We start from the raw sequence: 72089 nt of genomic DNA, 5'->3' as shown, positions 1-72089 counted from the left end.
GCAAATTTCACCAAAATCATGCTTCAATAAATGCAAAAAGTGTGATACGCAGCCTATGCAGAGTGTATGTATAGAAATAATGTTCTTATTCTTCTTGCCCATTATCTGAGACGGGACTGAGTGCTCTGTAGCTTCACTCGCCTGAGGCAAAACAAAGATGCAGACTTGCCATCACCTGTGATACAAACCCCACTCTGCCCTCCCCAGGGGTGTTTATCCCCATTTCTGTACTGCCTTCACCAGCTCTTTCCCACTCTCCTTCCTATGTTTTTCACATGGGTGCGACAATGCTTCCTGGACACACCACACAAAGGACTTGCAATCCAACTCTTTCCTTTTGAATCCTCTCAGTTGTGCCACTTTTTAAAGCAAAAACATGGTGCTTCACACACCCTTGGTCCTGACCAGCTGTCTCTGCCTGGATCTTTCCTATGAACCATAACACACTGGGATACCCTGTCTATTTGCTATTTTGATCTCGTTGGCACCCATCTCCCATCCGCCTGCTGACGGTGGGCTCCTCTCAAGCTCCCTGGTGCCAGTCGGATGGGTGGCAGAAGGCAACAAGCTCAAATGACAGATGCAGGCAGGGACTTGGCTGGCCAGTCTGCTTCAGTCCTGCTCAGTTTATCTTCACAGCCAGGTGTTGAGCCTTCTCCAAAGCTACACACAGGTGCAATAGCAATAGTACAGAAGAGAAAATGCGGTTTATCAGAGTATGTGGAACATGGGTTAGTATGAAAACAGAGCTGCTGTTTTCATACTACTCTCCTATGTTGCACCTCTGATAAACCCAGCTCTCCTATGTCGCAGCTCTGGTAGGCAATGTGTGTGTAGAGGCTAGTTCAGGCCATCATTACCATGAACCAGAGGGAAAAGAGATTCAGCCCCTTGTTCAGTTTGATTTCAGTTTAAAAAGACTACCCATTTCAAAGCAAGCCTCAATCGCTGTTTGGGATCATTTGTGTCGGACGCTTACCAGAGACGGCAAATCTGCAGGTGCTCCTGCAAGCCCACGAACTCATAAAACACTTCAAAGCAGAGTACGAGCTCTAACTGTAAATGCAACTGAATCTTTCAGGTAGGGTTATCCTGGCTATTTTTGGTGGAAGCTACTTGAAAACACTGCTCTTTCTTACCTTCCTTTCCTAGCCACTGCATGGAGTTTCTTATTTGCATGACCATGGACTTGAAGTGCACCAACGGGGTGTTTTTACAGGCGTCCAACCAGCCCAACTTCCCTGTACCAGTTCTGTGGGAAATGGTACACAGTCAGACCTCCTTGACAGATCCAAGTTAATAATTTGGAGCAAAAAAAAAAGGGTGGGAGAAAGAAAAAAGTGATATTTCTGAACATAGAGAGACCTGAGTTGCCTGAGTCGTACAGGCAGGATGCACCAGAGCTGCCTTGAACTCCAGATTTTGGAGTCCCATCGAGCATCTAAAGGAGAAGTGGATCCCTCCTCTCCTGGAGTGCAAACCCTCTTGTCAGGCTTGGTTCCCAGCTAGGATATCTGCATTCTGGAAATACGCTGAAGGTTTCTTATTATGTCGTTTCTGTGGCTGTTTTTGTGAGTAAATCTTGTAGTCAGGCGATGCGTGAATAGTTTGACACATATAATTTACTCAATGTATTCAGATGCGGTGTCCTGAATACTAAGCACCATGCTCTCATCAATGAAAAGGGCTGATTTTAAATGTTGGGTTTTTTCTTTTTCTTGGCAGTTGGGGTTATATGTAAATCTTGCACTTTCACGTATGTTTCAAATAAATTGCTGTTTTTTGGTTTTTTTTGTTTTGTTTTGTTTTGTTTTTTTAAGAAATAATCTAGCCAGACTTGCAATGAGACAACTGGCCTGGCGAGTCAGAGTCCAAGGGGAAATATGGGAGGAAGAGAAAGGGCAGCTCTGGACTGAAATGGATGTGTAATCTCTTGGTTAAAGGCTTGAAGAAGTGTGGTCTGTCCCACCAGCCCTCGAAGCCAGAACATTCAAGATTTTTTTCAGCTCATGGAAGACAGTGCCGAATCTCTATCACTCACATCCAATTGTATTAACCATTATCAGTGTCATTGCCATTAACAAAAGAGTGCCCAGGGCTCATTTCATTTGCACTGCTCTAAATCAGAAGCAAATCCACAGAATGAATGGGGAGTTAGAAAAGAATACAAGAACAAAGCCAACACACTTTTTATGAGAACCTTGATCTTTATGTTAGCTTACTCTCTCTCTGATTTCATTTGGGGATCATTCCCCTTGGATTTATACTGTGGCACCGTGTGCCCTTGGCTCAGCCCCCTCCAAGGATGCAGCCTGATGCCCCTGCTCGGGCAAACCTCTTGCTATGGGTACCAGCAGCTCTGCTGGACAAAGCCCATGGGCAAACCCTTCTCCCCGCAGATGTCTGAGGCGTGATCTCCCGGCGACTTCGCAGAGGCTTTGCTCCCACGGCCATGTCTGGCGACACTTCTCCTCCTCATCCCTGGGGCACAACTAGAAACATGTTTGCATGCACACTGAGAAATGGAGGGTGTTTAGTATGCAGAAAGCTTCCCTTCCTTCTTTTTTTCTCTTTTTTTCTTTTTTTTTTTTTTTTTTTTTTTTTTTGGTAATTAGAGAGCCAGAGAGCACTGTAACACAGAGCAGCTATTATGCCACAGCCTGTGAGCTGTAGTGCTGGCAGGCGAGTGTCTGCGGGTTGCATCTTGGGTTTGCTGATAGGAGCCGTGCACAAAGAATATCTCCTGCCTTTATCAGACCCTCTGAACCAGCCCGCCAGCTCTGGTGGCAGGGAACAAGGCTCAATCCGTGATTGCAAGCCTCCAGCTCCTGCTGGGGAGCAAGGAGGATGAGAATCAAACCCTGAGGCTGATTTCTAATTGGGAAGACAATAAGACATTTGAAACAAGGCAGCTGCAATTAGGATGAGAGGCACTACAGAGATCAAGAGAAATGCTTCTTCATAAGAACAAGCTGGTGCTTCTCTCAAGGGGAGCGTGCGGGGGAGGGGAAGGTAGCCTGCTTGAAATGGACTAGCTGTATCAATTAGATAGAAAACTCAGTATACAGACAGAAATCTCCTCCTTTGAGCTTGAAACAGATTTTAACGGAATCAGGGCTCACTGAAAAAATTACTTAATATTATTAATCGGCACCTTGCTCAACAATAAACAACTGCTATTTTTCTCTTACCTTCATGTTGGGAACATCATTTTTAACTACTTTTATAATTCTCAAAGGTTCATGGAAGAGCATGGGGCCACTGTAACATTTGAGAAGGATGAGACAATATTTATGTATCCAGCAGTGGAAGTTAATGGTCTGTCGGGCAGCTGCTCTCCCAGGCCAGCGGTCCCAAGGGGTCTGCTCATGGGGCGATGGAGATGCTGATGGTGACCCCAGGTCATGCGGATGGTTGCCATCCCTGGCTTGCTTCCTTCACCCATGCCTTTCCTCTCAAAGGGTGGTCAACCAGCTTGGAAACGAAAAGGGCTCAGAGATACTGCTCACCCAGTGCTCATACCTAGGAACGGGGGAGGAGGACAAGGGTTAACTATTTAATCATGGCAGATGACAACCGAGATCAGGGCTATTACCAAAATTTCTGATAAATTACTTCCCCAAATCAGTAATAGAAGGTGTCCTCCACTAGCACAAAGCTCTTATGAGAAATCTCAGTTCACCTTACTTATTTCTTTCAGTGGTAATTTTAGTCTTCCATATTTAATACAGTCTGCAGGTTGCTGATATCTATAATTTTCTGATACCACTTCAGTTGTAACACAGCTTGGATGTGACCTGTTCATCCACAGGAAGCTGGAGATGAAATTTCAAGCATTTGAAGAATACTGCTTCAGCATATGCTGAATGCAGAGCAGCTGACATTTCCCTGTAAGTTACTTACAAGCAGCACTAATTATCTTATTTTTCTGAAATTTTATGAGTGGCGTCAATGCTTAAAAAAAATCAAGACAATCTGGAGAAGAAGGTTTTGCTGGAAATGTCGAGCAGAGCTCAGAGCTGTAGATGTTAAGGTCACAGGAAAAGGGAGCACAGAAGCTGAACTCCCTCTGACAGCCTTCCTGGTGCAGCAATGCTGAGTATTGCAGAAAAGCAGAGGTTTCCATCTCTAAAAATAAATTCAAACAAGAGCATTGTGAGAGCATCTTAGTAGCACAGTGCAGCAGCAGCTATGGCACTTTCCTTGATCTCCCCAAAGCTCCAACTGGAAGGATTCAGGCCACTGCCTTTAGTATATTGTTTAAATTGAAACCTTCAAAACAAGCAGCCAACAAGTGTTTTGACATGAAAAACTTGCCTTCAGGGCTTCTGCTTTTCCACATGCAATATTTTTTCCTTCATTCCTACATGTACTTTGTTCTCCAGCCCTTATTAATACAGCAGCGTTGGGTCCTCTCACAGACAAGGAGTCAGTGAGCAGTCTTGAGTCTCATCTATTTCACAAGCTCCTGAAAACCTGCCGGCACCCTTGCTGCTATGTGCCCAGGCGATGGGGAAGGAGGTTTCTGTCCTCTCCTTAGCGCACAGACCCACCCACGTGGGCAGCACCTGGGGCCACCCAAGAAAAAAATGGGCAAGATTGCTGTCGAAGTCACACAGCTATGAATTTTCCCATTTTTAGATGACTGCTTTCCTTTGTTTGAGACATACACATTTGGAGAGGCAAATCAAATCCAGTGTCACTTTTTCCCTGAAATGATGCCGACATGATCATAGACAGAGATGGGATTTGACATATCTACATATCTCCTGCCCTCAATAAAGCTTAAAGAAGATTTTAAAGGAATCATAGAAATTAGGATGCAGATGTACTTAAATAATAATCAAAACTGGATTTATGTTCAGCAAATGAATCCCCATATTACACCCTGGTCACCAGCCAGGTAGTGTCTGTGGTTCCTGAGTACGGCTGTTCACTGTGGCACAGGGAAGAGGGCGTTTTAGTGACCTGGGCGATTGTGGTCATCTCAAGCGCAAGCTGACTCAGATCTCTGACTTGCTCTCCCTTGGCAAGGAGCTGTAGCAGTAGGCTATATTAACAGCTGTACAACATGTTATCATCCACCTCCTCTGCCACTTTGCATGCGTAAACAGCAGGGGGAACTTACAAATGCTCCTTGCCCATATAAATATAAAGCCTGGCATTCCCTTCAGACACAGTCTTACCAGGAGTTTAATCTAAGGCATTCAGCTTTGCCCTGAAGTGAGGCAGGAATGCATATTGCCCAGTGCCAGGAGAGATAAACTCCACCATGGAGTTAGGGCAGGCAGCTAGCCGAGCCACGATGCCTACCACCACGGCAGCAAAGTTTGCCAGGGCCCTGTCCATTATTCACCTCAGTCACAAGTAAAGCTCAGGTGCAATGGTGTTAGTGCAATTTATGCTGAAGATGTGGTATAATAAGAACAAGTTCAGGTTATATATAAGCTTTCTGTATATCAGAACAAATTCTGTGTCTTTCTGCAAATTAAATAATCTCTTAACACTTTCAGTAGGTACTAATGCTTTTTTTGCCCAAAGTGGAACTTATTGCTGCTGTTTTGTGGATGTATGTTCACTTTTGTTTGGTATCAGCAAAGTGCACTGTAGAGAACGCAATTTAAAAACTCTGAACAATGGTGATTGTTGTTTATTGCTAAATATCCACCTTCTCCTCCCTTTGGCGGGCAAAGATAACTTGCTCCAAGAGGAAAAATCAAGAACATTCTAAGAAAGCTATTTCAGTGCTTGAAAACTGACTTCCAATGGCCATGAAGAATGAAAAGTACTCTGGATTTTTTGTTAACTCGCTGTCTGGATAGAGCACTGGCCTGGCACTTGGGATGCCTAGATTTTGTCTGCCTTGCTGCATGGTTCCTGGTAAGTCACTGCGTCTCCCTGTTCCTCCAGTTTCCCTCTGCATAAAAACGAAATAACAATTCTGTTCCTCATTGTAAAGTGTAAGCTGATGAATCATGCTGTATTAGTGTTAGATCTGTTAACTTACCATTCTCCCAAAGGAAATTATGTGAAAGCGTCAGAGTACATATTAAAAAAAAAAAAAAATTGGGATTTCTTCTCATGATTTTTTTTGCATCTGTAAAATCAGAATATGTGTCATTATTCTCTTCAGCTGAAACAGATCTATGATTTGTGGCTTTCGTTCCAAACTAAGAGATGAGAAACTGGTGTTAGAAATGGTGGTGGAACCTCACATCTGAATAGATTTGGGGCTTTTTGTTTTTTCTATTAACTTGCACACCAGTGTGAGACTTCTGCATGGCAGCTTTGTGTTTTACTGTGCTTAGTCCCCTTTCATTGTTTGCACAAGCCAAAAGGAGAGGTAGAAATGGAGACTGACAACCTCTCCCACCCTTGCCTTTCTGAAGACCATCATGTGCTCTGGATCTGCAGCAGATGAGGCACCGAGACAGACAGACGCTGGCAGGGCATGGTACCAACCTCTGCAACCATGGTGTGGGCATGTGAGTGCCTGATAAGTGTGGCACAGATAAACAAGATCCTAAGCTGCTTGTTTGGAAACACTTATTACTCTGGGAACAGGATGGATTTTTGTTGAAGGAAGCAACCTGATAAAATACCAAGATACTGATTCAAAATCTCTTAAATTTCATCAGTAAAAGGGGAAGGGAATGGAAGGGAATGGAAGGGAATGGAAGGGAATGGAAGGGAAGGGAAGGAAGGGAAGGCAAGGCAAGGCAAGGCAAGGCAAGGCAAGGCAAGGCAAGGCAAGGCAAGAGGAGAAGCAGTGCACAAACTGAGGAGCAGCAACACAAGTGCCCCAAAATCCAGAAGGGGAACTGGATGTCAGGAGGGCAGCAAGGCTGGGGAATTGCAGCAGAGAGTATCTCCAACCTGCTAAAGCAGCAGCATGGAGAATCCCACAGAGCTCATTAGAAAAATATCAGGTGGCTGACACCCTGCTCGATTGCTTGAATGTCACTGACACTTCACCCTGCTGCTGGAGAAATCCAGGGCTGTTTCCTTCTTCCCCCCCACCCCCCATTTTTTAGCTCAGAGAAAGGTGCCAGCCCAGAAACCCCTGCTCAGGGAAATGGTTTTAGAGCTGTCTTCTCTCTCTCATCTCCCTTTTGTTTTGAAGTTTTCTCCAAGAACTATTTATTCCAAGGAGTGCAATAATAAAATGAATGACACGGTCATTTTGAATTCAGCAGCATCTTTTAACCACCCCCTCTTGTCTCTGAAGTTAGTTGGGTAGGTGATACATGCACTGCGATAGTGCAAACAAACATCTGCTTCAGTGGGTGTGCGCTTACTCACTCCAACATGCACTTGAATCTAATTGGGAATTTCCAGGCATATATTGCTCACGCTCTTTCCAAAATAACTTTTATAAGTATAAAGTGTATGAATTAATCATCCTTTTAATCCAGCAAAAGCTGTGCTATATCTGCTCAATCACGAGATGTTTATTTCTGTCTTGGGTATTCAGGATGGAATATTTTTGTATTTTCTTTTTGTCACAAGTGCCAAGAGGAATTTCCAGCTTAAAGAAGTAAAGCAGTTGATTTTTGCACAAATTGACAGTCAGTAGCGCAGAGAAGATTTAGCAGAATGGTTGTCCTAGGGAGAGGGTAGATCGGGGCTGTTTCTTTTTGGTTGGGTTAGTCCAGAGCTTCACACAGCATTGAAGCACACAAGTACAATAGCACAAGTGTCCTGCAGCTCAGAGTTTGGATGCACATGCCAGATAGTCAGGACCATTACTCCATCATGTCTCCTTCTTGGTGTGGCTGAAAGCGAGCAGTACGGCCATGCAGGCACCAGCCCAGGCACTGGGATGTTCTTGACCGTTCTGGTCATGCTGTTGGCCATGCTAGGCCATGCATTTGGCCATGCTGGTATGAATTTTGGCAGGCCATTAAGACATGTCTACGGCACAGAGTGCAGTGCAGAGAGTTGTGGGTAAGGATGACCCAGGCAGGTGCATGTGGCACAGCCAGTACCATTTGAGTGTCCCTGTCCATAGCCATAAGCAGTTGGTGCACACCTTCTCAGAAGGGTTTCTGAGCACTGGGTGAATGTGCCTGTTTGGTTCCTGTTCCCGAACTGTGCCCGGGCAGCAGCCAATTCGCCAGAGGGGAGTCAGCGGTGCCATCTGACTAATGCACAAATGTCAAAGGACCTCCGAGCCCATCGTAGGAACCAGGAGTGTATGTCTCAGCCCACTGACATGGACAGAGGTTCACATGCACTGACTGCTCTGCTTAGGATGAGAGGGAAGAGGCATACAAAAAATATCCAATTCCAGAAGTGCAGTGGCTTGTAAGAAATACAGCTTTGCCACTAAAGGAGATGCCACTAAAGCTACTAGGGGTATTGGCAAATACACCTGGCGTGTATACTGTGCTGACCTTAACAGGGCATCTCTGCCAGACCCACCACAAGAAGAAAGGAAGAACCACCGACAAAGAGCCCCACTCCTTTGCATGACCCTTCCCAGGTGCATGCCAAGCATTGCGAGCCCTCCCGGTCTCTTGCAGCTACAAGGCAGAAGGCTGATCGTTCACTGAGTCCCTCCTACTAAATAAAATAAAATGATACACAAGTAAAAGGAGATTTTGTTTTCTTTACAAGGAGAGTAAGCTTTTAAGTGGTTCTTGCAACAGTGAACATAAGGAATTTTTTACAATATAGCATTTCAGCAACAGTTTCAGTTGCCATGATTTGACTGGAAGACCAAGCCATACAAATATTGGGAGATTAGTGGAAGGAATCTCTACTTAAAATTCAGCCCATTTCACTCATTATTCAGAGGTGGTCATTTAACAGTAGAGGCTGTCTTAGCAGTTTCATCAAAATGGTACCTTTTAGTCAAATAGCAGAACTTTTAATGTGATATATTCTAGGAATATAGTGAAATACAAAATACTAGTCACCAAGTCATGTCAGATTTTTATGGAAGAAAATGGTTAAAAGAGAAGAGGTTATAAGAAAGTGAAATGTCTACAGCAATTCAAAGATGAGCTGGTATGGCTTGCCTTCTATATTGATTTTGCTTTCTGCTTAGCAACAGGATTTCATGCTGGTTATATAAAAATATAAAGAAACCTGCAAATATTCTCTTCCTGTTGCAAAAACACTCAACAAAATTATTTAGGATAACTTGTTCTAGAAATGTTGCTGGGATTAATCTTAGATGGATTTGTTATTAACTTGGAAGATTCAAACAATAAAATGAAAACCCAAGTATCTGATCTGTGGGGAACTAACTGGAAGCATTTGTCTGTATCTGAAAAAGGCTTTGTCTTTAATTGATTAAATAAATCTTTATATGGAGTCCTATTCAAACCTATCACAGACAACAGAAGACAGAAGACAAAGAAGATACAGAGATGGAAGGCAGCTTAGAAAAGCGGGCTGTCCATAATGGGATATTTCAGAGAAGAGGGTTTATTAAACATTACATAAATCTTCAAGATAAAACAAGTATTTCTATTTATGTAGTTCCATGCAACTTCCCAGCAATGTTATGGTAGCATACCTTTTAGCCTATGTTATCCTGATAATAAATAACACCCAATCCGATGGCTGTCGCAGGACTTATGAAACATTTATTCAGGACGATTGGCCTGAAGTTTCATGGAATCATAGAATGGTTTGGGTTGGAAAGGACCTTAAAGATCATCTGGTTCCAACCCCGCTGCCATGGGCAGAGACACCTTCCACTAGACGAGGTTGCTCAAAGCCCCATCCAGCCTGGCCTTCAACATTTCCAGGGATGGGGCAGCCACAGCTTCTCTGGGCAACCTGTTCCAGTGTCTCACCACCCTCATAGTAAAGAATTTCTTCCTTATATCTAACCTAAATCTACCCTCTTTCAGTTTAAAGCCATCCACCCTTGTCCTATCACTATGTGCCCTGGTGAAAAGTCCCTCTCCAGCTTTCTTGCAGGCCCCCTTCAGGTACTGGAAGGCTGCAATAAGGTCTCCCTGGAGCCTTCTCTTCTCCAGGCTGAACAACCCCAGCTCTCAGCCAGTCCTCATAGGAGAGGTGCTTCAGCCCTCTGATCATCTTTGTGGCCCTCCTCTGGGCTCGCTCCAACAGGCCCATGTCCTTATGTTGGGGGGCCCAGAGCTGGACGCAGTACTCCAGCTGGGGTCTCACGAGAGTGGAGTAGAGGGGGAGAATCACCTCCTTCGACCTGCTGGTCACGCTTCTTTTGATGCAGCCCAGGATATAGTTGGTTTTCTGGGCTGTGAGCACACATTGCCACGTCATGTTGAGCTTCTCATCAACCAACACCTCAAGTCCTTCCCCTCAGAGCTGCTCTCAATTTGTTCTCTGCCCAGCCTGTATTTGTGCATGGGATTGCCCTGATCCAGGTGCAGGACCTTGCACTTGGCTTTGTTGAATTTCATGAGGTTTGCACAGGCCCACCTCTCAAGCCTGTCAATCTCTCTTTGGATGGTAAAAAGTTTCAAATGCATTTGCTTTGAATTTTCTAACCTTTTATCGCTCCTTTCTAATGATACTCGATTGAGTGTATTCCCCAGAAAGCACATTTTTGCCTGTGGCTAGACACTATCATCCTGGAAGATGCTTAATGTTTTCAGCTGTCACTGGAATTAAGTTTAGCTTGTTGGGGGCTGAATTTGCTTTGCTTACACGATCAGCTCATTTGCGCCACATGGTTCTCTCTCCTGTCTCCCCCATCCCATGGCACCATGCTCTGCCTGAATTGTCTTTTATTAGAGGAGAGGCTGGAAGATTGCTCTTCCCTGGACCCAGGAGTGGTAGCTAGGGAAATCACAACATGCCTTTTGTATGCAGGAGCAAGAAATTTCTGTGATTGTTTGGCATGAGAAAGGTGGTTTAGGGAAGATTGCTTTTAAGACATACACCCTTCTCCATCTTTTGTGGCTTCCCCCAAATACAGGATGAGAATAAATCATTCAGTGACATTTGAAGCTGGTATTTTTATAAATTACAAAGGAGACAGTTCTTCAGATAACTGGCAGTCATCTTATGGCATTTAATATAAAAAAAAGTCACAGAGCTGGGCTCAGGTTACATACTCGATTCAGTAATCCCAATGTGTATGCCTAGGGGTAGTTTTCCTGCCTGTTTAAAGAATGCAGTATGTCCCTTGGGCCCCACCAGCCCAGCTCATTGCTCCTTGGATGACTACTGGTTCTGCATTGCTTGCAGGGATCAGCTCTCTCATATGCCAGCATGCTGAGACAGTAAATGTGGGGGAAGGGGTTTTGCATCTCTTCTTGGCTCCCCGGTCTTTAACTGCAAATGTTAAAAGTCCTAAATCTCCACATGTACAATACCTTTGTGGTCATTTATATATGTTCACAGCATATTGTAGTGGGCTGACCCTGGCCAGCAGTGAAACATCCACCTTTCACTTTGGTGAGCGAGCTTTTCACTCGCTCCCCTTTCCTGGGGGATGGGGAGAAAAAAATCAAAGGAACGCAAAAAGACTTGTGGGTTGAGATAAGGGAGTTTAATAAGGAAAGCAAAAGCTGCACATGTAAGCAAAGCAAAATAAAGAATTCATTCACTACATCCCATCGGCAGGCAGATGTCCAACTGCTTCCTAGGAAGCAGAGCCTCAGCTCAGTTAATGGCTACTTGTGAAGGCAAATGCCATAATCACTAACGTCCCCCCTTCCTCTTCCTTTTCCTGAGCTTTTATTGCTGAGCATGACGTCGTATGGCATGGGATATCCCTTTAGTCAGTTGGAATATCTCCTTGTCCCCTCCCAATCTCCTTGTCCCCCGCCCAGCCTCCTTGCTTTGGGGCAAGGTGGAAGAGAGAGAGAAAGCCTCGACACTGTGTGAGCACTGATCAGCAATAGCCAAAACGCCGGTGTGTTACCAACACTTGTTTAGCCACAAACATGAAGCACAGAATCATACAGGCTGCTATGAGGAAAGCGACCTCTACCTCAGCCAGACCCAGTACTGTGACCAAAAAGAACTGTGGTGGGTTGACTTCAGTTGACTGCCAGACACCAACCCAGCCGCTCTCTCGCTCCCCTTCCTCAACGGAGCAGGGGAGAAATGAGATGGAAAAGTTTGTGGGTTGATATAAAGACAGGGATATCATTTACCGTTTACCATCACAGGCAAAATGGACATGACTCAGAGAAAATTAATTTAACATTGCCAACTAGAAATGGAGAATTGTTAGAAACAAAGATGAAAGCTAAAAACACCTCCCCCCCTTCATCCTTGGCTCAAATTCACTCCTTCATTCCTGACTCCTCTATCTCCCACCATCCAAGCGGTGCAGGGGGATGAGGAATGGGGGTTGTGGTCAGTTCATAACATGCCCTCTGACACTCCTTCCTCCTCACACTTTTCTCCTGCTCCAGTGTGGGTCCCTTCCCTGGGCTGCAGTTCTTCAGGATAAAGCCATGCCAGCGTGGGTCCTCTCCACAGGCTACAGTTCCTGACTGAGAACCAGCTCCTGCATGGGTGCCTCTCCCCACACCAAAACATTCCCCATACCAAAATCAAAGTAACATCATCACAACACCGACAAAGGTGGAGAATTTACAGGCACAAGAAAACTCCACCACCCGACCCGTCACAACAACAACATGACAACAACAAAGAATCCCCCACAATTATTCCACTCTCTGGTGATGTCCAGTCCAAGTTTTGTCCACTGCCTCTCCCAACTGCTCTCTTTATCTCAAATTCCTGATCAGACCCTTCTTCCTCCTAACTAGAGGGAAAGGGAGACCCAGGTGCCCCAGGTGCCATCCTCTGGTTCTTCCTGCTGACCAGGGTGAGGACACGAGGAAGTGAGATGGTGAAGCCACCTCTAAGCTGGAAGGCCACAAACACAAACTGAGGGGGAAGACAGCTGCTCAGAAGGGCTCACTGCTTCCGTACTGATCGATGGTATGGATCCATCCACCTCCATGTCCAGTGCTTCTTTGTGACTACTGGGGCAATGACTGTAGTGGGGAGTTGGGTCTCTATTTCGTCCATGGCATCCTCAGAGGTGGTCTGGGTCCCTGCCTCAACCATGCTCCTCTGATGGTGCTGAATGGAGGCATGATAGGCACCGGCCAAGCCCCAGCAGAGTGGTAAGAGGTCTGGGTCTCCCTGAGGTCAGCAATGCCGGGCAGCTCAGCTGGTATGGCATGGGACGCTCAGTCACAGGGTCTTGGGTTTAAGCCCATGCAGGGGGGAGGAAGTGTTCTTATCTTTTCTTCTCACCATCCTACTCTATTTTCAATCAGCAATAAATTATTGCCAATTAAATTGAATAAATTACATTAAATGAAATTAATTGTCCCCAAGTCATATCTGTTTTGACCATGACAGTAATTGGTAAGTGATCTCCCTGTCCTTATCTTGACCCATGAACTATGGCAGCTTATTTCTTCCCCCCACCCTGTTGAGCAGGATGAGTGACAGAGCAGCTGGGTGGGTGTCTGGCAGCCAGCCAAGCTCAACCCACCATACATCTGAAGCTATTTAATAACCTTGTACCCTTAATACTTAATACTCTTTTTATTTAGGGTGACATCTTCATTTTGTTATTTTGGAATTATATTTCCTGAAGTGCAGAAGGTTTTTGAAAACCCCACTAAAAATCCTCTGGAGAAAGAATTAATCAGTACAACAGATGCAGAGCCTAGTAGAGCAAGATCCAGGCATCTTTAGTGGGCTGAGGATATATATGAGATAAAAGAAACATGTTACTCAGCGTTCCCTTCTGGGATCTGGAAAAGTCTCTCATGAGCAGACAGTGCAGTCCCATGCAGCACAGAGGTAGGCAGACGGACCTGTTATTGGACAGCGTTAGACGGAGGGGGTGTATGCCTATGTGAATCTGCTGTGGAAATCCTCTGATTTTACTACTGCATCTTTAAAGCATTTTCTAAAAATGCATATGCTATCCCTAAAAATTGTGTTTGCTTTGGCTACCACACTGCTTAGCACTGGTAAGAATGCTTCCAGTAACATGCATGACATGCACGCACGTAAGGGCTGGTTCTGTATTTAAACAGCAGCTTTGGTCAGGGGTGAGTGATTTCCTTTGAAATGTCATTGCTTTAGCATAGCTAAACCTTAGCTCAAAGAATATTTAAAAACTCTTTTCCGACTGTCAGTGGTGCTCCAGTAGCTCAAACACTTGCACCTTTCAAGCTGCATTTCAATCATTTGATATAAATCAGCACTTGAGTTATTAGGTGAAAGTACACAGGTAGCCCTCAAAAGCATCCAAAAGCACAACGTGTGGCTGAGTGTCACTCAGCCGTCCATGATGCATAGCACAAACACCTGAAGTACTGCCTCGAGGAGGAACAAAACACAGGCACAAGTCTTGCCTATCCACAGCCTGATGCTGCTTTGGATGTATTGGTCAAACCAACATGGGGACATTTTAATTTCAGTTTAAGAACAGTTAGACTTAAATTTATTCTTCATTGACCTAATGCAAGCCAAAGTTAAGTGTTTTAAGCTGAAACAAGGATGAGAGGAATTTTCCCCTGTTTGAACACATCAGCCTGATTTCAGGCAAGTGTTACAGAGGGTAGGTGCATCTCCTGGCGAGGTGACCTTGGGCACTGACGTGGCCTCAGAAGGGCGGTTGGGTACCATCCCACCCAGTCAGGTGCAACATAAAGAAATGCACTGCGAAGATGGAGGCAAAAGCCACACACTTCCACTCACCCCGTGTTCACCTGCGCTGGGGGTAACCACCAAAAGGAACTTGGTACATGACAGGCACTGCTCTCCTCTCTGCAACAGGCTGACCACCTAATGCCAGCCATTACTTGCCATAGAAAGGGTAGTCAGGCACTGGCACAGGCTGCCCAGGGAAGTGGTTGAGTCCCCATCCCTGGAGGTATTAGAAAGACGGGTAGACGTGGTGCTTGAGGACATCGTTTAGTGGTGGACTTGGTAGTGTTAGGTTAACGGTCGGACTCGATGATCTTAAAGGTCTTTTCCAACCTAAATGATCCTATGATTCTATTCTGTTCTATATTCTTTTCCTTTACATGTGTATGTTATGGGCCCAGCACTGACTTTGGTAGGAAGCACTTGTAATGTAGTTTCTCACAGTTTTCTTCAGTGACACTACCCTTTCCTTACACAAGAAAACTTTCCTGAAATTTTAACCTAAAATCATCATTTATTGCCACTTTTGTTACTTACTTATAAGTTCCAAAAAATAAGAAAGAGAGTAGGAATAGACAATTTTTTTTAATAGCTTTTCATATAGCTCTGAGTGGGGTTTAATCTGTTTACCCATGTATTTTTACTCTCCTCTCATGTATTCATGCTCTCTGTTCTTTCCGGTCTTTTCTCTTTTTCGTCACACTTGAAATGGAACATGGAGAGGAAGAACACTGTATAAGAGCCATTTAAAAATAATTAATCAATGTACTTAGTCTTCTAAAAAGACTTCTACAGAACCTCCCCCTTTAAATTAAACATGTAACGAAAATAGTAATTTTGAATTCTCAGCAGTGTTTTCATCAATGTTATTTATGCTGTAATTAAAATACGTCAACAATTTATGAATGTATTGGTCCTCGCTTAGGGATTTATTGAAGAGCTCACGAGTGAGGACGATGAAGTCCTTTACTGTAAGTAAAATACTATCAAAAGTGTAACCCAAAGATGTAGAATTTTAAAATGTTGGGGTTTATATCTATGCAGCTGAAGTTGATAAAATGTTCCCCTAAAATATTTCCTTCCTTTGATCACCTCTGTTACCTGGATTACGAATAAACAGGATATGAACTGGCAACTGTGCCTCTTTCGATGGCCAGCAGTAAAATACTTTGGGGGGACTTTGTCTCTTCCAAATGATGACATTAGTGCTGTTTTTCTGGGGTTTTCTGCCTCTCCTACAGTCCTGCCTATGCATTTTCCAGGCTTTTTGCTTGAATTAGTTTGAGCTGCAGAGCAAACAGAATCAGCCCGGTTGCTACAAATGGACGGTTGTTCACCAACTGCTTCCTGCTCGCCGGAGAGCGCGCAGCGGGTAATGCGGGGTGTCATTAGGCCCCCGTTTAGCCGCACGTATGGCTGGGAGGGCATGTTTGTGTTTCATTTATACAGATATGATTAGCTGTTCTCAGTGTTCGTCTGCCGTAAAACTGAAAATGTGTCATGCGCTATTACCCAAGCAAATGTAATGCCCCCAAAATAAACATGCCCCACTAGTTTGCAGGCAGTAATTGATGGAAAAACAGGTGTTTCCCATATTCTGTGTGATTGCCTACACATATGGCTTCTTTTATACTATCTTTCAATTACTTTGTAGTGTTGGCTCCTGCAGAAAAAGAAATAGTGTTACTGAAAAAGAGTGGGTTTCAAGAGTGTTCTTTGGTCCCCAGCCAAATTAAATATAAGCAGCAGAGCTCTTTTTAGTATTTAAATAATTAAACTACAGCAGCTACCACATCCACTTTAGCCATCAAACTGCGTTTCCAGCTACTCTCGTTTTAAAATGTGGTACTCCGACTTAGCAAATTAAAGCTACAAACAACACAAATTCCTTTTCGAATGGTGTTAACATTCTCAAGTTGGACTTTCAAATAGAATCTGTAAAATAATTTCAACACCTGTGTAACTGGTTGGTTTTTTACTTTACAGCCTTAAGTTTTATCTTGAGAAAGCATTTAGCTCCCGACAGCTGTGTAAGATCTACTGAACTTGCAGTGTCAGTAACGGGCAGATTTTATAATGAGATGCAAGCAGAAATATCGGCGGTCACTTTTTATAACAGGTTTTCTGCAACGCATTGTTTTTCTAGGTGAATGCACTTGGAGGAGAAATAAAAGAAGGAAGAAGGCATTGTTCCTCACGGATGACAGCACAGAGCAGTTCCTCAGCGGTCAGGGTGGAAGTCTGTGGTATTCTGCAAAACTGGCAGCGAGCCTGGACCGGGAGCTGCTCCGTGCACGCTCAGCCAGCAGAACGGCACGAGAGCCACCCTCAAATTGTGAACACTGGTGACAGGCAGTAGCCAAAACACTTAGACTAGGACTGGGTTGATCTTCGATCCCCGTGCATTGATCTCTTCCCCCAAACAAGCATCTCTGTCTCTGCATCACTATTTTCTTCAGAGCCAGGCTTGCTGTGGTCGGGTCTCCGCTTTGGCTGCCTGTGGTGGTGGGAGATCCCCAGCACCGAGGCCTGGTCTCACCTTTCTCTGTCAATTCAGCACCAGAGTGCAGGGACACAGTAACACGTTCAGGACGTGTTCCTCCTGCTTTGTAAACATGCCTCTGCTGGCTTCCCACAGTGATGGTTTATCGTTTACCCGTGAAGGACGACCTATATTTTAACCTAATTAAGTTTATATGTTGAAAGAAAGCTCTGTCGGTAGACAAAAAATGCTTAGTTTCATTTTGCAAAATCAAATGCATCAACTTCATGAAGTTATATCAGAGACGAATTTGCTCTCTGGCTTTTACCTTGTGACTGATTCAAAATGAAATGTCATTACATAATACCCTTCTTCACCTGGAATATTCTTTCAAAAGAATAAGAAGATAAAATGATGGCACTTCCCTGAAACTTTTGGGTTTTTTCTGAAGATAAACTTAATTCTTTTACCTGCCTTTGGTTTTCCTTATGCTCTATTCCTGCTTATCTGTGCTCTGTCTTTATTTGCCTCCGTAAGAAAGACAATTGCTCCTCTTCTACAAGGTGCACAAAGATGAAGGAATGCGACTTTGTCTCTTTATAGCTTCCTGGGGTGCCTTCGTTTCAGTGACAGCTTTCTCACTTCATGAGTTGCAGCGCTTCATGTCTGTGCTTCCCACCTTGTAATCAATATATTTCTCAGGATACCGGCTGCCGTTCAGAGGCAGTGAAGCTTTTGAACTCCCCAGGCTTACCCCGCATGGCAGATTTTGCCTGACCGCGTGGTTCTGACTGACAGGACGGGTTTGTGGCCAGTGTGGACATGGTAAGGCCACACGGTACCAGCTGCGGAGAGCAATTCCCACGCCAGCCTCAGCCCCTGCTGCTCCTCCCGATGAGGTGTCCGGAGCGATGCCACACCAATTAAGCAGAGAGCTGGGCTCAAAAATATGGACTTGAGCCTTGAATAAGAATTGCTAGGTTTAAATGTGTTAGCCTTACTAATGAGCAAGGAAACAGGGTGTTGTGTGTAAGTGCTTGGCTTTTCAAAACCAGCCCATCTCACTTTTTCATGGACATCTTTTTGCAGGATCAGAAATGCAGGTACAAAAACACAGCTATGGCCTGAAACCTTTACATGCTTTTTGATAACGGGGAAGAAAAAACTCCAAGGCATGAGAGAGCGGGAACATTGCCTTTGGCTATAATGGGGGTAAGTTTTCACATAGGGTGTGTAAGGACATTTCCAATATAGTTTTCATCCAGATATCCCAGAGCAAGTTACCGAACATTAACACAAAGTTCTTCAATGTACCCCTGTCAGCAAAGTGTGCAACAGGGGAGTCATCCAGAACATAAACAGGTGAAGATAACGCATTTATACGTGCTGAAGCAATACAAGATTTGAGAAAAGACTCCTGCCCCATGGGTTCTGATTTTTAGTTCATTTACGCCACTGCAATGTACTTTTCTTAATAAAAAATATTTTAGAAATTACTGCTGATTTATACCCTTGTTAGGTCAAAATCAGGACTGAGGGGTTTCATTCATGGCTCTCCTGCAACCAGTGGCTACAATCCTTTGAGGGTTAGAATTTCATACTCAGTATTACACACTGTATTGATGGACATCCTACCTATGTGCAAGGAAACATTTTGCACTTGGTCTACAAGAAGACACCTCAGCCTGGGAAATGTAATGATTCCCACTCACCTACCACACACTGAAAAAACCCCAAGAGCTGCTTTACTAACAGTTCTTCATCAGATGCAAAGATGTTCTTATCTGAATGTAGATCCCCTAGAAGCACGTCTATCTTGAATATCATGTTAAACTGAAGCTATACACTAGAAATAATATTTTTATAATTGGTCTTGTCTTTGTTACTGATTTTACACTCAGGCAGAATACCATTGGGCGCACTAGGGGCTAAATAAACCTTTCACTCGTAAACAACAAACCTAAATTGCTTATGGAGCATGAAACAATTATCTTTGACTCCACCTGATGCTGCTGAGCAAGCTGTTCCTTTTTATTGTGCTATTATTAGATGGGAATGTGGTCAGTTGGGCAGCATCCTTCATTAATGGATACGATAACCAAGTCTGTGTAGCACATAGCTCATTCTCTAGCACAGCTCGGGACTCTGTACACAGCCCATCTAACTAAAGTCCCACACAGAAGAATATCCCAATAAATAAACACATGTGAATGAATTAATCATTTAGAAAAGAGTACTGAGATTTTCAAAACAGTCTCAGGGATGTAGATGTTCTAACCACTACTTAAGACTTGGGAATATAAATTGTCACTATACATACATATGGCTCTCATTTCATTTCTGTATGCAGATAATGTTTCTGCACGGTTGCTTAATACCAAACGTGAAATTTAAGCCAAGTTGCAGTCTCAGTGATGAGAAATGAGAGGTAAAAAGCCCTTTGTGTTTTGAGTAGAACAGTAGTGGTAAAAGTGACACAGGAAAAACCCACGTGGACCCAGCAATTGCTTGGCGAGACAACTGCATTTAAAGAAAGCCTCAGAAACATTGCTAAAAATGGAACAGAGGGATCTTTAAGGCATCTGTCCAGGAAAGTGAAGAAAACACATTTTTGGCAGTGAACACTGAGAAAATCATGCAGCGGATACAATAAATTAAAATGAACAGAAAACACGTCCTAGTCGCTACCTTGACTTTGACAAACGCTGTCCTGTCCTTACACCATGTTGCAGAAAGTGAGTATGGGTGAACACCAGGATGGTGCTGTAGTGTCATTTTATTGGTATTCTATTCTACATTGATATTTATTGATATTCTATTGGCGTTTCTGGTATACTTATTACATACTCATCCTTTTTCCCCTCCCTTGATCCATTCAGATTCCTGTTATTTTGGGCTTCTGTACACGTCATGGCTGGTATTTCAGTGGCAGTGGTTACAATTCTCTCATCCCTACAGGAACACACAGGTCTTTGGAAGGCTCTCAGAACCGTACGCATCCTGGCACAATGATGTTCAAGGCTGAGATTTCACACACTAAAACACTGGCCTTTTACAATACTTTCCACTCCTCATTGTTTTGTATTTATGTTTTCCATTATCTTCCTATTCTAGAAGCCAGAGAAGAGTAGGGCAGGCATATCTGTCACTCTGTAATAAAGAGAAGAAGGAAAACAGTATTAAATCACAGCTCTGATACCTAGAAGCCACTTATTAAAATCTTCAGTTTAAAAGTTGAAAGAATCAAGCAGTGAAATATAGTTAACTATAAACTGAAGCTGCTAAAATGTTCAATTTCAGAGGCAGAAGCAAGAGCATTTAGGGAACATTAGGTAATTTTTAGAGGCGTTTTCTGACATGCAAGGAAAGACAATGAAATGGTAGTAGGAAAGCTAAATAAACAGAAGGAGCTGGGGAAATGCAGATGCAAAATGAAAATATGGAAACAAATGAGTACTTAACAAACTGCAGTATTTGCTGAGAAAGTGCAACGTGCAGACCACTGGATGTGATTCAAAAGAAAAAAAAAAAGATAATTTAAAATTATCTTAAAATGAGTAATTGCACTTCGGGATAAAGATATTTGTTATATAATCAGGCCGGGTAGCGGTGCCAATTAATGCCGCATACCTATAGTGTGCCTGAAGTATCAGGGGATGATGTGCATTAATCAAGCCCAGTAGGTCCCGGGTTATTAGCTTAATTGAAAAAAACATGTTTCATTCGCCCAGCTCTCCCCTGGCACCGCGGCCGAGAGGCGAGGGCTGCTCCTCCCGACGGGGCTGGGGGGAGAGACCCACCCGCGGAGGGGTCGGGCGTGGGGAGACGGCCAGGTCCGCGCTCCTGCCTCACCTTCGCCCCGCGGTGAATCGGCGATGATCCGCGATCACGGCAAGGATCGCCAAACAGCACAAAGCCAGCGCAGCCCTGCGGGAACCCCCCACCTCCTCCCCGCCGGGACCGGACCCCCCGCGCCCCCTCCGCCGCCGCCCCCGTCCCGGGGGGGCGAGGAGCCCGCGGAGCTGCCGCCGCGGGGAACGGCCGCCCCCGCCGCCCGGGGCCGGGCGGCTTCGCCCCCGCCTCCGCCTCCCTCCCGCTGGCTGCCGCGCACGCCGCCCGCCCCCCCCCCCCCCCCCCGGGGAATTACCCCCCCCCCGGCTCGGGGGCCAGGTACACTTGACGTCAGGATGGCTGTCGTCGTTTTGACGTGTAAACACTCATTTCCATTCCGGCTCCGGAGGGTCTGGGCGCCGCGCAGCCCCGGGCAGCCGCGCCGCGCCGGCAGGCAGGGACCCGCGCCGGGCCGCCGCCGCCCGCTCCGCCGCGCTCGCCTAGCAACGCGGCGCCCCGCCGCAGCCCGCCGCCCGCCCGCCCGCCTCGCCGCCGGCCGCCGCTCCCTCCGCCCCGCGGCCATGGACGGGCGCCGCTGGGCCGGCCGGTGCGCGGCCCTGGCGCTGCTGGCCGCCTGCTGCCTGGCCGGCGGCGGCAGCGCCGAGCGGCAGTTCCTCAACGAGTGGGCGGCGGAGATCCCGGCGGGCCTCGACGCCGCCAGAGCCATCGCGGAGGAGCTGGACTACGACCTCGTGGGGCAGGTACGGCCGGGCGGGGGAGCTGCCCCGCCGGGGCTCCTCTCCCTCCCGCCTTCCCTCCCTCCCTCCTTCCCTCCTCAGGGCTGTCCCGAAACTTGTGCCCGGCTGCCGCTCGCGGGGCTCCGGGGAGTTTGAAGCGCCTTCTCCTCCCGCCGCTCTCCCCGGCCCCGGCTCCGCACCTGGCGGGGAGCCCCGCTACCGCGGCGCCCGGCCGGGGACGGCTCTTCCCTGAGGGGACCGGGCAGGGTCGGGCAGGGCGGCTCGCCTCTCCCTGAGGGGACCGGGCAGGGTCGGGCAGGGCAACCCCGCTCTCCCTGAGGGGATCGGGCAGGGTCGGGCAGGGCGGCTCGCCTCTCCGTGATGCGATCGGGCAGGGTCGGGCAGGGCAACCCCGCTCTCCCTGAGGGGACCGGGCAGGCAGTCCCGCTGTCCCCGAGGGGACCAGGCAGTGTCGGGCAGGCACCCATGTGCTCCCTCCGGAGACCGGGCAGGGCTGGGCAGGGCGCACCGGCTCTCCCCGAGGGCTCCGGGCAGGAGGCGGGCGCGGGCAGCGCTGGCTTCGGCCCCGCGCCGCCCCCGACCTGGCCCCCCGCCATCCCGCTCCCCCCCCTCGGAGGCTCCATCGCCATCGCGGGGCTTCTCTCCAGCCGTCCCTCCTGGCGCTTTTTTTGGGATGCCGTGACGTCAGCGTTGTCAGGGATGAGTAACCGCCTTTAGGTAACAGCCTCGTCCCACCTCCAGGCGAGGGTCCTGTGCCAGGCAGCGCCTCTGGCAGCGCTGGGGACCCCGCAGGGCCGCTTCCCCCCCGCGCCGTGGGGCGCAGCCCCCCGCCGGGAGCTGCCCGGCAGCGGGAGGGAGGTCCCCTCTCCTCAGCCCCTTCCCGGCCTCCTGCCCGGGCGTTCTTCGGACTCTGAAACCTCGGTGTGAGCCCACCTCTGTGGGCTTGGTCTTTCTGCCCTTGGAGTCAGTGGATTTGCCCCCCACTGATTTCAAACAGCCCCTCCGTAGGGAAGAGGGGTGTTCAAAGCCGGCAGGGTGCACCCAGCTCCCTGGGTGAGCAGCTACTGCACAAGTGAGAACACCCGTTCGGTAGGTGCCTGTACAAACAAACCCCGCAGGGAGGTTTCTGAGGCCACATGAAGCTTTTTACACCTGTTCAGCTGAACCCCAGGAAGAGCAGGTAAAACTGGTGTGTGACCGTCCCTAAAACCTGTCCTTCGAAATGTGACTGTGAGTATACTGGTCACTACTACAGGTACCTCATTACTGAGTACTGTAGTAGCAATGACGGCTACTTCACTAACTTAAATGGAATTATTCCCCCAATTTCTTCTAGCAGCACAGAGGCTGTGATAAGCAGCTCTTACTTGAAGAGTGTTTTTTAGTTTAAAATATCTAAAGGCTAGTTTCTTGCTCTTTTCTTTCCTCTTTTAAGCAGAATGAATTCGGTCAGGTTGTGACTGTTGATATTTGTTTCCAGTGAGAAAATATCTCTCGATAGTTAAAGTATGCCTCTGTCTTATAGATTGGATCACTCAAAAATCACTACCTATTCAGACGTAAAAGCCATCCAAGGCGGTCTCGAAGAAGTGCCATTCATATCACTAAAAGACTTTCTGATGATGAGCGGGTGAGTGTTAACATTTATTCCTTTTCATGCCCCCTGTTTATTCTGTCTCCTTATTGCTGGCTTTGTAATGAGGTCACAGGCAGGCTTTCCTCGTTTTGCAAGTCTAATATATGCAGCCATCCGTACTCATGCTGAATAATACTTTATTATTCTGTCATTAACAGGCAGAATCTGACCCTCTCTTACCATATTTTTTGCAAGTGCTTTCCAAATTAAGATTTAAGATATGCAGCATTGCAGAGGCTTGGAATTTCAGATGATGTGTCGCTGATAAAAATATGGATGAGGAACCACAGGGCTCGAGTCAAAGTAAAAATCCATAGATGCAGTAAGTTTAATCAGGCCACGTCTGTGCAATTACCATGGGAATTAGGGTTGATTTAAAGTGACTGAATATTAAAAAAAAAAAAAATAGAGGAAAAGGGCTGAGGTTTTGCTGGATTCGCTTTTTCTATGACAAGCTAAAACCCCTTCTCAAAGGATCCATCACACATTCTAGACTTGCAGTCTTGTTGGTACACTGGGATCCGACTGCAATCCAGGAACAGGCACACTGGAGAGCCAGGGCTGTAAGGTATGATCCACTGGTGAGGCAGACTCCCCATGTATTTGACTTTATTTAAGAGCGAAGCATGTCTGTAAACATACTGAGAAAATGAGGTGGGTGGCAAATTTAAGGAACAGACCAGAATGCTCTCAGCCCCTCTTAAAAACGATTTCTGGCAAGTTTCAGAACAATGAAATTTGAATTTCAAATCAGCATTATTGCAGCAATCATTGTAAAAATATGAGCAGTGCAAAACATGAAGTAACTTAGTTGTGAAAACCAGCAATTTATAATATAAGGACAAATCACTTGAGAACGAATAATTGGTTATCTGGGGGTTTTAGATGTGAATGTCATCTAGGAGGAAATATTGTATCCGTAGCTAGAAGAATTAAAGGAGGGAGCGAGACAGGGTATTTGTTTTGCCTGTTCTGTTTCAAAAGTGTACACTCCCGTCTGTCTCCTTGCAAACATTGGTTTAACAGTTAAAGTCTTCTAGTTGAAATAATTCTAAACTGGGGATGTTCAAACCCACAGCTTTAGTGTAAATTATTGTTTTAATTTATACCCATACCAATGATCAAATATTCAATGCCGCCATAGTACAATGTTCAGGAACAGAGTTTTGGTTCCAGTTCCTCCCTTTTTTCGACTTAGTACATTCAATGCATCTCTTACACAGGGCAGCATGACTGTGTTTAATATACTAAATTATAATGTTGTAAGCAGAATGGAAGCAATTGTGTTACACACATTACTGCCAAACATTATTGCAGACTTACATACTTAGATCCAAAAACAGAGCTTGAAAGAGCTGCAGGTGATTTGCTAAATTTACTCCAATTTCCCTTTTATTTACCATCTAGTATGCAAATTAACCATGTGAATGAATGAGATGTAATTATGTCATTATGTAAGTATATAAACACAAAGCAATCATGTAATGCTGTGTAGTTATACACGGACCTTTGCTCCAACGAGCTACTCTTGTTCAGCAACAGCCTATTCAAAAAGATGTAAATTCAATCTTTAAAAAGGGGGAGAGAAGGGAATCCTGCTTTTGTTTGTATAGTGCCTTCATGAATTTTATGGTACGTTAAGTGTGAAAGCTGGGGTAAAACTTGGCTCTAATCTGAGTATTGATCTGCTTCCTATAGATGTCCCAGTGTTTGTTGGAAAACAGATAAAGGCTGTGATGTATCGAAAGGATATAATTATCTGGTTCCCTAACTTCTTCTAGTATTTGCACTAGTTTCCAAATCTACTTTCTTGCAAGAGACCTGAATCAAGATTATTTTCACTGCTTTATATATCAGCGACTGGAGATTTGGCACAGGGCCTTCAGCTTTTGCTGTAGATGGATGGTTGGAACCTCACCCAGCTGCTGAGTGACAAACATTTGGCTTGTTTGTCTGACATATGTGCTTGGTAGTTTCAGCTCATTTCCCTCAGTGCAGTTGTCCACATCAAACAAGCATGGAAGTTGTCAGTTGTTAATTACTGTTGGGTGATGAAGAGGCCAAGCTTTGCTGTGGGCAGGGAAGAGAAATAAAGGTAATTGCTCTAACCTGTGCGCAAGTGTGTATGGCCCTGGATATCAATAGGGCAGTTTAAAATACTTATACTTGCATGGGTATATTCATCTTCTGTGACTAACTACTGTTTTTAGGGGATTTAGCACTAAATATATAGCAAAGGGAATAGTATTAGAGAACTTTCAGTAAACATGTGTGATGTAGCTACCGTTTTTGAGGGTTTATGTTCTTGTAGTGAACTTTCATTAGGCTCTCATGAGAAAATTGTATTTTAATCAAATCAGGACTTTTTTATCATTATAATGTCTGAGTCAGTCGTCTTATTGTTTCACACATGGGGATAGATTTAAGGACCATAAAACCATTGGATCACAGCAGACAAAAATAACCAAATCTATTCAGATGTTTAAAGCAAAAGGTTACATCCAAGGCGTCCTCCACTTGAGGCTTATAGCAGCATCTTGGCAATCTGCTGAACTTGAGTTTGCTTTGCTCGTCTGGAAATTGGGATGAAAAACACCAACTTGATCTGTGTCAGAGTGACCGTCCATGTACTAGCAATGAATAACATTTTATTCCCATTTCCAAAAGGAGCACACAGCACAGAGAAAGGTATCGGAATCAGGATTTGATTTGAACTGGGTTTAGTAATGCATTCAAGGAAACGAAGTGGGATACACTTTTAAAATGCACCCTAGTGACTCGGAGACCGCTCTGTCTGTGCACAAATGCTATGCAACTGATTCTATCGACGATTTAGCAAAACACATTGAAGCATTTTGGCTTTCAGTTGCCTTAAGTGGAATTATGGCAATGATGAAGTTAGTCCAATGTTCATAGCTTACTAATGGATCACACCTCAAAACACCACTGGGAAGGAGACTTGAAGGTCCAGCTGGGCTATGAGTAACAGCATCATTATCATTGCTAGACTAAAGCCAGAGGTAATCTTTCTCCTTTTCTTTTAACTCCCAATAGAAATAGATAGGTATTAAAATGTAGGTAGGAGGAAGAAGCAGGCTGTAGTTTTGCTTGTTTCGGTAACTGCCACTGCTTAGATAACCTTCTAACCATACTATGCATTTTATATAGAAGCCTGCATTGTGTGGCACTCACAGGAATTCTACTGTTAGCTTGGGCTTAATGATTTTCTATGAATTGCTTCTATAGTCTCGTGATTTCACCAAATCCTCTTTCCCAAAGTACACTGTACTACAGTATAAATAATCCTCCTCTCTGCATCAAACATTGCTCATTTTGCTTTAGACATCAAAATTTTGCTGTGTGAGGAAACCCCTTACCCTCTCAGTTAAGAAAGTTCTAACCTATAGAGGCTTACTTGTCATATTTATACAAATAATTGTAGGTGTCATGGGCAGAGCAGCAATATGAAAAAAAGCGAACTAAGCGTGCCACTGTGAGAGACTCAGCAGAAAATCTTTTCAATGATCCTATGTGGAATCAGCAGTGGTATCTGGTAAGAATTTGTTTCATTCTAGAACTGGGGATGGTGAATTTCAATTGTACTATCAGCTGTATTATTTCACTCGTATCAGAGCGCTTGCACTGAAGGGAGTAAATGAAGAGTCAAATGGTTATCTTTCTTTAAGAACTTAACTTATCTTTGAAGCTGAATATCTCTTTGCTTCTTTGCCTGTTTCCAATAGGAAGCAGGAAATTTCTGAGATGTCTGTATTGGACAAATACACACACACACAGAGTTCAAAAAAGCAGTTTTGTGGAAAAAGCAATGTCATGCTCTCCAGGAGACACAGTTCCTTTTTGCACCTTTCTGTGGTTTTCACTTCTTTTTCCTCTAGTTTTCCCACCTGAGAACAGAAACATGATGCTTACCCTTGTTTGCAGTGCACATTGAATTTTTTCTGATTAAATGCATAAATGTGTTAAATATTTTCTTCCAAAATATATTCCTTGCCTTGTAGTAAATAACTTATTATGACCTTATTATTATGATTTGATGGCAACAGTTTTTAGCTCTATTCAGTGTACCTTTACACATCACCAGAAAAAATTATGTGATTATTTGATGGATTCTAGAGAACAAAACTTGAAACCTCAAATAATTCCCTGAACAGCAGCACTCAGAAAGGAAAGCATAAAATGAAAGAAAGGTCATTCCCATAACAAATTTCTTTTTCTAGGCCTCATATTGTATGCAACATTCCTTTGGAAACAAAGAAATGAAAAACCTGCTATCAACTAATGTAATTATCCACAGAGAAACAGAAGGAAAATGCTTTTTTTACATCTGTGTTTTTATGAGGGTTGTAAGCAAGTTTTCCAAATTAGATGTATGTACCGCACATTTAATATTAGAGACAAAAAATGACCCATTTAGGAGCTACTCTTGAAAGAGCTTGCTGTGGAAGAGAAGGCTATAGATGATTCATGCTTCCAGTTGATTTACCACAGGAACAGTAATGAGGGTAGTAAACAGAAAGTTGTGATTCAGCACAGTTGTTCCTAACCAAAAGACTACCTTAATTGTTTTATCCATTAATTATTTTGCTCTGGCTAACTTGAATGTCAAAGGAGAAAACACGTTTGGAGAAAACGCAGCTCACTGTACCGTGGGGTACTGTCTTGGCTTCTCATCAAGTGAAAAGAACAAACATTAGCAGGTCTGATTATTAACTCAAAGTTCCAAGGTTCATTGGTACATCCCTACCATTCCCATGTTTCTGCTGCCTGCCTCCAATAAATACAAGATGCTCTTTGTTCAGAGGTGGTCTTCAGGGATCTTCACGTAATGGGGTAAATCTTTCACTGCTACAAGTATTTGAAGAAACTAATTTTTGTGTTATCTTTGCAAAATTTGAGCAAAATACACAAGTTCAGGCTGGGATGGTTTAGAGCACTGTTAAAATACGACTTTGGACCTGTGTAGTATAAATTGATGAAAATGTTGACATATTTTAATCCTTTCTGTCCCGCAGCAAGATACAAGAATAACTCCATCCCTGCCCAAACTGGATCTCCATGTTATTCCTGTATGGCAAAAAGGGATTACAGGCAAGGGTGTTGTCATCACAGTACTGGATGATGGCTTGGAGTGGAATCACACCGACATCTATGCTAACTATGTAGGTTTGAGCATTAGAATGCTATGGAATAAATTAATCAGTTGTAAATTTGATATACAGACACTCTTCTCCAGCTTGCTGTCTGTTCTGTAAGTCAGCTCCTACAGTACAGACTGAAATATTTGCCTTAGGCATAATTTGGAACCTGGTCTGTGTCACTTAGCAATGATAGCAGGGGGTTTTTGTTGTTGGTTGTTTTTTTTTTTTACCTCAGTGTATTTAGTTCCCAGGCATGTTTGTATACAGTGGTTTAATGCTGAATTATTAGAGCTCCGTGAAAAGTTTACGGAATTGTTAATGCCCATCAAATTCTACCAACCCGATTGCTGTCAACATGAGCCACACCAAAGAAATAAGTACAGACTCAAGAACCCATTTTGTTACACATTTTAAAATGCATTTTCTAGTGGTCTGAATTAATTCTGTTTTTTTTTTTTAAATGTAGGATCCACAGGCAAGCTATGATTTCAATGACAACGATCACGATCCCTTTCCTAGATATGACCCAACAAATGAAAACAAGTAGGTAGCCTCCCAGTTGTGTGAAGAGAACAATACAGTATGTTATTAATTTGTGTACTAGACCATGCAAATGCAGAAGTATCTATGTATGTTCCCTGTGAAAATTATATCATAAAAGGAAGAATTTGTATAACAGAAGCACAGGATGGCTGAGGTTGGAAGGGACCCCTGAAGGTCGTGTGGTCCGAGCCCCTGCTCAAGCAGGGAGACGTAGAGCTGGTTGCCCAGGACCACATCCAGATAGCTTTTGAATATTTCCAAGGAGGGAAACTGCACAGCCTCCCTGGGCAGCCTTTGCCAGGGCTTGGTCACCCTCACAGTGAAAAAGTGTTTCCTGATGTTCAGAAAGAACCCCCTGTGTTTCAGTTAGCACAAAGATTTGCACGCACCATTGGCACAAACACTGGAAACTAAGGAAATTAAATTCCCAGATGAAGAGCATCGTAACTCTAATCTCCCTAAAATATCCTGAGTTTCTTCATATCTGTGTATATGTAAGGTACTGATATGTTTCTGTAAGCTAAAGGGAGCAATCTGTTCATGTCACCACATGTGTTTCTAGAATGATACCTCCCTAGGCAGATTTTTACTTCAGTTCTCTGCTTTGCACTGGGAATTTTAAAAGAATATGTCTCCTACGAAGGGCTCTGGAGGAGACTGTGTCTTAGAGGAATCTACCAAGAAACCCATCCCTTCAGATCAGCTTTTGTAGCTAAGGATGCTGTTTTCCAGTTTTGGCAGTACCTTTTGGGCCAATAGGATAGCTTCTAGCTCAGTGCAGGCAATCACAGGTGAAGTCATGCTTCTGACCTCCTCTCATATGGGTATGACACACAGTCAGACACTGGAGCTTACATTCACTCCTGGGACAATCTGTCTCTTCTGAGGCATATGAAAGCTTTATTTAGACCAGATTTGGCCTAAATGTCCTCAAGGTAGTAACCTAGGAAGTTTTGAAAGGCTTGAATACAAGACAACCAGCCAGTTCACTTACTGGACTTGCGGAATTTTGTCTGATGCCCTCTCTAGAGCTACCTCTTTGATACTCTGTGGAACATCTTGATGGGTCTGTCACATGAAGTGTATCCATGGTAGTTGAAGGAGGGATTTTGTCCATCAGAAAGAGAAGAGAATGGACCTCTTTAAAAGCTGGTACACAGAAGAAGTCAATTTCTTAAACCAATTAGGATGCCGCTACTCAGTAAAGATACAGTAAGAAACTGATGGACTGGTTCCCTATTGTCTATTGGACAATAAAACAGCATCCACAACATAAATCAGCGTATGGGGAAAAAAAACAATCAATCAAAGGATAAATGTCCCATGAATAAGACATTTGACAAATGACATTTCTACTTTGTTACAGCATTATTTAAGAGCAAAGCCATTATCCTCTTGTTCCGATGACATTATCTCTTAAATCTACCTGTATTACCTCCAATCTTTATTAATAAGTAAATGGAATTCAGCCCAGAGGCATTCAAACACTTCATTGAATAACAATCTGTAGTATTAAATAATACAACTCTTTTACGATTACAGTTATATGAAGGTCTTCTGTATTGTGGAATAAGAATCACCTATGGCAAAAAATAATTGCATAGAAAATAGTTAGTTACAAGGAAAATTTAGCAATGGTGAGGATACTTTGAAGGCTAACTTTCTGAAATCCTAAATAAATGACTATCTAAATGTGTGATTAAAAAAGACTTGTATCATATTTTTGTCTGAAGAAGTTTAGCAGCTTCTTAGCCTCATAATTTGATGCTACTTTCACACTCATCTCAAATACCTGTATCTAATAGGTCTATGGACTTCAGTGTGACTTAAATTAGGTACTTATCATCTCATCACAATGATCCTTTGATTATTAAGTAGGTAAAATTATGTTGAATGAAGCCTAAGAGAAGCAAGTGTTTTTGTATCATGTAGACACAATTCAAAAGCTATTCAATAGCTGCATTGCATTCATTTAAAGGAAGATTTCCACCAAATCAGGAAGGTCACTGATGAGTCTTTGTGTATGTCACACAAAAATGTTATGAAATGTTGTTTATTCTTACTGTATTTATTCAGGCATGGGACACGGTGTGCAGGAGAAATTGCCATGCAAGCCAACAACAGAAAATGTGGAGTTGGAGTAGCCTACAATTCCAAAGTTGGAGGTAAGAAAATGAAAATAATTAGATGTCTAATAAAAATGGAAACCAGACAGATTCTGTGAAGTGCTGAGTGTTTTCAGCTACCATTAATCTGAGATACGAATGATGAGTCCTTTTCAGAAAACACCAGTCTTGCAGTGTTAGGCTACAAAATCTTGTCTGGCCATAGTGCAGTGTTGCGTCTATATGACAGCATTTCTTGAATGTCAGCATACTCTCTGGAATTTGGTTATCAGTTGAATATATGTAGAAATTGTATACCAACAGCAACAACAATATAGGTGGTGAGGATGATGAGAATTAGTAGTAGTAGTAGTAGTAGTAATAATAATAATAATAATAACAACAACCTCTGCTGTACCCAGAGGTAAGACTGCATCCTTTAAGGAATGATGCACTGACTTAAAATTGGTTATCCTGGAAGGAGGTGGCATGGGGGAAGAGAGGGATTGAATAAAGTGAAAGTAATAATATACAGATTTATACCCACCCTTGTTTGGAGCATATTGTTTCCATCTACACAATTACATTCAAAAGGTCATGTCAGTCAAGATATTCAAACTGCTGTGGTTTTTGTTTCAACAGCTTACTTCTCTACTATCATCATAAGTTAATTTTGAAAATAAGTAGTCTTACTTGCCTGTCAATCGATATTGCCTTTTTTTTTGAAGGGGTGACTAAAAGTTTAATCCATTAGAGGCTTATGAAATAGTCATGATCAAAGTATCAGTTGCAAATGGTTATTTAGCTCAGAGGAAGATACTCGTTCAGTCCTAGTTTTTCCATTACTCCCTTTTTTCCTTTTAAACAAAGGGACGATGAGTGGCAATTGACACCCATAACTGCCATTCCCACCATTTCAGTCTTATGTTTGTAGGTTCCCATTTACTCTACTGAGCTGTCATAGATGTCAGCTTTGCAGTCTGCCTTTGCTGTAATGCATTATGCTGTCATGCTCTGTTTAAATAAAATATCTCACTCATAAGATGAAGACACCAAATTTTCAAAGCAGGGCAAAATGGATGAAGCTGCAAAGATGTCTGAACTCCCGCTGTGCCCATATTTTAAGGCACTTGCATCTACAGACAAGATTCTTCCACAGTTATTTGCATATGCTCTGTGTTCATTTGCAAATGCAAACTACAGATCTGTGCAGAGTGATTTGTCTAGGAAAGGAAAATAACAGGAGGAAAAGCAGTCCAGCAATCCAAATTACCCAGGAAGCTGCTTATACCTGAGCGGGGGGAGGAGAAAGAATAGAAAAGTTGAAAGAAATTGTAAACTGTTATGTATGACCAGCCTGATTAAGATAGGGTCGTAACAAAAATATGTTCAAAGAGCAATGGAAGATAGGAGAAGTCTTCAAAAGATTCAGATAAATTTGGAGCAGCTAAACATTGGAAGGCTTTTTTGATGTTCCAAGCTATACAGGATTCATTTCTTCACAGGCTTTTTTTCTCCCCCTTTTTTTTTTAAAATCCATGAAATGATGCATTACACACTTCTATTTGACATTAGTTCAGGTTGACTTCTTTAAGTGGCTGTTTGCTTGTACCATTTGCCATACTGGATAAATCCAGTGGTCCACAGCCGATGCCTTCTCTCTGATAGTCAGCAATAGGTGCTTTAGGGAAAGAAACCCTGACATTTGGAATACCTTATTCTCTAACCTTCAGCATCAGAAGTTGGTTTAACTTTGCCTTCAGGGGTAAAACAGAACATTCCATTCAAAATTTTTTGTTTTCCATGAAAATACTGACTTTAATAACCCTGAGTGTTCTCAGTAGTCACATCAATGCCTGGCCCTATTCTGAAACCTTCATTAGTCTTTTCAGTACTTTGTGGCTGTGAATCCCATAGGCTTTTCTGTGCACTGTGTGAAAAAATTACTTCTTAATGCCAGTTTTCAAAGTGACACCTTTCAGTGTCCTTTAACAGTCACCTCTTGTTCTGCATAGAACTAAGAAATATGTGTGTATCGATCACCTTTGGAGTAAAGTAGGGTGAATATGTATTCATGCATACCTAACCATAGCACTGTGCTATGATATTTCTCTGGTGCTGCCATGGAAATCAAATGATTAAGAAGCTCCATTTTACAAAGGACTGAACTGAGAGTTCCCGCACAGCGATGTGTTGCTAAAAATAGCCTTCTGCCAGGCGGATACATGTATGTGTCTGAAATTACCTTGGGCTTTGCTCTTTGGTTTTGTGGGACTGATGATGGGAGCAAGCATGTGCAAGAATAGGAAAGAGTTTATGCAAGAGGACATAACTGGAGTGTGCTTAGGGAAATACCACTGCAGTCATCAGATCCCTGAGCTGACTTACACAAGCAGGATTTTTGGACATCACAAAGACAAGACAGCTTTTTTCTTTTTTTCGTGAACTGTTTTCATCAGTGTGTTGTCAGTGTTCTTGTTTTCTTCTTTATTACATTGTTTATCTGCAGAGTTGGCTTTGTCTTCTTCTGTGGGAAATATCTGTACACTATTCTCTGCATTCGCAGTATCTCATTATGTGTTGCAAGCTAGCACCCGGAGCTTGCAGTCATTTCCACACAGGCAGATCTTTGCTCACAGCGCTCTGGTATGAGAGAATCCCACAATTCTGAGCCAACTGAAAAATGAGTATTCAAAATGTTAGCAGTGTAAGCCTATCTGGGGTAAGTGTTGGTTTTAGTACCTGAGGCACAGGATATACCTTGATTCTTTTCCCAGCTTTGTGAGTGATAGTGGAGTAGCAGTGGTTAAGCGGATTAACTCCTTTGTCTGTTTTTGCCACTAATTAATATAAAATAATAAAGCCCAGCTTTATCTCAGAGGTATTACGAGTCTTAGAGGCCAGCCGTTTGGGAAAAGAGTTATGCTTACAGTCTTTTTTTTTCCTGCTTGATAGTGTAAAAAAAGAACAAGACACTGATCTGCAAGGGCAAGGTTGTTTTTTTTTTTCTTTTTTTTTTTAATACAACCACCACATTTTGCCTGCTGTGCTTTGGAAAAATCCCCATTTTGTGGAAAATACTAGAAAATGAGTACTCATAATTCACCAACTGCCAGTAATGGTGCAGCTGCTGTAGTACTAACTTGCCAAGTTCAAGACAACCCAGACATTTTTATTGCTTGAAAACACAGGCTGAATCCTGACTGCTGTGGCTCTTATATTGCTGCTGTTGCTGGGAGAGCCATGCTATAGTGGGAATTTTGCCAGACTTCTGCTATTTCTATCCTCCTCCAGCACTGGACAGTGGTAGCAATCCTACTGCAGAGCTAGGGATTTGCAGAGCAAGAGATCCAGTGCAGATGAACTGCTGTCTGCCACTGAATTTTAAGTACCACTGAGATCAGGATTGCTCTGAAGAAGATTAGATCATGCAGTTCCTAATAAAATGTTAATGGCTAGATATCTCTAGCATCTCTGGATTGCTCACAATAGAAAAAACGTGGCAGTAAGACAACAGTGAGAATTTTTTGTGGTGAAGATTGAAGAGCTAGTGAAATAGCAGTGTCACAAAGACAGCACAACCTTAATGACTGTGAGGACAAAGTGTTTTAGTCAGAACATTCAGAACTACATCTTTGAGCTAAAACTCTTAGAACTCTTGAAGATAAAAGTAATGTTGATAAAACCTATTTAATTTTAGTGACCTGCTAGCAGTTTGAGAACTCTTTTGTTACAGATTTAACAGAAAGGAAGAAAGAGTCAAGCAAGAGCTCAATGCAATAAGAAAAAGCAGGAACAGTAAGCAAAACATCATCTTCTTGGCTCTCTGTAGAAAGAGAGAAAGAAGTAAATAAGAGGCAACCAAGATTTTAAGACGGGGTTTTTTAATGTTTGTAGAGAGCACTGAGCTCTGTAAACAAAGGGTAAGTAAGTGTACTGTTTCACACTGACATGAACTGTCCTGAGTATTACTTACATGAACAGCAGTCGGCTATGGTTGCAATAGTTATGGGTTAATTTTGTTGGAAACTTTACAAGCAGTTGACAAAGACAAAGAAGAGGGAACAGAAAGTAAATCCAGTCTGCTTGTTTTTTTTCTGTTAAGGTATACGTATGCTGGATGGAATAGTCACCGATGCTATTGAAGCCAGTTCAATTGGTTTCAATCCAGAACATGTGGATATTTACAGTGCAAGCTGGGGCCCTAATGATGATGGTAAAACTGTGGAGGGACCCGGGAGACTGGCACAGAAGGCTTTTGAGTATGGGATAAAACAGGTATGGTACTTAAGAGACAGTTACAATAAAATGTGGCAGAGAACAGAATTTTAAAATGGTTGGTATCAGGGAAGAAATCAAAATGGTTTGTGCTGTCTTTGCTGAAAGATATTTGAAAAGGAGGAGATAGATTTTAATAGTACAGGTCAGAGAAATTACCAGCCAGAACAGGACTTTTAAAAAAAGCACCATTAGAGCTTTCTGAGCTGGTTTTACACTACCATTCTCTGCAGATAAGCTTTCTTTTTCCATCCTTACTTTTGCTGCCTTTGTCTCGCCCTACCCCCACCTTCTCTGCTGCTTGTTTTTGCACTGAACAGTAATTGGATTTCAGCACTGAAAGCCTATAAAATTTAATACAAAATTTCTGCTTTGTGAATATTTTGCTGTGTGAAATAGTGATGCATTTTAGCACCCTGTGGATGGGCTTGTATTATGTGAATTGCATTAGTTTATAAATTGGTGTGTATCATGATCCATTTAAAATGAAGATAGTAAAAATGCATGATGAAGAGTATTGGAAACAATGTAATATAGTGAGGAAGACTGAATCAGAGACAGGAGAGGAGAGAAATGGAGGAAAGCTTGAAGGACAGAAGCAAAGAGAAAGAGGATTTTGGAAAAAGGGTAGTTAACATTAGCAGACAGAAGGAGAGAAGAAGAAAGAAGAGTCTGACAGCTGACAAACATGCCCTGAGGGAAGAATGGAGACCAAGAAGAGTGGGCTGGTGATAACTAGAGATCTAAGTCCATAGGTAGGTAGCAAGAGAAGAGGGAGATTAAAGGCAATAATTAGGGTACCAACGTTCAGTGGTCTTACTCTGAAAAAGCAGGTTATTTGGTGAAGAATGTATCTTTTTTTTACAACTTGTTTTATTTCTGAAGGGGAGCAAATTTACCCATTAATTTGTCAGGCTTCCTTTTGCAAGGATCTGGATGGTCTCCATTCTGCTTAAAGTTAGCCAGAGTTGGGGTTGCCAGTGACTTTCATCCCTGATGCCTTCATTGCTGCCCTGGTAAAGCACTTAAATATATGCTTAGCGTTAAGCATCTGAGAGGCATTAGTAGCAATCTAAGTGAAATCAAAGCAGGTGTTTACAAATACCAGTGCTTTTCTGGACTGCAGCTTTTATTCTCAAAGGAAGAAACTATCTCATTTTCTGTAATTGACGTGGCTTGTCCTTCCCATTTTAGCAGTTGTATCACAAAGAGTACAGCTTACTTTTCTTTACTTTTAATGTTTGAAGTGCTGCAAATGTCTTAGCACTTGCATGAATAACTTCAGATCTCATCTGAATAGGATGATAAAAATCTGTATTTCAACTGCTGTTTCCAGTGAATGTACATATATTAATAATGAACAACATATGAACTTTTGCTCTTCACATGAAACAGATCTTTTTCCTCTGAAGCACTAGTACAGCTTAAGACTGGGTAGGGTGATACGTGCTTCCTCTATGATAGCTGTGATGGTTTACATGCTGTCTGCTGTCAGCATCAGTTGTTAGCTGCTGCTCCCTCATTACATGCTGGAGACCAGAGCAGGGAACGAATGTGGTTATGTCTGGAGACTGGTGGTGCTGGCCCACAGATTTGTAAGAGAAAAGAGGGTTGTCAGTCAGATGTGCTTGCTGGTTCACTCTGTTTCAGCAAGTGAATGCTAACCGTGAAAGGTTTCCTTACAAAAGATAAGTTGGAAAAGTCATACCATGTACATAATTCATACTGCTTACCCATACCTCTGTGATTACAGGAAAAGCAAGTGAAATAAGCCCTGATAAACTTGCCGTTTCTTAAAAAAAAAAAAAAAGGCATTTTTCCTAGAAATATTCAGGACCAAAACCTCAGCATGTGGGAAAACTTACCTGTTGAGCACAGACTCTGTTTTTAACTTAAAAACCTGTTCTGAGGAAAGTTGCTGTACCTGGAACACTAAACCTAGACCAGTCAAACTAAGAGATGTACTGTAGGGTGTGAAGTAGGATACCTCAAGTAGCTGGTTTCTTCTGTCTCTGTCTCCTCCAGTGCTTGTGGAAAATTGTCCTTTTCTACCTGAAAATGTTTGATATATTAGGCTTTGGCAGGGGGAGGAGTTGTTAAGAATACATTACAGAGACTGAAATATCTTTGCTAACCACTCATTTCCATTTTCTCTAGGGCCGAAATGGGAAAGGCTCCATTTTCGTATGGGCTTCTGGGAACGGAGGCCGTCAGGGTGACAACTGTGACTGTGATGGTTACACTGATAGTATCTACACTATCTCCATTAGCAGTGCTTCTCAGCAAGGCCTTTCTCCCTGGTATGCAGAGAAGTGCTCTTCAACTCTGGCCACAGCATACAGCAGTGGGGATTATACTGACCAAAGAATTGTAGGTTGTTTTTACCAGATTCAGAACAAACATAGAAATGTATTATATGTGCAAATAACAAGTGAGAGCTCTTAAATGCTTGGTTTCAAGTGCCTGCTTTATGTTACATGTTACATGCTTGGTGCTTTTGCCTTGAAAAACTGAGGGATTTGTAATCCAAAAAGTGATTGTGTTCCTGGAACATCTTCTGTTGTAAAGCAATGGCTAAACAAAATCATTGTGTCAATACAGTTAAATCAGCATTCTGAATCTGTTTGCTGTTTGTGTATGATAGAGGTCTCTGCATGAAGTTTGATGTGGTCCTGTTCTTCAGAAAGGGCAGATGAAGAGAGATTCAGAGTAAAAGGAAAAAGAACCTGTGAAGTTAGTGTACCATATGAGTCAGTACCTCTGATATACCTTGCCATTAGCTTTTGTAAGATTGTCAGCCCCCAAGTTCCCACTTACTACAGCAACAATAGTGCTTCCAAACCTGTAAAAGGTACTCAGCAAGCAGGCAGAGCAATCTGTGTGCCTTCATTAACTGTGCAAGAAATAACTTTTGCTGAAGAAAATTGCTGTGATAAAATAATGCTGAAGTACCTATAATTTCTGTTCAGCCCTGGTGGATGCTAATTTTACAATAAACTACATTGATGGGGATTAAAACAATGTCATTCCAAGTTAGCCAGGAGATCAGTCCTTCCTAAGTGGCTTCTCTTCATAGCTGAGGTGTAGATACATGGGCAGATGAGTTTGGTATTTAAGTTCCGAATAAAGCACGTGTTTCATTGCAAATTATAGTTCTTCTGCTGAAGAGAGAGCAGAACACCAATACTAATCCTATGAGTAATTTTCTAGCAAGCAGTAATTTTAAATGTTCTAGGCCCAACACAATGATCTGTTTTTATGATTCACCAGTAAGCCTGAAACACTTATTGTGAAACCTTAGAATAAAATAAGATATTCAGTGTGGGAGTATTTTGTTCCAACACAAAGCGTTTTGATACAAAAATTATAGTTGAAGTAAAAAGAGTGGATTGAAATACGAACGGATTTAAACATCCATCACTTTTTCTGCTGGTGAGGAATGTATTAATATGCACCAAGTAAAGGATACATGGTTATGTTTGTGAGTGTGGATATGACTGTATTTACAACTGTTTATTCATGCAATCTGTTTTTTTTTTGTTTTTTCTGTCAGACAAGTGCTGATCTTCACAATGAATGTACAGAGACTCACACTGGCACCTCTGCATCTGCACCTCTGGCAGCAGGAATTTTTGCTCTAGCGCTGGAAGCAAAGTAAGATGTCACACAATTATCTTTGAAACTCCTCTCTCTCAGCCACCCTGCCATCTTCCCCGAAATGTTGTCTGTTTGAAAGTGGCACCATCTCGTGCTGCAGCTCCACTTTTTGTCAGTCAGACTTGCTCAGCCTGATGACAAAAATAAGCAGCTACTTGCCATAACACCTTCCTAGCAAAGCAGAACCAATGTAAGTAAAACATGATGACTGAGGAATTTTAGTCCATTTCGTGCATTGGCAACAATTGTTTACTGAGTTCAGGTCAATTGCACTTAAAAGCAGTGAGGCTGCACATGTATCAGGAGAACATAATTTGAAGATAATAGGTTGCAGGAGTTTAAGTCTTCAGTCAATTTACAGAACCTTTTCTGCCAATGATGAGACATAAAATGGAAAGTACCCAAGCTTGACTGTCAGAGCAGGCAGGTTCAGATCCTGTAGGGCTGGTAGTCAGAATGTATGACTTAGAGAGGGTAAAAAAGAAAAGGACAGGACAGAACAATGGCTTTTTCACAGAAAACACTTCAGGCATTAGGGCGTAGGCTTAGTACTTGAATGGTGTATGTTCATGTTCTATTGCACACTTCATTGATGATGTAAGCCAAGATACTTAAGGCCATATTTTAAAGGGTAGAGTTAATCACAGATAGAATCAAATACCCAATGAATTTTCAAAGTCCAGGTCCCATAAAGACTGGTGGGAAATATTAGTTTTGCTAGTTAACTTTACATGCCTGAATAATTTTGAAGAATTGGACTCTCATCTTGCTAGATACGCATTCTTCATTTATACAGAAGTCTTGTCTACCTGGAGAAGTATTGTGAGGATAAGCATGCGACATGCTCTCTATTTTAAAGTAATGGGGTGCCATATACATTCAAAGCATGTTCAGTTGCAGACTAATAATTGAGAAAAAAATTATAGATAGCCCTGAAACAATTAACCAGGAGCATTTTCTCACCAGCCCAAATCTAACATGGAGGGATATGCAGCACTTGGTAGTGTGGACCTCAGAATATGATCCACTGGCTGGAAATCCAGGATGGAAAAAGAATGGAGCGGGACTGATGGTCAACAGCCGATTTGGGTTTGGACTACTCAATGCCAATGCGTTGGTAGATTTAGCTGATCCCAAAAGATGGAAAGGTGTACCAGAAAAGAGAGAGTGTATCGTCAAAGACAAAAGCTTTGAACCAAGGTAAGAATTTGCATTAGCGGTAGCTAAGCTTATGTCTATATTAGTAAAGCCTGAAGGATAGTATTCTGCACAGATTGCTCTGAACCAGACTCAGAGATTTCTTCTGATTCATTTGCTTTTGCCTTACTGTATTCCTCAGGGGCAGGCAAGCAGCGTTGGTTTGCTTGCTTTTTTTTAGTATAAGACTGATGGAAATTACTAGCATGAAGCCTTAACAAAAAATAAGATGATTATGTCTGCTTGTGCAACCAGCGTATGGATGGATGATACTGTGAGACTAAACCCTATCAGATAAGATATGAATGTTTAGACTGCTATCAGAAGATGAATAAAAAGATACCAAAGTCTCCCAGGGATTTTTTTAAAAAAGCATCTGTAATCGGTCTTAGCAATTTTTCTCCTGTGATAGGCATAGTATATGTTGAAATCAGGGTGATATATTGAGCTTTAGTCACCTCCATAGCATGTCTTTTATGAAACAAGAAGTGTCTCAAAGGCTCACTGAAAAGGCTTAGCAGCCACATTCACAAGTGCTCCCAGCATAGTGAGCCTAAACTGAGCTCAACATACAGGTAAGTTATAATTAGTCACTAAGCTGGTTAATCAATAAAAATATCTAGACCGTTTTTGCTTCCACTTGTTCACTTATGGATTTATTTAGAAAAATTACAGCTATTTCAAAGATCGAAATTGTACTGTGTGAGTGCACCAAATATCTGTCTGTAGAAACATATTACTCTGTTTTGGAGTGTCACTGCGTGGTAACCTTATTATTTACGCTATTTCACTATCAATTTGCTTTTATGAGCGCTCTCCTTTCCACAGAGTGCTGATCCAGTACTGATGTATGTAATACTTGCGGTTTTTGTATTTTATTGCAGCCCTTTATGTTACATTATAAAACCAAAGATGCCAAGATTTTGAGTTTAGAATTATTTGTGTGGCAATTTAGATACCCCTTTCTCATTAGAATTAATGGAAATTGTGCAGAGAAAGCTATGCACAGTAGGTCTCTGTAGAGAGAATGTACAGAAGATGTAAGCTTTTTTTTCTTGAGATGGCATTGACTACAAAGGGTTAAAATGGCTGTGCTGCTGCAGTATTTTAACTCCATAACAGCTCTTCTGGATATTTGAATGAGAGAACTAAGTATAAGTCTGATAGACTCCTGTGATGTAGCTGACAGCAAAGACTGTTTTTTTATAGTCTCTGTGTTGACAGAAACCTTTGATTATCAAACTTGCTTGCTTGCTTGCTTCCAGGGTGTGTTGCACAAGTCTGTCTTATGCAGTGCCTATCATTCGGTCCACTTCAGTATTATCTGTGCTTCCAGAACTTCCCATGGTTTTTACTGGAGCATTAAAAAAAAAAAAAAGAATGTAGAATTTGTCTTCTTCCTTTCTCGTCATTCTGAAATGGGTATTAAATGCATCATTTGCACTTCACATAATGATCCAGAATCAAAAGTTTCTGTGAGTAATCAAAGAACTCCTGTAATTTTGCCAGATTATTAAGAGCAAATGAGGAAGTCATCATTGAAATTCCCACAAAAGCCTGCGAGGGCCAAGAAAACTCCATTGCATCTCTGGAGCATGTGCAGCTTGAGGCAACAATTGAGTATTCCCGTAGAGGTGATCTTCATGTCACTCTGGTATCTCCATCAGGTACAGGAGGCAAAGACATACTTTGTTTGTGTTGCTGTAGTGTGTAACATTTATTTAATTAAAAACCACCTCTGAGTTCTTCAGTGGTTTAAAAAGGGCTAAATATATTGTTGGACAAATCTAGTCACCTCCAACAGGTGAGTGTGAGGACAAAGCATCTTGGGGACTAGAGAACTGGTTCTCTGACACCTCTTCCCAATCTTCATGTGTTCTGGCTTATTTTTGTGAGAAGAGGTTTGAAAATCATACTTCAGAAAACGAAGGCACTGTTCCTAATATGTTTTCATTCCAGCAAGAGGACCTATAAAAACTGAGAGTTCCTGGCAGACAGCAAATTATAGTTCAATAGTGCTTATCAGCCTTACTGTGATTTAAGAAGCTAATGCAAAACAAGGTATCTGACTCCCTAGATTTTATGTAACTGTGTCTCCCCATTGGTGTATTTAAAAACACAGTGTCTCTGTTAGGCATCTTAGTACAACTACACTAAATGTGCTAGAATATGGCAAGCTGTTTTGACAATGCCCTGAAATAACACCATAAGGAGGAAAAAAAAAAAAAAGAAAGAATGAGTATAAACAACTTCGTAGAGAGTGAGATCTTTTAGATCACCTGATATTATTAGAAAAAACAGACAAGCTTTCAGGTATGAATTTAAACATCAGGCTAATCTAATTTACTGATATTAAAGGCTAATCTAGTAATTCACAGAGCCTTGTTCATGTCATCATTGCAGGACCTCACTAGACAGCAGGGTTAAAATACTGTACATACAGTGTATTTCCAAACCTACCTTGTCTGGGATTCCTTTTAAGCTTAACCTTAATTGTTCATTTTCTGAGTTTACCTTTTGTCTTATGGGAGCAATGTTGCTCTGAGGTGTTTTAGCCTTGACTCTTGATGGTATTTTTAAATTTAATTCTGTCTTAGATAAGTTTTGGTTTGGGAGTAAATATATGGACTGTCTCTAGGTACATCACGGAAATGACAGCAACAGTATCTCTCTTTCTACTTTTATAGAGGTATTACCCTCCCAAGACACTGTTCTATTGCTATTATGTAGGAAGCATGGCTTCATCTTAGAAAAACACCCATTTTTGAAAGACTGACGACAGTAATATGTTCTTCATCTTTTTATGTATTTCTCTGGGTTTAGTTGAGGTAGCAGTAGTCAAGGTCTGCTGCCTCCACTATTGCATCATGTTGTTATCATGGTTAAACTGTTCTTTCCCTTAGTTCTTGCTGTTTTTCCACTTTCCTGCAAAACAGTACTACCAAATGTATGTCATTCCTTTTCTATATTTATGGTGTTACCTTTAAATATATTTATAGCTTGTGATCAGGCTCCCTGGGGCTTCTCTGCTCCGTATTATGTAAATATAGCTCCCTTACTCTCTCCTTATATGCAAACAAGCACAACAAATTTCCTACTGTGCAGTAGAATCTGTTTTGCTGCAGAAATACTTTGTGAACGGCAGCATTTTTGTAATAATAATAACAATGCAAATGCTTTTCACCCTGTTGGAGTTCCAGGCTGTAACAATTTACATCCACTCACCAAAAAAAAAGAAAAAAATACAGTGATGAATTCAGGATAAGGCTTTGGTTTCACAGTACTGTGTGAGCTGGTTTGCCTTCAAAACTTCTATCTCAGAAGTTTCCTGAACTGTTCATCAGTAGAAGATACTGTTTATGTCTGACCTCTGTTTCTTATGCTGGTTCATGTGCATCCACTACTTTTTTCTGTTAGAGATTGAACACGAAGCAAGATGTACCTTTTTAGCATGACCTAACGTGATAGTTTTTATGCTCTTAAATACTGCTGTGAAAACAATTATGTTTCCCGTTCCACAAGCCACTGTTAAGTAGTGCATTTTCCAGGTTACCTATGCAGTAGATAGTGTGCAAGCTGAGCAATATGAAAAGTAAAAGTGGACATGTGTGAACAGTCACTATTGTTGACCTTGCACTAACACAGGGACCACCACTGTCTTACTGGCTGAGAGAGAGAGAGATAAATCTCCCAATGGCTTTAAGAACTGGGACTTCATGTCTGTTCACACATGGGGAGAGAATCCAACAGGCACCTGGGTTTTAAGAATAACTGATGTGGTAAGTATGTCTGTATGTTAACTAGCTATGTTTGGAAGCTAACACAGATAAAATGATCTCTAACCACTACCAAGCATGTTGAATAGTGAGTTGTCTGATTAAGTATGCTACAACAAGAGTTTATTTACACTAAATATCCATCTGGATTAAAGATTAAAGAAAAAAAGATAGAGTCAGATTTTCTTGTTCTTTACATAAATGCAAAGGACCATCCTCATTTCACTGACATGTACTTGTCAAAAAAATTTCATGCCTATGTTTTTCACACATTATATGTCACTGAAAGAAATCACTTAATATAATTTTCTGTGATTCATGGAGTGAAATATGTAATCCAATTAACAGATGATTAACTGCAAATTAGTTTTTTCTGCAGAAAAGAACACAGGATAGATCTAGTCTTCTCTTAGTGCATGTGCATAATTTTCATTAATTCAAAACCTTTTGAATTAATGAATTTGGGTGACCTCAGAGAGCTATTCTGATGTATACCTTTCCCTAACTTCGTTCTTAGAGTAATTACTGCTGAACAACGTCTAAGGATTAAAGCCAAGAAATCTACAGATATGAAATAAATAAGTTTACTAAAACCACCTGGGGATATGGATTATAACAGCGAGACACCAGAATAAAGCTGCTTGATAGGCAACTGAAAAATCATTCTCTTCAAAGAGAGAGTGAGCAAGCGCACTCATCTCTGGAGAGTTTCATTGAAGTTGTCTGTTAATAAGCTTGTCATTAGGGGTCAGATCCTGCCAGAAACAGAGTGCTTCCTATCAGACGCTGAGCCTCCAACCCCTGTTGGCCTCAAATTGTAAACAGGAGGATAATGCCAAGTACTAAGCAGATGACCAAGGCAGTAGAAGTAAATGTTACTATCAACAGCGTAGTGTTAATACTGCAAGCTTATAGATAACCCCATGGTTACAGATATCCTGCTCTTTGTAATTAATATAATGCATTTTTTGGAACAAAGTTAAGACGAGCATTTTTTTTGTAATTATCTCTCATTTTCCATTTTCAAATGAAACTTAAAATAAACTAAACTTTTTGTCCTCAACAGGTAATGTGCTCTTTCCTGCATTTGTAGGGTTTTGTGATTCCTGAAATAAGTTTTCACATTAATGACCGTAACTGGAATCACAGATTCCCATGCAGGGTTACTCATGATTTAGTTGTCATGTAAGTCGTGTATGTAAACTTTGGTATAGACTTCTGTTAGAAGAGAAGAGCTTCAGCAGCTATCTTCAGTCGCTAAATGACTGAGCAAAAATTCTGAAAGAAGCTTTGGTAAAATAAAGTTCCAGGGTTCGCTGTACTTGTCTCTTCCACTTTCTACTATTTAAATACTGCTGCCAAAACTAATGGACAAAGCGGTTGTTACTCACTTCCACAAGCTGTGTTTCAGATTGCTATTGTACACCACTACAGAATATTATTCCAAATTATTATTCCGATAGCAACTTTTCTGAGGAAACTGTGAAGGAATGGTTTAGTGAACAAATACTAATAACACAAACTACTACTTCAGTAATTTTTAGCGTTCTGTGTTATGACAAAATTCCACTGATGCTTACGTGATTAATTAATATGTTGCATCAAAATGCGAATATTTGGAGTAGTTAAGCCATTGTATTAAATCCCTCTTTCTGATATATCCTGTTTCTAATATATCACTCTTCCAGTGCTTATAAATCATTGTCTAAATTTAGTTGTTGAAAGCCTTATTTCTTCTAGTCACTTCTGTTTACTTTACGATCAAGTGTCCTGTTTCCTCTTCTTATGTCCTGAGAACCTATGCTAATGCTATGCTTGTCCTTTAGTCCAGAAGAATACAAAATGAAGGAAGGATTGTAAATTGGAAATTGATTTTGCACGGGACTGCTACCCAGCCTGAACATATGAAGCAGCCACGTGTATACACTTCCTACAATGCTGTGCAAAATGACAGAAGAGGAGTGGAGAAGATGACGGACTTTGTAGAGGTAGTGTTACATTCATTTTTTTCCTTACGTATTTTTCAATTTATAAGAAAATGGTATTTTTTCCTAGTAAGAAGACACATGTTCATTCTGTATTAATTTCATCTAGCCTCTGACCACCTCTGAGTTGTATATTGTAATTTTCTCCATGTCAACAACTGATATTTTTATTAGTCTCTGTTTTCATATGCCAATATCTAAGTTTTTATGATGCTAAGAGGACATTGCTACTAAAGCAGTGAACTCGACAGCTAATGCAGTTGAGTGGTACAAGGAGGGAGGAATACACTTCTGACAGACACACTAAATTTATGTAATTCTAGTGAGAACAAGTGTTGCATCCAAAAGGAGCTTTGCCTGCTGGAGTGCTTCCAGGGAGCTTAGAAGGAAGTTAGTAACAAAAGACATGACAAAAGTCAGGGACTCGCTGACCAGAGGATTCGATTAAGTGGATCTGTTGCTGCTAGGTCCTTTGTCACCCCTTCTTTACTTTTCAGGTAGAGTGCTCTAAAGATACTCCAGGCTTCTGAGAGTGACAGTGAGTTTCTGGATGCATGGGATGTATTGTACATTTTCACAATACTTGATTATGTCAACACCCTTGGAACACTTTATTAATCACATCACATCAATTTGTCTCCTCATTAAGTAATTAGAATGTCCATAAAGTATAGAGAGATTAACCTTCCTCAGGCAGGTTATGAAGGAGGAGATTGAGGGAAACGTGATTACAGTCTTTAAATACATCAAATAAGTGTCTGCAGGTGTGGCAGCCATATGCAAGAAAATAAATTGGAAGAAAATAAAAGTGAATTCAGGAGGTACTGTAGGAGAAGACTGGTGGACATAGTAAAAACCAGATGAAGGCAAAATGAGTATTCAGTCAGAAAGACAATCCTAGTGTAAATGAGGAAGCTATGCAGCCACCTACTGCTGTGCCAGTATGGGAGGCGTAGTAGACACTGTTGACACAAGATCATGCCTATCATTGACTTGTCTGTACATCTGTATCTGGCATTAGCCTTCCAAGGTTTCCAGGATATATGTCATGGCCACCCATTAGCCATACTTCACTGTCTTTTCTTAGGTGAGATCATCTACAGAGAAGGTTATATGGAAGCACTGGTTTAGTCCTTTGCACAAGGGTATGTGGCACAGCTGGACCTGTCATCACCACGGCGTATAATTCCTTCAGTTAGACTGCTGAGGAGCTGTCTCCCATAGTACAACAAAAAACATCTCTTAAGACTGGGGCAAATCCTGCTATAAAATGACATGTTGTATCCTGCCAGTGTGGAATCTGAATTTATAACTTCCTACATTGTGGGGGGATTTGATATTTTATACAATACAATCCTTTTGATAGTCTGTTTTGGTATAATGGTCTAGTTCTTTTCTAGACGCTAAGTGGCTCCTGAATGAAAAAATAGCATCTCCCCACACATAGATGGAAATCACTAATCAGAGCAAATCTTAATCCAGTCAGTTTTCGTTGACACCTAACCTTTTTTATGCTAATCTCTATTCTAGGACCATACCACACAGGAGAACCTGAGTGAAAAACCCAAAGTCACAGAAGATACCAGTAGTAGCAGTGACAAAGGAGAAGATAAAATCCCATCAGAGGCTATGCTACATTTACTGCAAAGTGCTTTTAGCAGACAGATGTCTCAGAAGCGACTGCCAAAGAAGACTGCAAGTGAGAAGTTAAATATTCCATATGAACACTTCTATCAAGCCCTTGAAAAATTAAACAAGCATTCCCAGTTGAGAGACTCAGAAGAAAGTCTGTACAGTGACTACGTTGATCTTTTTTACAATGCCAAACCATACAAGCATAGAGATGATAGACTGCTGCAAGCCTTGGTTGATATTATAAATGAAGGAAACTAAACTGTAGAGTATGGCACTGAGTTGGAAATATTCATTCTCCCCACCCCACCTGTAGTTTTTTTTTCCGAAGTCTGTTGTACGCTCTAGTTGTGTGATTGCTGCTTTGATTGCTTCATATTTAATACAAATATCAAGGAAGGGAAAAAACGGGTGTGGGAGGATAAGGCAGTAAACTGATGCTTTTTAGTAATAGCTTTTTTCAAAGCCTTTCCTCATTACCATCAGAGTATATTTGCCCCCTCAGGCATGAAATGCAATAGTATTCCCCTGAAAACCCTAATGCTCTATTTTAAACAATTTTCATGTTACTTATTCTTCCACCCTATTCACTTAGCATGCAGTAGGATTCAAATGCTGAACTACCAAGCAGTTTTGAACCAAACTGCCAAAGCTGTGGGGAGATACTCTCATCCCTGGTTTTGTAATGAATATTGCAGTCTTTCTTATATTTGACGTTTATTCCAGATTTAATATTGGAAGCAGCCAGTGCTGCTTCCATCATAGGTTTTTTGTTCCTTCTCCAAACAGCAATGTTCCCTTACCCTTCTGTTCTCCCATAAAGGAGCAGCTGGGCAGCTGGAGTTGGATCGGAGCATCAGTAAATACTGATGAAGTTATTCACGATTTAGACTACAGACAGACATACACTAACATAAAAGAGCCCCAAATGAGGCGTCCCGGGCCGTGGGATGGCATTCTCACCACCTAACTTTAGCTACCTAAGTGAAGTGCCTGAATTATGAGCCTGGTCTTTCTAGGCTGTATGTAGTTAATGAAGACAGAGGCTGCTATAGATAGCACTTCAGAGCACTTGGCTAGTCTTTACACTAGTTCTGAGTTACCTGATGGAGTACTGATCTATTTGTGTTGACTATATGAGCTTTAGGGGATCAACCTCCTACCTATGGAACCTCAGTTACATTTCTAAAATAAAATAATATAAATGCCTTCTGAGATGCCTGTCTGCAGTGGTCAGGACAACAAAGCTGAGATCACTTTGCCCTCTCCTTGAACTGTGGAAATAGAAAGGAACTGTGAATAGAAAGTGGAATAGAAAGGATAACTGTACCACCAAAGTCCGCTTAAAGACTGGATCTTGGAGTATCTCTGGTAGATTTCCCAAATATCTAGGAAATTAAGGCAAAATGGATGGGGAGAGGTATGAGATTAAAAAAAAATACCCTGAGAAGGGACTCAGAAATGGAGGGAAAGAGTGCATGGGATGTGGAGGAGGGAGAGGAACAGAAGGAAGGAGAATGTGGGAAAGGAGGAAACAGAGGTGGCTGTCAGAAAGCCATAAGGGCGGGCAGCTCCCGAACATTAGCAATATGCTAGACAGTTTTCCACACATACCTCTTTAAAGTCAGAGTCAAGTTTGACAGATTATTTTGCTTTTCATAATATAAAAAAAATAATGCAATGTTGGATGCTCAGAAATTGGAGGGGATCTAGAACAAGGAAATGAAGATTCCCTGGGGATAGCATTCTCATTGCAGTGCTAAAGATAATCCAAACAAGTGCTGACTGGTTTTTACTTCTCTTTCTCTCTCATCTACTATAGAAATGTGTTTTCCAGACATTCTAGAGATATTTGATTCTCCTTCACTGTCTATTCCTTAAAATGATGCAAATGTCTCTAAGAAAGGAATTCAGCATTTTGCTCATAATTCATCAGTTTGGACAAAGATTTTTCAAACTTCACACTAAATTCTGTAATTTAAAGGTAAATCTATTTATTGTAACAGTACTTAAGTCGTCTTTGATGGAAAAAGGGACTGCTTAAAGACAACTTTGAAAATTGTCTTACCAAACTTAAGATTTAAAAATCTCTGCTTATTCATTCTTTGTGATGGTTTCATGCCTATCTTGGGCTTAGTCTGCTCTTTTGCCAGCTTTAAATAGATTGAGCTTAGTTGATTTGAAGAATTCTTCCGTATTTCTAGTCCATACTTCAAAGATAACAGCTCCACCATTGGATGTCTCTTACATTGAATCACTCCCTCTCTACTAAGAAATTTGCTTAGAATGAGAAGTCACTAAAAAAATCCCTGCACGTGGTCCAAATCCGAAAGCTTTCGTGTGCTGTCCCTTCAACACACAAGCTTCTGGCACTATATAACTACTGAACAAGCAAAACATAAAAATTTCTAATTGCTGCTATTGCAGAGTGAGAGCACTAACTTATTTCCACTAATGTTTAATTTTCAGAACTAGGAGTTAATCTCCACAGTAAATATTCCCATCTGGTGAGGTAGGACCACTTTTAGTCCCGTGCAATGAAGCTCAGAGGCTGGTTCCCTCAGACAGATAACAGCAATTTTACCCACTCCTCATTCAGGTATGTTACAGCAAGGAAAATACTAGCAACACTCAATCAGCCCTTGAAAGATGTTTTCAGATTAAATGAATGGAAAACATAGGACCCTCCTTTGTTTTAAGATCAGTTCCCATGTTGTAGCCAAAGTTTCGTTAGAGGACAAGTTTAAAATCTCTCTTGTGAATGTTTCCAACCCAGAGTAGATTGTACAGGAGTAAATTATTTTTATTGTTAGTCTTTCCTTGGTGCCTGTGTGGGTTTTGTGAAAAATGTAAAAGGAAAAAACAATGTTTTCTCTCAGAATTTTAAATTATATTTTCATTACAGGTATTTATAATATAGCAAAGATTTTATTGAACAGACAGAATTTTAAAAGGCATAATAAATTATATTAAAGAACCAGATTTTTCTTGGGAAAGAGACAATTTCATCCAATAAAGGTATTTTTTAAAAGGCATGTTCCAACAGCAACTGCAACATGTATGTGATGTGATGTTAAAATTTGTCTACTAGTAGCATAATACAGTGTGTTAGCAGAGCTCAGAGTGTGTGGTCTTAACATTTGTAAAGAAAACAGTAAGATAAAGTGAATGACTTCATTGACTTAAAAGGACCGGGAAATATAGTTTAGAATTAAAAATAATGGCTTGAGGAAGTAACAGGGGGTTGGGTGGAGAAAATGTGTAATTTATTGAAAATGAAGACTTGCAGAGGATTTCTTCACCAGGAATGCTGGAGTGCTTACTTTTCACAACTGCAGACGAAGTTAAGATTTGCTGCGGACATCAGTGACAGCAGCACTGACTGTAAATCAGACTCGGTGGCTCTGAATTACAAAATTCTGCCTATTTCACATACAGATGTGTGTGTTAGAAGTGGTATAATGAAATAATGCAGCAGAATGAGACAGGGGGTCAAGTGAAATATGCAGGTCTTCACGTCCTTGCATCACAACAGCAGCAGTTAAAATATTTGTCGTTTTTTTCCACCCCACTACTCACGTTTCAAGCCAGTATAGAAACAAGTCCTTATATACCCTTATATACTGGAAATATTTGTGGAGAACTGCTTTCTAGGGGTAGCTGTTTGCTGGTCCGTACTGAGGAGCAGGCTGTGTGGGCCATGTAGCCATGCACCCAATTTGGGGTGGTCCCTGACCTGCTTTAACCTATGCTGAAGCCCAGACGTGACCAGAAAGATGCAGCCATCTCCCTGAAACCTCCGTCTCCCACTGTTAGGCTGAAAGGACATCATGTTTGAGCAAACACTGCGGAGACAAATGAGTCTGCTTTCCAAAGCTTTAACTTCTTCAGGATCATACTTAGATTTAGTTTGCTTCTCAAGTCTCAACTAACTACTGCTCAGTTAACAAAACCTGCTTTGTCAAATTCTGTAAGGATAATTAAAACTTTTTTTTGTGCTTTCCATCAGCTACATTTCCATAGCAGAAATACCTTTAGTAAATGTGCATAGAAAACAGATTTCTGAAGTAGCATAAAAAAAGAAATCTAAGCCTACATCTAAATCTTCAAGCAATATTAACTAGCTTCCACACTAAAAAATGGATTTTCTCGCAAGTTGGCTTGCTTTTTAAATGTCAGGCTGCATTTGAACTTTCTAGCTTTAGCTGTTTTGAGTTATCCAAGAAGAGTTTCTGATCAGTCATATCTTGTAGCTCCAAACTTGGAAATTTAGTTTTCAAGTGTCCTCTTTCTTACTTCTCCCAAAATCATTTCAATCTGAAAACAATCATAAGCATTTTCAGTAAAAAGAAAATTATTTTAAGAGAGAAAAGAGGACTTTACAAATACAATACTAGAATTATCTTAGTATCAGAAATTAGGAGTGGAGGTAGTCTGTTCATAAAAACAGCACATTGACGGGAAGCGCAAACATCTGAAGGTTACTTAGAAGCTTTTACGTATCTTACCTGCAGATCACACCTTGGAGGTGACAGCCACACTTAACTCCATGTGCATCAGAGCAACAGGAGGAGCAGCGCTGTCCCTCCTTCTGCAACAGTAACTCAAGCTCTACCACTGCAATTTTCCAAACATTACAAACCAAAGGAAAGCTAGCTCCCAAATTAGTTCAGCTCTAACAACATAGTTAAGAATTACAGGAAAAAAAAATGGTCCTTATTATGCAACATCACTTTTGTGTTTATGCAGATACAAAATATCTGCGCGGCCTAAAACCTTTCTGTTTGATCAAATCCTTCCTTTCAGAAGTCCATTTCCAGAGCTCCTAGGAACCATGCCGTTCACAGCAGCATTTTAGGAAGGGACAACTCTAGAAATGTGTATTTTGCTCTGAATCAATTACTCAGCTAGCTAATATTTCTGTCTGCAGACTGGAAAGGCTCAAACTCCAACCCTACCACACACAAGTAGAGATTATTTCAGTAAACATTTTTCTGTTTAATGACACAAATGCTCATTAAAAATATTGCTTCTCTTACTGCAATTTATGAGGATAATGTAACCAGAAAGAATGAGAAGCGTTGTTTCCAGCAATGCAGTAAATGCCCAGTGGAAAAAAGTAGGTTAAATATGTTCCAAGTTCCACTAAGATACAAGAGAAAAATAAATAGATAATATGTGAATATGGGTAGTTATCAGGAAAACGTATCTGAATGGTTATATCATTTCAGCTATTTGACTACCTCCAATCAAGTGTAGCTGAGCATATCTCTTTCTTTCTGTGTCATATTCTTTCCCTAAAACAAATGAACTGGTTGCTGTTACATGTACCATTTTGTTTGACTATGCCCATGTTATCAGTCAGTGTTTCAAATCATAAACATGCAGCATAATGCAGTGCCATATATTCTGATAAGGAAATGCACTTAGAACTAAGGACGTGCAGCTTTGCATACACTGATCCACAAAGTGCTCATGTGAAACAGACCTGTAAAGGTTAGACAAAGAGGAGAGCCATATGCCAGCTCCATTAGACCTGGCCAATTAGTCCCGCACTTCAGAATAGCGATGGTGTGATGCAGAGCATTGCAAACCTCCAGGAAGTCAAGGTAATGTTCTGTACCACAGTTCAATAGGGAACTCAGTTACCTTTGTGCTAATTCACAGTTTGTGAGGGACATATTAAAAACTGAGGATGTAGAAAAAACTTGTAGCTATTAGTTTCTCCTCTTTTACACTGTATTTCAGTTACCCTGCTTTAGAGTGGTGCACCGTACTTGAGTGAAACTTTTCATAGAATCATAGAATGAATCACAGAATCATAGAATGGCTTGGGCTGGAAGGGACCTTCAAGATCATCTAACTCCAGCCCCCCTGCCATGGGTGGGGATGCCACCCACCAGACCAGGCTGCTCAGGGCCCCGTCCAACCTGGCCTTGAACACTGCCAGGGACGGGGCATCCACAGCCTCTCCAGGCAACCTGTGCCAGTGCCTTACCACCCTCTGAGTAAAGCATTTTTTCCTAACATCTCATCTAAATCTCCCGCCTTTCAGTTTGAAACTGTTTCCCTTTGTCCTATCCCTATCTGTCCTTACAAAGAGTCTCTCCCCCTCTTTTATATAAGCCCCCTTTAAGTATTGGAAGGCCACTATAAGGTCTCCCCGGAGCCGTCTCTTCTCCAGGCTGAACAACCCCGACTCCCTCAGCCTGTCTTCATAGCAGAGGTGCTCCAGCCCTCTGATCATCTTTGTGGCCCTCCTCTGGACCTGTTCCAAAAGGTCCACATCTTTCTTGTGCTGAGGGCTCCAGAGCTGGACGCAGTACTCAAATTTTCTGAAAATACTCATTTTCTGAAAATACCTGTAGATATTAAAAACACTGCTTAACCAGTGACTTACATCAGGCTGCCTGAAGTCAATGCAATTCATTGCTTATACCTTTACATGAAAAAAATGTACATACATGTTTACATGACTCCATGTAAGCTCTCTTTGATGGCAGAACACAGCAACTCTTAGCAGGAACAGCAAGAAGGAAGAAGATGCAGCACTAATTTGCTATAAAAGAGTTTAAAGTTAAATTTCAGCTCAGATTTTGTGTCAAAGTAGTATTGATAATGGAGGTTGTTTTGGAGGGCAGCAGAGCAGGACGGAAGATTTGTTCATTTGATAATCCTTTTAACAGCTGAGGTGCATTTTGCCAAAGAATTCTGTATTTCTGCAGTTGCACTAATGGAAAAATAACCCTACTCTTATTATGTAAAAAATAGCCATAATTCTGTAGGGAGCTTTGAACAGTTTAGACAGTTAAGTAATGCTGGCTTTGTAAGGCAACAGGGAAGTATTGTATCACGCACTGTAAATGCTGCATCTTGTGTCTCTTGTGAAAACACTGCAGTCAAATTCCTTCATGGCTTTGAGCATCGAATTTGAAATTCTTTAGGGAAGGGTATTCATAGTAGTCTGAATATTTCTTTAGATTTCCTTTGAAGTTAATAGAAATGGTCCTCTTTAGAGCATCTATAGGGTTCATACGGTTCAGAGATTGTTCTGAATCACACTATAGATGAGGCTGTCTCACGGGGTACGTAGCAGCTCACTTCTGAATCACACACCTAATTCAGGTGCAGAATTTACATGTCTAAAGTTAGGCAGTGTGAATGCTGTCCTCATCTCTTTCCCCCTCTTGCTCCTGGTCTAGTGCTGAGCTGTGCTGAGCACACATGGGTGCAGCTGCTCAGTGCTTTTGAAGAGCTAGGCTGAAGCTGTTCAGCATCCGTTCAGGCCATGGGAGTCTCCAGGCCAGTGGTTGCTACAGAACATATACAAGGATCTCCCATTTCAGTCCAAGATTGTTCTCTATAAAGACCATGTGTGACCCCCAGGTTTGAAGAAAATCAACTCAGAAAGCAATGGGCATTCTTCAGTTTAGCAAGTCATTTAAGCACATGCTGCAGGTGATGTAAAACTATTAAACATGTGCTTAATATTCTCTGCCTGCTTAAACCACTCTCCTGTCCTGTTTAAGCGTGTGTATGGGATCAAGTACCTGACGGAGCACTTGGCTGAATCCGAAAGGATTGCTCCTCCAGGGTACCTCTGCACAGAGTAAGGGGATGTGATGTTAAAGTTCTGCTTAGTTATTGCAAATGTCTGCTTGCAATTCTATATTAAATGTCGTGAGTCATACCTGGATTTCCATGCAGTGTACAACTGAGTTTTCATGAGTTGCTTACATCGCAGTGTACTGGGTCTCAACCTAGTGAATCACTTTCCCTCGGGGAAGTGCATATTCTTCATCAGGGAAAAAACACTTACAGAGCCCCAGGCAAGCCCTGTACGTTTGGAGACCTGACTTCCATACAGGTTAACTTCATGTTATTACTAAACATTTCAGATGTTTGGGCATTTCGAACCTGTGTGACCTTAGTCTTCTTATGAAGTCCTGAGAACGCTATCCATTTAATAAGAAGCCAGACCATAGCGTATTATAATAATTTAGTTTCATATTACAGTGCTGTACAAATGCATTGGGATTGAAGAACAGATGAAGACAGATGTGCTGTTACTTACTTTGACATAAATTTTGACTAACTGCGCTGTCCTTATAGGCTCACTCCAAATGTTCTCATGTACCTGAGAAATGAAACTAGCTGAAAATAACTTGAGTGGTGTGTTATTCCATAGCAGTGGAAAGGAAGAGAAAAGAAAGAGATGACAGGTTGGAAAGACACCCAGACAAGAAAGAGTGAATTTTGTGCTTTTCCATTCTCTTTATTCAAGCAGTTTTCGGTTGCATTACCCTGGCTTCAAAGGACAAATTTTAAAGATCTTTCTGCTGCTCATGCTGATGAGTCAGATATGGTTTGTTTTGTAACAAAATTCATTGCTTTCTTGATCTCTCATGTCTCCATTTCCTACCAGAATTCTAATTATAAAATCCAAAGCCCAGCATTTCCAGATATTCAAGGTTCATCAGCTCTGCAGTTTGTGTTAATCAGCTCAGTTCCTTGACTTCACCCCTGTAATTTCATTCCAACTGAGAGCCTAAGCCATTATCCATTTTTAGGAACATTCATCAACATGTGCTTACCTTTAGGGAAGCTCAGTGTCTACTTTTCTCAGCAAAGCTAATGGCAGTTGTGTCAGCTCAGCTTGTTGCACTATTCAAAAACCCTACACGCACCTATCTGAAGCGTGACCACCACACATCATTCTTGCAAAGGTGCATTGATGGAGGAGTGTGTCATTGCTGAAACTTTAAAATGAAACAGAAGGAAGTAGAAGCCTGACTTCCTTCACTTTTCAGTGGCATCTGAGGACCTAAATCCCTTTGGATTTTTTTAAACCCCAGCCCATAATGCCTCTCTCTGGAACAAAATATCCCTGCATGCATTGTGAAGTGTGGCTGGGGGATTACACACTAAACTAAGCGTAATCATCTGTTAGCACAAAGCCGAGGCTCAGCCTGCAAATATCTTCTATTTGCCTGCATCTGCATTGTGCAGAGTCACACAATTAGGTTCTTTGTGTGGGTGAAAGTTGCAGTGGAAAAGAAAGAGATTTAATTTACTGCATTGCACCTTGCACATAAAAAGGCTGATGCCTAGCTCACCCTGTCTCCTTACAGGGCCGGATCAGCTCGTCCTTTCCTGACTCACGAATGGAGCTGATCTGCTCATGCTCTTGGTTTTCATCAGGCAGTGCTGCTGTCACTCAGTCTGTTCAAAGAACTGAATCACAAAAAAGAGTTAACAACCTCATAGGCTTTACACATTTGAAAAAGAATGATCTTCTTGCTGCAGGGAGGCATCCTCCTTGCCCTCAACCCTCAGGGAATGGCTGAAGGTGATTTTCCATTAGAGGCTATCTGCATGGAAGTGATCACATAATGTACAAGAACTTAGCAAAAATGTGTCTTTTTCCCTAACCTGGGAAAGCTTGAATAACCTGTGAAACCCAGAGTAATTCTTGCAGTGTTGACAGAATCAGGCTGGTATTTCACCTGGGTCCAGCCCAGCCCTGCCCAGCCTAAAGTCTCCTGCCAAAATGCCCAAATAAAAAGTCATTTCTCTCTGCTGATCTCCACCCTACTGATGATCATAAAACAGCTGAGATTTCATCTGTGCTGGGCAGTGTTTTCTGGTATGGCTTGTCCAGGTGCACTTACTATCAATGAAACAGTGATGCTGCCAGTGTAGTTCACATTGAGCCTCCAAACAGAACAGATTATACCAGAAAAGCACTTGTTTTACTGATATATGTTTTCACCAAGACATTCTAGCAGTCCAAATGTTTCTCCTCTCTTTTACGTTTAAATAGAAACATTGTGTTTTGGATTCCAGTGCATTTTTGGTACAGTGAAATTAATGACAAAACACAGTGTCTCATTCATTTAGTTCTCATTACCATCAATAGGACCTACACATTGTGTGCAAGCTTTGCAGGTCCCGTAACATGTGGGAAATTACTGGTTCCCTCATAGGTACCAAAGCAGACTCCAGATTGTAACCAACCTGAAATAAGGGCATTCTCAGGACTAGAAAGCTGTAAATTAGCCAAGAGCTGTGAGATGTGAAACAGAACTACCCAGCCTGAAGATAATGGCTGTTCTCCTCTAGACCTATTGATAACATACACATACAAGCATGCATGCATCTCTATATAAAACAATATAAACCTTATAAAGATAAGCATCACTAACTCCTCTCTTGGGTAGCATTAGTTTTCCTTCAGTGACGATGTTTCATGCTCGTTCGTAGACAACAACTGGAGAGCAGAGTGTCACAGCTCCCTTGTTCCACCAGCTGTCCTAGGTTTTAATTTTTTCCAGCACGCAGATGGCCAGGAGAAAGATGAGCACTAGCACTTCAGCTAACCGGAAAAGTAACGCAGGAAAGGCAAGATCACCTTTTGTTTACCCTGAAAGAGAGGAAGGCTGAGTCATCTTCAGAGACATCGCATGTTTAGTAGCTTGCTGTGCCATCTGTGTGACTGCTGTTCAAAAACCTTCCGATTTGGGGTTATTCTTGGCATGCCCTAACTACTACCACTGACAAATAGGTTGCTTGGAAGCCCCTCAGCCAGATTAAAATGTTTTTTATGATATTTTTAGGTTTAGGTAATATGTGAGTCCACAGCAGTGCTTTTCTATGCTTAATAATACTCTGGCTGCATCAAGATAAACACACCCTGACCAAGATGAAGCTGTGCTGCATGAGACAGCTAGCAGATAGGCTGTGTGGGACGGTCCCTACTCCAAGCAGATTGGAGTCGGAGAAGAATGCAGCAAGGTGAAGGGTGAAGGCAGGATATGGGTGTCAGACAACTGTGGGATGCTTTGGCAGAGACTTCTCTGTGCATATAGATCCAGCCAGTCTGGCAGTAATCGCAATAATCACAAGTCCTTGTCTCTGTCCAGTTACCCAACAGCTGTTCTTTGCAATTAGGAGTGGCAAAGACCATGCCTGTGATTATGGCATTCACATTTGGTGCTCTTGTCATGATCCTTCACGTGCAAAGAAAACGTATTTGTTTTCTGAAGAATCACAATCAACCTCGGGAATTTTCTGGGCAAGAATGGCTTGCTTTCTTCTGCTGTGAACAGAAAGACTGCAAGCTTTGCAGGAAGCTGCCAGCTTCCAGAGCTCCTGCTCCCTGGATGCTGCTCAGCACCTTCCTCAGCACAGCTCTGCTTTCTGCTCAGGGCAGCCAGAGAAACCCATATCCCACCAATGCCCGGACACAGAAAGATCCTCACTGCCTTTGCTGCTCCTCTGCTAGGGCAGGGTCTGCCTTTCAGGGTTGGCAGTTTGTAATGGGCAGCTCCCTCCACTGGCAGGTCTGCCTGAGTCCCTTCTTGCCATCCAGAGATGGTCTGAAAAAGGACTCATGGGAACAGCTAAAGGTTTCTGATGACCTGTAGGAGGCACTTCTTGCCAACACTGTGCAGCACCTACTGTGGACAAAGGGATTCCAGCATGTCCCGCAGAGAGAGTAAGCTGGGGACGAAGATGGTATTCTGGTGTTCGCTTTCCCAGAGCCCACCTGAGGAGTGGTTTTGCCCATGGCTGGGTGACCATGAGGACCTGGCTTGCATAGACTCCTAGACCTTGCAGCAAAGCTCCAGAAGACCCAGAAGCACCCCTATGACTGCCACTAGTTGGGCAACAGGTCACCTCCTCTAGTGCCTGCAGGGCCGACGTGAATTGTCCCAGGCAGCAAGCCTCCTGCTCACTTCTAGAAAGCAAGGTGGGGAGTTTGGGCCAAGGAGCAGAGGGATGGGTGAGCAGCCACGGGGTCTGCTGAGCTTCATGGGCTTCTGCCACAGCAGCTCTGCCTGCTGACAGGGCTCAGCCCGATCCAGCCTGGGAGAGGGCTGGGCTCCACTCTGGTGTCACTCCCGAGCTTCCTAGTTGGTCCTGGTGGGAGCTGAGCCTCAGGACAGGTGACTGCTAGACATGTATTTCTGACATTACAAATAACCAACAGCACCAGAGGGTTCCTCCTTGCCCATATTGTGTCAAGGAATGAACTCTTTGCAGTACCTAATTTTTCCTGTGAACTTGAATGGATTACTGCTTATGGGCTTCAATTTCTATTCTGTGTGGCTCTGTGGAGATAAAAAATACCCTGTAGGCTTTCTGCCTTCTCTTCTGACTTTTTAAGAATTTTAAAAGTCTTGTTGGAGCTGCGTGAACACAGGGGGCACCTGGAGAGACACTCCCTTCATGCTGCTGTACTGCTATGGCCCTGCTGAAATTCAGAGCAGGGTAAGTAGAGGTGGGTGTACTAGAAATTAATTTGTGATATGCCTGAATTATCCTGGCAGTGCTGTCAGGAAGAAGTTACTGAATTTGTCCAGGAATTTTAAAAAAGTTTTTAACAAGGGGGTAGCACTAATAAAATGGGAAAACAACACCTAATTCCTGCTGCAGCTCAAACCGTGAGCCAGCAAATTGCCCATGATGTTTTGGATCCCAAATGCCCTTCCTTTTACTGCTCGTTAGAGGCCTGCTGCTGTCTGTGCTAGCCATATCCCTGTAAAAACACGTGCACTGCACCAGACTGTGTTGAGGGATGCCATGATCTGCAAATAAGTAAGGTCTGACCCTGCAAAAGATTGTGACAGAGAAGCTGAAGAACGGCACCCGTGTTACAGGGGGCTGCTCCCTTTGTAGGTTTTCTAGAGGATTCAGGTTTTCCAGGGGATTCAGCAAGTGTTGGCTATTGCAAAGCTGCTCCTCTGGTGTGGCAGGGGGTGCAGTCTGCCCCCAGGTCATCTGAAGGCATTCACTATGCCTCTTGCGTTACTTGAGCTGTATGATCTGTCCCTAACTACCTATAACTGCTTAGAAATATTCTTTCCATGCTGTCGCTCTGCCTTTCTGAGCTCAGATAAATCAGAAGCCTTATTTGTGTAAGGCTGATTTTTTTTCAAGCAGGTATTAATGTTGCATCATTTCCATCTTGCTAACTATATAAGATTTTATAGGTTTTTGCCTTCATTAGAGTTTACTCAGATTGCTCTTATATTCTCAAATGCGGGAATTTCCATATTCGCTATGGCCCAAATACTTTGGAAAGAGTCGCATCTTCCTTGCTTGACAGGTGAAGCTGTGGTTCCAGTGCTCTGAGCTGTATTTTGCCTTCCTACACCTCCTCAGATGTAGGTGACGGCTGTGCCCCCCCGTCCTTTCCAAGCCGTGGCTTTGCCAAGCCATACTACAGCAGCAAAGCTGCAGCACTTCCAGGCTTTTTCCGGAGATCAAGCCGCCCAGGTCCTTTGCCACCACTTTTACTGCTCTTTTCTGAAGTCTGGCAGCAGCAGAGATACACAGGACGGAGCAGCTGAGCACGATGGTGCTCTCCAAAATGGTGCCAAGACGTGGAGGCGGCTGAGCTCCCCGCCGGGCGACGCAGCCTTACGCGTCCCTGGCTTTTGCTGCAGCACATTCGCAGCACAGCCTGGTGCGTGGTAACTCATCTGCTCTCCTGCTGAAATTGTTTCCCATGTTACTGCTTCCTAGGTTTCCTCTTACTGAAGTGATGTTTTTTCTGGCTGCAATTTCCTTAGGTTTCTCTTTTATTAAATTTGTTTTCACCTGCATGCTTTGTGCCTTTTGTTGTTCTCTGCCCATGATTCTGGTGTCTGTTGCTTTGCATTAATTTGCAGTTCTCACCAGTGCTAACTAATCCTCCCAAGTATCAAATCTCATTACACGCTGCTTGTTTCTTCTTCTGGATCATTAATGAGGATGTTAAATAGAACAAGCCCTGACACCTATCCCTTTGCCATCATATTAAACAAACCCTCCCCAGTTTGCTATATTGTCACTTATCTTTTTGTTTACGGTCTTTCAGCCAACTTTAAAATGAAAGCGTTCCTTCCAAGCCCGATTTACATTAATTTATCAGAAGGAAATTTCATTAGTGTGTCAAGTGTTTCACTGCAGTCCAAATCTGGTTGTTTTTTGCTCTCCTTCAACCTTGCCCTCTAGTGCTTATTTGGTGATTCTTTCAAAACAAGAAAATCAATAATATTGTCAGGCAACACTTGTTTCTCACTGCTCGGGGGTTTTTGGCCACCTAAATTACTGGTGGTACAAATCACCATGTGTAATCTGCATTTCACTTCTGTGCTAAGATTCATCTAGTCTTTCCAGTGACAAAGATCATCTAGTACGATTGTCTGGTACGGTGTATTGTTTCTTAAGCACAGCCTACGGCAGATGTAATATTTTCACAGAAGCACAGGAGTAGACGACAACATGGTTTTTGGATGGCTGTTCATTTTTCAGCATGTTCAGCTGCAAACCCTTATATGTGTTCCTTGCCATTCCAGGTAGCGGTGCAAGAAAAACTGGGGTGGGAATGGAGAAAGAGTAGAAATGTGACTGTGGATGAGCAGATAAACACAGGAAAGTTTTGTCCATGCATGTGGACATCCCAGTGCTCACAGCTCAGGTTTTCTGAAGCGTTTGCTGGTGCTACTGGTGTTATGTGTTGCCTTGCGCATCACAGCTTGCTGTAACCAGTCCTTTCCTTTCTCCTCCTTTTGCTGCTGTACACACCGGCAGCAAATCTGATGGGAGTGACCATGCTGTAAGCAAGGTACCAGTCTTCTTCCACCTGCCCCAGCCTTCCCAGGGGTAGGTGTCTCCATCAGCAGAGCATATATTTGTGGATACACGTGTATACAGTATATCAGTGGTACCACACACTCAGTTTTAACATTGCACCCAGAACCATCGTATTTTTAGTGGTAGCTGTCCCCACTGAACTACACAGAGCTGTTTTCACTGGGCTTCATTTTGTGCTCTGGTAGGCACTAATAAATAACATGGTTTTTTGAGTGGAAAGTGAATTGGGTAATGTTTGCTTTGTGTTCTGGTGTGTGAAAATGTGATGTCTTTTTCACACTCAGCAAGAAAAAAGCGTGCTCAGGTCTTATTTTCTTAGTTAGCAAGAAGACCGTGTATAATTAAAACACTGCCAGGTGCCTTCCTATTTAGCATGCTTACAAACCATGCAGAGCGCTCAGGCTGCCTTGAAACTCACCGAGCTTGTTAAAACATAAAAATTGTACAAAATAATTGGACAATTACCAGTATTGAGAACATCCTTCATTTTACCACCGGAAAATTACACCCTTTACTGAGAAGGTAATTTTGATAAAATCAACACTTCGGGATAAGAATTTATTAAGCAAATAAAGGTTGATTACCACTACTTGATAAAAGCTTGAAATAGTCAATGATAAAGTACTAATAGCATGAAAACCTCTTGCTCTTTTTATTTACCGAATCATCTTATCTATTGATGTAATAATTACAGCATACAAGTTCAATAGTAGTCTCGATTTTGCTGTCAGTTAAATGGAAGAAAAAACAATATTACTGTGAAGAATTGCAAAATTAGTTTTTGATTTCCATATTGCCTTATGACCTTTGGAAAGAATTGCTCTGTAGCATTGCACTTTTTCCTTTGGCTCTTTGAGACTGAACGTTTTGTTTCTAATTAAAGCGTGACCTTGCAATGAGGATGACTGCCGCCTTGTCATTAGCTGCATGAAGTGTTCCTCCTGACTTTCTTAGGTGCATAAATACCATGATTTATTCAGTCCTTCCATATTTCTCTATAGCCAACAAGTCTCCCACCAGCTGAAGCATTTTTCCCTTTACCTTGGGCTGTGGTGCCCCATCCCTAAGAACAAGCTGTGTAAAGCTCCCTTGTGTCATAATAGTAAAATTGATATAAAACATGCAGGATAGGGACTTTTTTTTTTTTCCTTACCATTAGTGTGAAAGAAAGTGTGAAAGTACATTTGAATCATACCATAAGTCCATATTTATTTGCAATTATTTGGCTGTGTTTGTGATAAACTTCAAAATGCTTTAACTGATCAGACCGCAGTTAAAATGAAAGCCTATTTGCATGAGAGAGAGGAAAATTTTTGCTGGATAATGGGGTATGAAGGAACTACTGTGTGTATATGTTACATACAAAGTGTGCTCATCCTTTGAGCAGGATTTTCTAAGTACAAAAAATTTTGTCCCTGCATGTATTAACATATATTTATTGGATCAAAACTTCTGTTTTACTGACTAATATGACAGTACTAATGAAGACAGTACTAGTAACTTTTTATCTCTGCCCTGTAAGCTGTTCTTCGTAAACAGGTGATCTCTTCAACTATAATTAGATTATCTTCTCAAAACTTCATCTTGGTATATAAGAAATGGGTTCATAAGTAAGGAGAATTAGAAGTTTATGGAAGTTTTCTATACAGGGAGTTAGGTAAAAAATGCTGCTATTAAGCACAACTGCAAACAACCAGGAAATAGATAGCCACTGTTGCATACAAAATGCATGAGATTTTGCTTCCATAGAAAGACCCGGTTATTGAGAATTTGAAGGTTAATAATTCTGTTTGTGGTGGCTCACCTTTACGCTGGAGCTCAGCAGTGACGTGCTCTGACTATCACACTGAATACATCCTTCAAAAAATCCATGCCAGAAAAAAACTTCCAGAGGGCTGTGCTGCTCTGAATTATGTAGGAAAAATAACAATTTGTTTTGTTCTTATTTAGTTAGCTGGTAAGAGGAGAAATCCTCATGAAAACAAGGTAGGTAGTTAGTTATCAGCTGGACAAATCAGAGCTGGATCCTAGGAATTTGCCCATTGAAATGCTTAGCAGCTTACTCTTCATCAGCCAGCTCCCAAGGCAAAAACCACAGTGTCAAATTAGAGACGGGAAAAGAATCACGGCAGAGAGGTTGGACGTCTCGGGTTGTTACACTGAGCAGAAAATCGTGGATAGGGTTTAGCCTTAAATCCTGCTGCTGGGGAGCAAAGCCACTTAATCCTGGTCTAGAGGGAGGTGCCCAATGCTGGTCAGAAACTCTGGGATGTGGCACTGAGAAGTTCCTGAACCACAGCACAGATCGTCCTTGCAAAACACAAGTTAACTCAAAGCAATAAGCAAATACTCCCTGAAGAGCTGATAACTCCCTGCTCTGTATTTATGCACAAAGCCAGGAACTGCTGCTGTTCCTGCCATGCTTTTAATGTCACCTAAGCAAAAGTTTGGGAGTGGGAAGAGCCACACCAGTGATGGCTCGCGTGCACAGACTGACGCTGTTGCATGTGGTAAATGGGATGAGCCCAGCCCAAAAGAGCAGCTCAGTGAGCTGCTGGTGAGAGCCACAGAGAGGGGCACAGGTTAGTCCTTTGGAGACAGAGCAGGCTGTCCATCTCTTTGCAGACAGACAGGGAGACAGAGCAAGATATTGTGGTGCTGCCTTTCCCCAGGATGAGGCCTCTTGCAGGGGGGACGAGGTCCTTCACCCAGCCCCATCAGGTGCCAATGGGGGCTCAGCTGCTCCCTCTGGCTTGAAAACAGGGACCCTGACCTGCACAGAAAATACAGTTTGTAGAACTGTTTGTATTAGAACACACAGAAATAAATAAATGCATTTAAAGCACATGCTTCTTGCGTAAAAGACATAAACAGCCTTTGGGGCAGCTCAGCTCTCCAGCAGTGAGGGGTCGAGTCAGCACTGCCCTCCTCCTCTCAATCCTGGGGCTGAGACACTGAAACTTGAACTAAAAGAGAACGGAAACAACAAAAGCGACTCCTCTGACATGGCATGTCTTCAGCTATTAGAAAGGAAGATGCTGCCATTCAACCTGCCGACCTCTTGTCCCTGCCTCCCCTCTGAGAGCCTTGCTTGGGGAGAGGGCAGCCCCAAATATTGCTGGTTTTGCATGTGAATTGGCTCATGAAGGGATCTGCTCAGTCCAGCCTGAGGTGCAAAGCAGAGGTGCCTGGGATAGGGAAAAAACCCTTATTCTGTCCTGCCCTGCTTAGGAACCGTGTCCCCCCAGCTTGTCCAGCACACATCAATTGTGCTCACAGAGATTAAACGACTGTTGTGGCTGTGGGTCTTAGGGGCATTTAACCCCAACTTCCATATCCCTGGTTCACGTGGGGAAAGGAGCTGTTCTGCTTGCTAAAACGTGCCCTGCTGCTAGCCTGCCCTCATCAGCATCACGGGTACGGCTATGGGTACAGGAGGGAAGATGCCATAGATTTGGTCATGGCAGCCAGGGGCAGCTTTTCAGTACCATTGCTTAAACGTCACTGACCCATACTGAAATTCAAGGAATGTTTTTTTCAGGTGTAAGCACATAGTGTAACTCCTTATTTAGAAAATATTTAATCTGTCTCTGTCTCGAGATATGTATCTTGTAAGATGTAGGATACAAGTACAGGTGTAAGAGACATGAGTATCTCTTATGCCCATGCTTTCAATTTTTTGTCTTCCTTCTCCAATGCCCCATCTAGCTGATGTTATTTGGGGTTCTGGTGGAGGCTTTTTCAGCCCTTTGCTTAGTTTTGTAGTCATGCTCTGAGCAGCTCTGGGAGGTCAGAGGCACAAGTCGCCGGTGCTTCGCTTCCCAAAATGCTCCACCTCATCCCACACCTGTATGAGTGAGCTTGCACTGCAGAGATGCCAGGGTCCAGCAGGACCTTGGTGCATCAAAACCTAGGCTCCAGCAGTGAGTGAACTGGGTCCCTGAGGACCAGCTCAGCCGGAGGGATTCAGCAGGAGCTGTCAAGGTGTGAGTTACCATTCCCTTGCCAGAAGCCAACCTTGAGATCAAAGCACCTGGGATTGGGCACAAGAGATGCCAAAGGTCCACCATGAGTGATGACAGGTGTCAGGGTGAAATAGTGGCCAGTGAGGCGGTCTGGACCACGTATCAGGACTCGGTGAGAGCTGAAACACCAGTTGAGGAGCAGAGGTCATTAGGTAGGATGAGGGCATGAAAGGCAGCAGGTCTTGTCCAAAGGGCAAAACTGCCCGCCTGCACAGGCTGAAATAAATTGCAGTGTTTTCCAGCAGTTGAAAATGGAAGCAAATTAGCACTGTAATTGATGAGACCTGATGGGGATGTTACCCTGCCAGTAATGATGCAGCCTCATATGTTACCACATTGCTTTCCTTCGGTGAGTCACTGCTCCCATAACAGGAGGTCAAAGCCAGGTGACAGATACACAGTGGCTGTTCCAGCTGAAGGAGCTGCTTGTCAAAAACTGATAGGAACATCACTGTCTCTGTCTGAACAGCAGCAGAGGAACTTAGGCATGTCTGGTGGTACGTACACCAGAGCGTGGGGCTCTTGCAAGAAGCAGGGGTTTTGCTTCTGCCATGTCCCTGAAGTGAGCAGGTCCCTGCCAGTGCCCCAGGGTGCTGGGCTGGCACTGAGCATCCCTGCATCCGTAGCCCAGCAACCTGCAAGGACCTTCCTTCAAATTGCCTGTTTTTAGTGTGGGTGTGTGAGGGGTGATGGAGCTGAGCAGGATGGTGTTTACCCACCATATTTCAAATGACCTCTAATCAAATTGGCTCCTATTTGTTTGATATTAGTTATAGTTGCTGGGAAAAGCAACGTGCTAAGAGTTGAGGATCTTGGCTCAGTGGTGTTTGACTGAGCAATATAATGTTATCAAAATGCTGACATTTTCAGTAGAGCTCACCAGGATTTGTGCCTTCTGGCCCAAAACCCACCAGTGTCCAGGCTCAGCGTGCTGATGCAGACCCATGTCCCCTCTCTGAAGTGTTGCCGAAGGGCTGGGGCGCTGGGCTCAGAGCCACCCACAAGGCCTGGCAGGCACTGATAAAACAGACTGAGCACATCTGCCTCATGCTCACAGGGTTGAGTCTCAAAGTTTAGACAGCGACCAAGAGCACTCATGATATTGCTCACAGAAACATTGGAACTTTTCAGACATGTGCAGTAAGAAAGATAACTTTTTGGCTTGCCTCAGGTGGCATCAGCACTGCTATTCTCAACCTTATGAAAAAAATAAGCAAAAATCTCCTGAACAAACCGTCCCTTGTAAAGGTGGGTAAGATTACTCTAATTGCTCATTTTGTTTCCAATCCACTAAAGTTACCATGACCTGTTTGTGCCAGGGCTGCAGGAAAGACATGTACATTCCTGCCACAATTACAGAAATTGGCTAGGTGAAACTACTTAAAAAATTTTCAGCAAAACACTTGAAATTCTTGAACATAGTTCTGCCTGTGTCAATTGCCATTAACTGTCATTATCTACCATCTGAATTTACCGACAATCTCTGCCTTCTGCAGCTTTCAGTGTGAGAGGAAAGTGAAGCTGACATAACGCTGTTTGTTCACAACTATGCCCCATTTTCTAAGGAGACATTTGGTTTTGTGTTTTGTACCTAAGAGGTCCTGTGTTTGAACAAGAGTGGAAACTGACATTAGGTAAAGTCAGAGAAACAGATGGAAAAGAAAACCCTCAAGCCTACTTTTGAAATAAGCACTCATTTAATAAGAAAATGGATTACCCATCCACAGCTCCACAGTTCTGTGTGAGGGAAGAGAAAAAAAACCGAGTAACGTGCAAGACGACGTGTCCTTACAGGGCTCATCGTAACGTTTGGAGCTCCACCTCGTGGATCTTGGCCACCAACAGCGGCCACTGGCCAGGGATGCCGAGGTCTGTCAAACCTCCTCGGTATCGGGAGCTGAACCAGGCTGTAAGAGACATGGACACACTTTTTAGTGGTCTTTTTACTATTATTTTTAAATCTGATAAATGCAGTGCAGGTGCTATTAAATCGATCTTAAATGCCCACGTTGGAGTTACCGACAGACTTACCTCCATGTCCTGGAGGTTTGTCCGTTAATTCTTTCTGCTCTGTCATGAAACAGCTGGACCAAAAGGGATTGCTTTGCCTAATTAAAATAGTTAGTGTACAAGCATTTGTCGTCTTTAACTGAGGTGCTGCCCTGATCCTTCAAGAGGCATGTTTGGCTGCCTACTTTTAAAGATGTGCAGTGTCCATATGACAGCTATGAAATACACTCCACTATATGTGTTACAGTGTTGTAGCATATGCTAATATAATCTGTAGCATTTGCTTCAGAGTCAGCTAGGACAAAGTCATTGGAGAGTGTAAAACAGTCTCTACCAAGTATGTCCATCAGTAAGTACAGGGGAAGAAGTCAGCACTAGGCTGTTGGATGAATGCAGCATGTAATGAACTCTTTAATGTGCGTCTTCTGCTATACATCTTGAGAAGCAGTGCCAACCCTGGCACAGCCTGTCCGCAACCTTGCCAAGAGGCAATGCAGGCAGCACTGACTCCTGGGGAGATTCGCCTCTGCAAACAGCTGGGGAGCCAGATAAGGATGTTCGTGTTGTTGGGGCTCCTCAAGGTGAGGGGAGAACACTTGCAAAGAGAGCACACTTACATGCTGTGTTTGCACCAGGGAATGTGGTAAGCATGACAGCAGAAGTCTGCAGAAATAAGAAATCTTCTGATGAAAAAAGATGTAAATAGCTCAGCTGATATTCAAGACAGAAACACAAAACTAGTGGTGAGAAATGAGGACTTGGGGGCTTTATGGCCACAGTGAAGAAACTCTGTGCTGGAGAAAATATATAATTTAATCCTCTGGACAGAGAACACCTCGTGGTGAGTACCTATTGTTAAAGCAGAGTCAAGCTGAAATGGTTATAGTGCTTTTATGACACCTTTAAACAGATCCATACTGAACTACTTAGAGAAAAAAAAGCCATCCTTCTACAGCACTGATAGGGATGCAGAAGCTGAAGGCTTTCAATGAAAAAATGGATTCATGGCAAATGCATAGGACAGATCTAGCTGGCAGTGTCTGGCTGCTGTTCCCTGGGTACGAGGGGCCTCCAGACCACAGTGTTTGGAGAAGATGCTGAAGCAAAGTTCACACAGCAAAGCCAACGTGGTCTCTGAAAGCAAAGCTCTCATTTTGCCATGTCACATAAATGTCTATGGCTACAGACCAAGTGCTAAACAAAGTCCTTGCTGAACAGCCAGCTGGACCCTTTCCAAGATGCTCTTAATGATCAACTGACACAGCAGAACTGACATGCAAAATCCTCTCTGGAGGGGGAAATTCTTAACAGCCACTTTCTCAGCCATAATAGGTGGTGGGCAAGTTGGCTGACCTTGCAGGGAGCTGACAAGTCAGGACACCTTACTGCTATCTGTCAGGTTTTCGTGGGCTGGATGCAATCCCTGCTTCAACTCCGTGGTGCCAACCTGGGAGTGAAAATATCTGTACCTGATCGCTGTTTTAGCAGTGACAATCAGCTCTGCTGGTACAAAAGCCAGTGCCGAAATGCAAGCTCCAAAATGAACTGGTGTGGCAGCACGATGTGACTGATGTGCAGAAGCCCCAGATACGTTTCCACTAGGTAAGTTACTTTTTGACTTCAATCACACACTCAGTGTGGTCAGTGAGGTGTGTGTGCCGGACATCATAAACTCTTGAATCAAACACCTGTTTCAGCCCAAATGCTCTAGAGGGCACCGTGCGCCTAGAGTACCTCGGCGTCTGTCCCCATTTGTGCAGAGGACCCTTTGGCTGCGAAACTTGTCATTGAAAATTGTACTTCTTCATTAGGGATGTCTGGGGAGATCCCCCACTGCTGAGACAGTGTTAGTCCTTCCTCCTGAAAGACTTCGACTCCCTGTGGATGTCTAACCTCATCAAAAGGCGTGTAGTATAGCAAAAACTATATTTGCAATTATGACTTTTATCACTAAAACTGGTTTGCGTTAGTGCAGCTGTGTGCTGATGAAGGAAGAGCCATCAGCTGCAGGAGTGGTCTTTGGGGTGGACACCTTCCCACCGCCATGCATGTGCACTGTGCCCTCCCACCCCCTCGCCTGCTCACGTAGCACATGCCAGAGGTCTACACTTCGGCCAGCAAAAGAGGAGATGCCTCCTGAGCTGAGTGTAGGCAGGACCAGCTCCAAAGAAAGTTGCAACTGGAATCTGCTAGAGGCATCTTGGGAACTGTTCCCTTTTTGTTTTGTTTTCTTTATATATAAGTAGCCAGGCCCTCAAATCAAACTACCAGCAGCTAGTTCTAGAATATCCTTAAAGAGGAGACTTCTGCCTGACCAGGCTTTATCTAAGTTCAATGGAAAATGAAATGTTGGCTTCTCTTTCACAGACCTTCCTCTGTTCACACCCTCCAGCGCTGCCTTCTACTTCTCTCTGGGGAGAAGTGCTATCAACAAGGCTTCAAACAAAATCTTCATGCCGTATCTCTGTTTCTAGCCCTGGTCCTGACTTTGGCAGAGAAAAAAAGACAAATAATTTAATTAAAAGTAGTCTGTGTTCTTTCTCTGTGATACAGGTGTGAGTTTTGCGCTCTGCAGCTGGCAGAAGGCAACAAGCAGGTGAAGCATGGGGATTTCGTTTCTACATCTCAGAGGAAATGGAAGTCCAGACAGTAAAAGCAAGTTTCCAGCTGCCACCAGATTTATTCAGACAAGTGTCTGAAGTCAATTGATTACACTGAAAGTTTGTTTGGGATGGAATTACGGGTTAAAAAAGGAATATGTTACGAAAACTGCTCTGACGTTATCAGAGTCCACATCATTGCCTGTGGACATTGTCTGTTTGGCCCATAGTTGAACTATTGACTTGTAAAAGCTGTGATTTTCAATTGATTCACTATACGGTGGGAGCTTTGTTCATGATAGCTGTGTTCTGACACAATTAAAGTTGTCTTGCTTGGCTTCAATGCAATCTAGAGTGCTGGCAGGGTTACCTTGGGCTGAATTTTCTTTTCAGTTCCCCTCATTTATTCTCTGAAAAGATCTATTTCTTTATCTGGCAACACCTGAAGCAACAATAATTAGCAGGCAGCTAATTTTAACAGGTAGATTGGTTAGACATAGTGCCAGGTAAATCAAATGGCAGGTGAAACTCTCTGGGTCTTAGGCGGTGGTAGACTTCCCCATGTGAGACCTTCTTAGGAGAAGAAGAGGAATGAAGCTTTGGACAGAGGTTTTACCTCCTGGAAAATCCTGGTAAACTTCCAAGTTTTATAGACAAAAGATGCAAGTTGAATATCTCTTTTTCTCCTCAGCTAGTGGGAATTGAAAAGCTGGTTAGGGAGAATGTGAGTGCTTGGAAGGGAAGCAGCAACGAGGAGAAATGTAAGAAGAGATCCCAGAAAATCCAGTGCATCTCTGTGATGTGCCATAGAAAGATTTGTATTTGTGATAAAATACATCCTTTTTTAAAAAGAAAGCAGTTCCTGAAGGGACGTCATAGACTATAAATGACCCTCCACCAACCCTATCCCTGTCTGTGTGCTACAGCACCTTGCAGAACAACCTGTCCTGCAGGGACCTCGCACTGACCGTATGGGACCTGCTGGTGTTTATGGGCAGACGTTGGCCCTGATCCAGGCAGAGCTGGAGCCCACGCTGTGGGCATGCTTCCTTTCTCATCAGTGATGGCCCTTGCAGCTCTCGCCTGGCCCCCTGCACCCTCCTGTGCCCAGGGACTGCTGTGCGCGAGAGAT

At 42.6% G+C, this 72089-nt stretch overlaps 1 protein-coding gene across 1 annotated transcript; it reads left to right on the top strand.

Annotated features, from left to right (window-relative positions):
- Positions 1-21534: 21534 nt before the first annotated feature.
- On the top strand, positions 21535-47940 carry PCSK1 (proprotein convertase subtilisin/kexin type 1; the record flags this gene model as incomplete). Its single annotated transcript, XM_082337436.1, has 14 exons — positions 21535-21714; positions 23237-23341; positions 26790-26900; positions 28381-28527; positions 28973-29049; positions 31126-31214; positions 35260-35432; positions 37590-37802; positions 38986-39086; positions 40056-40289; positions 41796-41953; positions 43932-44065; positions 45889-46050; positions 47578-47940. The coding sequence occupies 14 exons, from the start codon at positions 21535-21537 to the stop codon at positions 47938-47940; spliced, it is 2247 nt and encodes a 748-aa protein (XP_082193562.1).
- Between the last annotated feature and the right edge of the window lie 24149 nt (positions 47941-72089).

This window comes from Platalea leucorodia (genome assembly GCF_965183815.1).
Source record: "Platalea leucorodia genome assembly, chromosome: Z".
NCBI lineage: Eukaryota > Metazoa > Chordata > Aves > Pelecaniformes > Threskiornithidae > Platalea > Platalea leucorodia.
The sequence above is the reverse complement of the archived record's forward strand: the minus strand, read 5'-3'. Positions and strand labels throughout refer to the sequence as shown.